We start from the raw sequence: 72,089 nt of genomic DNA on the forward strand, positions 1-72,089 counted from the left end.
ACAAGATGAACCTTCCAATATTTCCCACTGGAAAATAGGAAGAAGTACAAAAGCTTTTCAAAGGAGTCTAATCCAATAGAAAGATAGTTTAAACCTGAGGATACAGCTATGACGAAATTCTGAATAGTTTCAGACTCCAAAAAGGCTAGGAATGACTAGATCTAAAAAGTCTCTGGCAGAAAATTGTTAGATGTTTAAAATGTAGGAAAACAGAATAAAATAATGATCCAACTGTATTACCTTTACAACTTTCCTGTGAGTGTCAGACAATCAGCCATTATTCCTAAATTCCATTGCACCTGAAGTCCTCACATTATGCAAGATATCTTTTTCTTCTTTTGAATCTTTCTTTGGAACAATTTTCAAATTTTATTTGATAATAAAAAGTTTTAAAACAATTTTAATGTGTATTCTATGAGAGAAGAAAGAGTAAATCCAAACATTTTATTTATATAGATGAATATATCACGTATCACAAAGAGTTGTACTTTATTATTGTAATAAATTTGAATTGTATGTCATGATTCATAATTTTGGAAAAGACTAGTTAATCATGTTGACATTTTAAAGTCAACAGGATAATTTTTTACATCTTAGCACATTTGCCTCATATACAAACACTACCACAAAAGTAAATAAATAAGAAAGTGTCCATTCCTGAATTCAGGAACTATATACATTAATAAAAAGATGAAACATGAGGAACATTTGTATTTCATATTTCCAAAAATAAAAATCATCACTTAGACCATGACATTGCACAGAATAGGAAAACTATCTTTGGACAGGGAATTGGTTTCCTCACTGAGAAGCATCAGTGAGAACTGAAGGGAAAACGATCCGTCTCTAAACCTCACTTCAGCAAATTTCAACTGTAGCTCTTCTTTCACCTAAAGAATACCAAGGCATACTACCCCCTTCCAACTTTTACAGAAGTTGATTTTTAATTTTTTTCAAATTAAAAAAATATTTGTCCTCTTTCCGTCCAGACCTTGGAAGAAATCCGGAGAGTTAACTTTCGTGTTCTGAAAAAATAAAGATCTTGCAAATTAATGAAGAGAGCAAAAATATGCCTCAAAATAAAATACTTAAAAAATATTGGTCTGTATTAGACACTCTTGGGTAGAACTATAACCTGAAAAAACATATCTTTTTCCCAAGGAAATGGCTGTAGTAATTTAACCAACTGACAATTTTTTAATTGTTCCTTTTCTCCCTTTTTTAAAAATTCTGATGTTATCAAAAACTTGTAACATTTTACATTAAGAAATATTTAATTGCACTTGTTGATTTCACATTATTCTGGGAGTTTTAGAGGGGTTTTCTAAGTAGAAAAAGTTCTTTCTTGGTGAGCTCTGGATAGGAAACAAGGGACTATTAATGGGTGAATGAATATCATTTCGTTGAGGACAAAACAGATGATCCAATCATTTCTAAATGGACTACTTTCTGTTCTCAGGAAGTGCTGACAGAACTAAATAGAGATGATCAGAAAAATGAAAGAAGAGTACATATTGGATACTTTCAACTTTCCCACTACAGCGCATTGTACTTTTGAATTTATGACAATTTGTGATAAGCTAGCATCCCTTCGCTTAAAAAAAAAAAAAAAAAGGTTAAAATTATCAGTATATTCTAGAAGATATACTGGAAATTTCAAAAATAAGCTGCAGTCAGGAAGTAGTATAGTATATAAAAGCTGTTGATATTAAAGGAAATGGTTCTATAAAAGGTAGAGAAATAGACACACCAAAGGTGTTCAGAACAGGAAAAAAGTTTGATGGTATATAAGCACTTATGACATGAAAATGACAAATTCTAGTAGAAAAGGGCTAAAATAATTGAAAAATAATTTTAAACAAAACTGAAACACAGAAGTTTCATTTAAAGAACTTATAATAAAAATGCAAATATAAAGATCTCATATTTATTAATTCGATACATTATACATACCTTATTTGTGCTTTGTTTATAGCATAAAATTGCTCACCTCTGCCTATTTGTGAGTCAGAGCTCCAAAGCACATGGTGATAGATTATATTCAGTTTAACAAGCTTCCAGGACTTTCTGAAGCCAGCCATGATTCCTTTCGCCTCTCTTACAGCTCCATCCCACTGTATATGATTTACATGGGTAGTAGCCAAACTATTTCTGTCCGAAAGAGTGACCATGTTCAGGCCACAGTGCCTCGACCATCTTTGTTTTCCAGTCTGGAAGACTGTTGTTCAGATGCTCATACTGTCCCTGCAGACCTTCCAAAGGCAGGCAGTAGAAGTGTCTCTCTAGTGCCACTAGAGAACTGATGAATGTGTACTCTCTATCAAAAACAAGTTTATGCCTGTATGATACCTAACAGCTTCATGACCAGTTTTCGACAGAGTTGTCATCAAATGTACACTGAGTTAATAAATTAATACAAAGTATCTATTTTAATGAGGCAATCTGAGGAACACCAAATTAGTGCCTACATAGCGTAGTAACAGACTGTAAGAACTGAGGTGCATAAGCACTGCATCAGGTTTCCTTGTGGTCGTTTTGATGCTATCATTAGTTAGAAAATCACATCTATTTTTCATAGGATGTTTGTCTGGCCAATACGCACGACAAAAAGAACAGTAAGACATCACTGTCTATAAAAAACTTTTCCCTTGGAAACTGTAGCTTGGTGGCTGAAGGAAGAGGAGAAAGAAAAGGGAGGATTTCTGAGCTGATGCCACTAAATATTGCCATAGAAATTGTAATCTCCCTCCCCTTCAGGCTCGGGAAACAGAAGAATCATACCTTCACATGCATCTTTATGGATGCACAGATAGTCTTTCACTACACCTTTTAGTGGGTTAATATACGCAAAGCATATCTGCACTGTGCAAGAAATGGTGTTGTGTGCATGGGCAAAACTTGGTTTTGGAAAGCTCCACACTCTCACAGACCATGGTAACACCCTGCACATGCTTGCTGTTGCTTCCCTGGGCTGGTAAATCCCTACAGGCCTGAATGCGTTCTTGTGCTGAAGAGCTTTGTTGTGCACAAAAGGAATAGAAGAAGGCTCACCCTCCCTGTGGCTACAGCACAACAAAAGGAAGCAGTGGTGTCTCTAAGGCTTCAGTGCTGTTGAGTATTTCTGCCAAGGTTTCTGAAAGAAAAGCAAGACTTTCTTTAGTGACATTTTATTGTTCTGATTTCTATTGTTGTTGTTGCTGCTGCTGTTGTAGTAGTAGTATTATTAATTATTTAAAAATACTGTTTGAATCCTATTAAGGATTAAAGACTCCAGGGAAAGCATAATGGATGTTAAGGAATTCTAGGATTTGAGTTTTTCTCCTTGTAACTATTGCTGTACTTCAGTGATATATTTTAATCTAAATCACTTGAAAAACTGTCAACAGTACTGTTAATAGATTTAATTACAAATAGTACTGTTCTGACCTTTTTCGATCTAGATGTAGACATTTTGCCCTCCAAAAATGCATTTTTAAAATTCACTGATGACACATTATTATTAATAGTCAAAAGACCATTGATGATATCCACAGATCAAAAGCTTTTGATTTAATCATCATGTTCCTTTGATTAAAAAAACTGCTATTCTTTGGTCAATTATTTCTGCTATTATCTTGATTTGATTTTCACGGGCCATTGTAAAAATGTGAGAGAGAGAAATTCTAATAAAACTGGCACATACATGTGTTATTTGAAAACGTTGATTTACCCTTATTTGAGCTGGAAAAACAGAACATTCAATAAGGAACAGCTCTCCAAATTGAATACAGAGACCTGGGATTCTCTGTTTTTCCAGCTTGGCAGAATCCTGTGTTACAGCAGAGGTTAATGGTACCTTGGAGGTTGCTGTAAATTATGCCAGGTCTCTTCTGGAAGAACCATACATCAGATGAACGTTGTTGAGCACTGTTTATACTAACAGTCTGTGCTGTGACTGATTGGCACGGGCCTGTCAGAAACAGCTGGAGCTTCGTCTCAGTGGAAGGTCTTTCCACTTGGACTAAGCACTATGTAGGAAGTCCTGGGTATGTCTGTATCTCCCAAAACTCTCAGTGCAGCGGCCTAGCACACCTGAAAGAAAAGGTTTTTACCCTCCCTTCACAGCAGCCCAGCTGAGTTTTTCAGGACCAAGAGACCCTATTTGAGGAAGTTTAATCCTGTGTTGGCCTGTTTGGGTCACCTGCACAACACAGAAGGAGGCCTGTGCTTGATCAAACCTACTGATTTTCCTTAATGCCTTAAATGTCAAAGGCCAAAACACAATTAAAAATAAATAAATAAATGAACTTTATTGGTGGATTTCAGAAAATTTCTGAAAACCACCCATGAGACTGTGGCTTCTAAAACAGTGACAAATCCAAACGACAGCAATGAAACCAGAAGCTTTTCTACAACTACTTATGTGACACTATGCCAAGCAACCTTCGGGTTGTAATCCCAGGTGAAAGCTATATTTGCATCCTACCTGTTTACATGAGCATATTTTCCAGTGAATTCTCTGACAGTGCAAATACATTATTTTGCTTTTATAAGCTCAGTAAGACCTTACAAGCTTACTCACTTACTGAGTTAGACTACATCTGATTCAAAAATCTCGTTCTTCCTGTTACAAACTGACACTTTTCATGTATCTTGAAAACATCTCTGAATCAAGCGAGTTTAGTCATATGGAAGTTTAGTCATGTGGATTTATTTAATATATTGCACATTTAGAAATCTGCAGCTTTATTCTTGCTGATTTTGTTCCGACATCCTGCAACTGACCCCATATCTTTCCAAAGAGAAATTATTTGCTTTCAGTTATGCAAAAACATAATCTATAATTACAATTCTTCATTAAAGGAGATATCTATACATATACAAGGTGAGTGGGTGTGTAGGTGGGAGGGAGCCTGTGTATGAACTTTGTCCTTAAGGAAAGATTCCTGAAGTAGTTGTGTTCTTGCAGTATTCCCTTGGAGATAATAACGCCATTTCAGAACATAATAGTCACCAGCTGGAGTTCAACCTTCTTTAAATAGAGAATTTGAAATAAATTTACAGACTGTTGTCCTAATAGCAGGAATACTCTGTGGCCATGCTATGCAAATGCTAACCTGATTGCTTATTTGCCGTGATATACATGCTTATTTTATCTGCTAGCTAGCTCCAGAAGAGGAAAGGGACCTCCACTGAATGAGATTCGGCCATAGAATCATAGAAATTAAAACTGTGAATGAACAATGAGACAATCTAAGCTTTCTCACTCCGAAGCTAGAATACTTCTCATTACATATATTTGATAATGCAGCCAAACTTTTTCATTTCTCACAGATAAAGAAATCTTTAATGACATTTTTCAAGTTACTTTTCTGTCTAATAAATTCCAGCCTTTAGGAGTGTTTAAACATTGATTTATTTTTTCTGTGATATACTTCTTCTTTCTCATGACTATGTAGCCTAAAACTGGTGCCTTAAAATGATTTCTCTCCTACATATGTGAAAACTGTTACCATGTTGCTCTTGCTCACAGTTTAATAAACTAGATGTTTTCAGCTTCAAAATTAGTCTCAGATTATTTTTCCCATTGATAAGACTGAATTGTATCTCCTAGAGCTGGCTTAAAAACTTGTAAGTTTTACACACGTTTTTCTTTGTTGAATTTGCCACTTGTTTCCCTGTGAAAAACACTTATCCAGCTCAGTAGTGAGTGAAATTCATTATCATATAATGACAGCTGGTTTTATTACATATTTCTTTCCCCTGTGACATATGTTTTCAATACTGCTATTTATGATACAGCTTGAATGTTCTAACAGATAGTCAAAACCACAAAACAAGAGTGCAAGGTTCTGAGCCAGATGAAAATTAAAAATAAAAAAGCATTTCAGTGTCAGTGCCACAATTCAAATGTTCTTTTCTCAGCCTAGATGGACTCATAACTAGCATATTTTGCTATCATGCCTCTAAAAGATGTTTTTCTCTCACTCAAACTCTTTCAAAAATCTTTCTTAGTGAAATATTCAAAGTTCTTATGTGAATTAGTAATACAAGCCACAATGATGTTAATGCTATTTTGTTTCTGAGAGATGATTTGATTTGGAAATTTAACTTTTTATTTTTAATTAGCCTTTATAAATATTGTATTGTTGATCTACCTGAAATACATTGTCTGTCTGTCCTTGTACACCTCATAACCTCCAAAACTCCTGGCCAAATTCAGACAAAGATAAGAATGAGGTCAAAGAAGAAAGAAAGAGAAGTCTCACAAGTTTCATATAAATTGATGTCTAGATAGAGGCCACAGAGCCAGATTGCTGTCCCACTAGGAATAAAACATCAGTGACAGCTCAGCAGTTACCTTTTTTAATTGACCTCTTGCTACCCAGTCAGCAAGTATTCTGCCAGCATGTCAATGCAAAAGTAGCTCTGAGCTACTGAGAGCATGTAATGTCCTCTGCACAGCTGATACCTGCAGACTTGAAAGGCAGCTGAGCAGACTGGAAAGGGGCAAGTCTGATGGAGTTGGGCATAAACTTCAGTATAAATGGTGAAAGCTCCTGTAATGGGACAAAGGAAGGAATATAAAGCTGTCAAATACATATCCTAAAAACATGACTTCATTAGCTCTGCTGTGCTCAGAACCATTTGTTTCATTGTTTTTATTAAGACAACAGAAACCAAAACACAATCAAGGAACCACAACAATAAAATGACTCCTCATCACAATGAATTTTGAACACCAACAAGGACAAAAAATAAGCTCAGTATCTAAAAGAAAATGCATTTTCCTTTTAGATTGTATAGATTGTATACAGCCAACTAAGTGATTATGTCATAGAATTTGGCAGAGGAGCTTGACGGGACACAGAGCTACATGATATTGCAGTTACAGTGATAACATCTGGGGAGTCCATCTCAGCACCCTGCTGCACTCAGCACAATGCAAACATATGAAGGAAACAGATATTTTCCGCTTTCCATCTGATTTTGTTTTCACCCATCTTTTTTTATGTCCCGATCTGTACATAAGGATAATCCCAGGGGCTGAAAAGAAAAAACCTCATTCATAACAAACACCTAAAAACACCCACTACTGTTAAATCAGTTCCTTATGACAGCTACTCTGCTGGCATACTTGTTAGTTTTTTAGTGGGTCTTTTCAGTGACATAGGGATGAAATGCCTGTGTGATGGACCCCAGAGGAGTAGTCCCAGTAGTATTCTGTCAGCTTGCTGTCAATTTTCACTCCTTCTCATGCCACCACTGTCAAGATCGTGAAACCAGACACTCTGTTACCGATGCAGTGAGATCAAGTTGCACAGATATTGCAGCTGTAGGTTGGTGAGTCATTAGAGAACATTGGGCTACTGGGCTTCTAATTGGTACTACCTTGTGTAATAAATTTATCTCAGAGCAGAAATAAAAAAATTAAAATTTTTTGGCTACTGGTTTTTTGGCTGGTTTGAAAGAAAAAGGACAAAAAGAATGAAGGGGGGGGGGGGGGGGACCGAAAGGGAGAGGGAAAGGGAAAGGGAAAGGGAGAGGGAAAGGGAAAGGGAAAGGGAAAGGGAAAGGGAAAGGGAAAGGGAAAGGGAAAGGGAAAGGGAAAGGGAAAGGGAAAGGGAAAGGGAAAGGGAAAGGGAAAGGGAAAGGGAAAGGGAAAGGGAAAGGGAAAGGGAAAGGGAAAGGGAAAGGGAAAGGGAAAGGGAAGATGATTGTTTCAGTCCAGGAAATAAAAATGAAAAAAAGTTTAGGGACAAGACCCCTTAAAATCCCTCACTAAGTCATACTAGACATTGTCGACTTTTTAAAACAGAGTAAGACATAACACAATCCCTCAGTAAAGGAAATATTTTAAGAGATCCTTTTCAAATTCTTTTATTATTCACAATAAGTATGGGGAAAAACTATCCAAACACCAAAAAATAAACCGAATATTTTATTTCTCCCCTCTAAATATCAAGACATTGCTTAGAAACAAGTGATTTTTAGAAAACAGTCTAATCTGAATTTTCATTTATGTTTTCTGAGAGTTTGGGTAGACTTTTTGCTAGTAATCTACAGATTTCCTTTTAAAATTAGAGTGCCACTTTATAAAAAGCAGGGAGATGAGTTTTAATGAGACTAGGGACCACAATCGCATCCAGCACCAAATATCCCTCCGGTTTGTGGGGAGGTGCTGAGCAATCCATTCTTAGGAATCTTTCGTTGCTGTATTGGTTCACAAATGTCTCATTAGATTCTCTTCGTCCTCTCTGTTTCAAGGGTATCAATAATTCACTAGGAGCCCATGCAGGAAGACAGTATTCCTAACCCAAAAGGTTACAAAAGTCAACTGTAGGGGATCAGTCTCCATCTAACCTCCTCTAGCTGCTTTTACAGGGTACACTGTGAGCACCAAACAAGATCTTTTCCCCAAAACCGGGGATATAGGCAAACTTCCTACCCTTCAGCATGGACAGTACAGGTATGGGGTGGTACACAGCCTTGTCCTTACCTGACAGAGAGGAAAATTTTTATCCGTTTTGTGTCACTTCACTGTTAGATGGAAAGAGAAGAAATGTCAGATAGCATAAGTCAGATAGCATTGAAAAATCAGCACTGTAGAATCTTATTCCAAGTACTTCCCTTAAAAAATTTCCAGGAATTAGAATGCTCCACACTCAATAGAAAATAGACACTGCTTGGTCATAACTGAGGAAACACAGCAGAGGACTGTTTGCAGTAAAGCTAAAGATACCTTTTTTTCACCTCTTGTGACTCCTTCCTCTTGTGCTCTAGAGGTTCTTAATGAAAAATGTACACTCAAAAGATATATATCTGCTTTTCACAATCTACCATGTGCAAAGAAGAAGCTATTCATAGAGGCAAATGCCCAGCATCTTATTTGAAATACTGTTCCTGCTGATAGCAGAGTGGCACTCAGAACAGGGAGTTTGTATTTGGACAAAACATTTTTTACAGTTACTATGTGATATGACAAGAGGAGAGTTCAAAGAAAAGCAATGAGAGGAAGGCAAGGACAAAGCTAATGTGGTTTCATTAAAATTACTGTAATTACAAAAGTTTTCAGCAGTACCGTGTACGTGGGTGCACAGTTCTTTATTGAATACTTGAAATACATCACCTGCTTCCCCGAGAATGATGACTCCAAGTTCAGTACTGGCAGGAAGGTATGGGGGATCTGATGTCATTTCTAGTCAGGCAGTTATATTCCCTGATCATCGTGGTTTCTTCCCCTGCTCTCATGCATCATGTTCCAACTCTCTACATGGAGTTAAACCACTCAAAGTCACTTTCAGAAATGGGTCCACAGCACAGCAGTTAGATCCCAGGAACAGTTTTGTTGGCTCCAGGAGTCTTTAAGCTGGGTAGGTGTTTTACTGCTCTCTGGATCCAGACACAATTCTCATATTCAGGCTTAAAGATGCCACAAAACATTTCCAGAGAACACTTCTCTGGTTTTAAGAAATGTGTTTAGGCAAAGAAACATAATTAAGGTAGCATGTTTGGACTTCACTTATGTTTCTACCAGATTTCAAGGAAAAGCAAGCATAAAAAAATTTTCCACCATCCAAAGCGATAGAGGCAGGGGAGACCATGTCATGACATTCTCACATTTTGATACTGTCCATAAACAGTATCCATAAAGGGACAACTCCATTTGATAAAATATTCTTTCTGACTTAAAGAAGCATTTCTTTAAGGGCAATGGAAAGCATTTCACTGTTGTGGCTTTATTTGCTTTCTCTTTTTTTGTAAATAAGGGATCCAGCTTTCATGTCACAGCAGCTTACAGAGGAATCATCCTTATCATCAACTCACTTGATTCTGTCTTTGGTAAGTCATACAATAAGCTAGTAACATGTCAACTGACTGATGTGCTATGGAATTTTTTTTTTTAATAATTATACTTTGGGGATTTTTTTCTCTGTCCAAGCCCAAAGGGTCTTGTGTGCTGCTTCCACTAATGTAGCTACTTATGCCATAAAAATCTGCTGAAATCAATGGGACTATTTATGGAGTCATTTGCTATTCAAAGGGCTTGATTCTCTGATTATTTATTCTGTTTTTTCAGTAGTGTTACTCTGCTTACTTGAACAGAGTTACTTCTATTTTAGCTGATGCAAAAGAAACTACAGTCAAAGGTGACAGAGTCTGGCACTAAATGTCTTTGAAAATAGTTGCTTCAAAATAAAGAAAATAATATCTTTGGATGAGTGCAAATCGCAATTTAACAAAAACCCCAATCTGGACTTCATACGTTCTGTTGGATATTTCAAACAAAAATGAATGCTCAAAGGTAGCATTATTTTTGAAGCTCAAACACTCCCTATATGCTTGACAAATAGCATCTCTCTAGAATTAAATCTTGCCTCGCTGATGTCATTAAAAGATCTTAAACAGAGCTCAGATTTCATCCTGCAGAAACAGGCTTACAAAGACTTTTGTTAACAAAGTTCTTCATTTCATAATGCTTAGATGCCAAATTTATGGGTCATTCCAGCATATTTCAATTATTTAATTGAGCCCACAATCTGCTTCCCACTACCTCCTTTCCCAAGTGCATCCAAGATGTGGATGGAGATGAAGTCCTGGGTGAGATGGATAACCCTGATATCTGCAACTTCCTATTTCACAGCTGTCCTCATGGTATGGTCCCAATACAGGTGTCCTGAATGCCTGACATGTACAAATCTTATCCTCTTGCGGGGTGGCATTCAAAATCTCCCCTTTGTGACATTTCCAAGGCAGGCAGGGAGCAAGAAATTATCTACAACTCCTTGTGTATGAGCTATTGCAGGAAATAAAAAGGCTTCTATGAAGCAGCAGACTTATTGTGCCTGCATTGCATGGCTTCTGAGTAAATGTGTGCATACTTTCAGATTTTATGCACATGTGAAGATCAGCTGTCCCAGTTATGCATGGTGGGTGGCATGCTGTGGCAAGAAGAATGGGCTCCACAGTCGTAATTGGTAAGCTTCTGATGAGCTGACTGAGCACAGCCACATCATGTAGCACTTTTCACATTGCCAAGTTAACAGCTATCACCAGAGGTAGAATTTAAACTGCTGGAATAAACAAAGTCAAGGGGAAGTATCTTGCTGAAATGTCACCTCCCACAGAGCTTGTGGAAAGCCATTACTATTGTAAAGGTGCATATATAAGATTTCAAAACTTATATTGTATTTCAAAAGATATCCTTCAAGAATGCAAAGCGTACATCAAGGGCAAACAATTATCTTTCCCAGAGATTAAATAAGATTGCCATTTTTTTTATATGTTGAAAACTTCCTGATAGGTTTCAGGTGATATTTTATTATCCAATGTGGTCTGTCTAAATCAACTGAAATAGTTCACTTGAGGAAAAATTTAAGTAATTTGTGGCTATAAAATTTTAACTTACCTGCCTTACTTTGTCTGAAAGAAAGGGCTATAATCTCAGACAGCTACCAGGAGAATTAACTGGCTCACAAACTGAAAGAACCTTATCTAAGCGGGAAGTGTACTTTAGTTGGAGGTAGAGCTGCTCAAGTATCACTGTGCCAAAGTAGCACCAGAACTGTGGGTCTGAAGTCCAAATGTCTTCCTCTTTTTATTCTGTCCCTTCTATAAGGACTGTAAATATAAAGACACCTGAGAGAACAGAGAAAGTCTCCAGCTGGAGATGCTGGCAGAGCTGGGTTTTGAAAATGTGGACTGAAGAGCAGGGTCAGAAACCAAGCAGTCTGTGCAACGTCAGTCCTGTAGGTTTTCTTGGGAATGCATGAGGCTGGAGTCCTGAACAGACTGTGCTGCAAAAGGGAGGGCTGTGCTGCATGGGATCTGCAGAGCTGGGACAGTGGTCCAGCTGAGTGCTGAGTTTCATCTTTGGCCCTATTCCCTGTACTTCAGGACCAAGACACAAGGCAGGGGTCCTGAAGTGCAGTGACAGTGGGTACCTCTCAGTGCTGGTGGGACCTTATCTAGGGGCAGCTCCAACAACAGAACAGGAAGATGTTGAAGGCTCTGATTCCAGCTAATACTGTCTGATACACTGTTTATGGGCACTGCAAAAAGGCTAGGTATCTAGGGAAAAGATAGGCAGCATGTTACCTAGGAAAAAGGGCAGGATGTTGCTGTCCCCAAAAGGAGCCAGCAGACTGGAGACTGCATATGTCACCGAGGCTGATACAAAAACCACATTTCTAAATTGACACCTGTAAGTATTGATGAGCTGTCCTGCCCTCTGCAGAATTTCTTGCTCTTGCCCTGGCAGATCCCGCAGCAAGGTGCCATGGTCCATAAAAAGTGTCAGTTTTAACTGTAGAGCAAATAGGAAGGGTGGGAATGAGTGGAAAACGGGATGGTTTCATAAGCGTGTGTTGCCGGTCAGAGAGCTCCCAGTCCCGCTCGCCATCCCGAGCAGACCAGCAGGCGCCGTGGACGGGAGATGGGGAAAGAGGCAGCGGCTGCTCTGTGTGAGAGGGACAAACTGAGCTGTCACAAAACCCACTGTAGAAAGTTTGCGGGAAACCTGAATCACTTTTTGTTTGCCAGTGGCTATGCGTGTCACCCAGTCTGTGGCCACTGTCATACAGTCGCTGGTGATAAAAAAAAATAGCTGGTATAAGAGAATCAAAGCAATTCAAGGAGCCCTCAACAGGGAAGTGTTACATTGGAATAAAGCACTATTCTACTTGAAATCCTTGACATACACCATAGAACAGCATCTTTTTTTTTTAAAATTCTTCCCTCCCCAGCCCTTCCCTGTCCCCCTCGCTGAGGTCATCCTAATGTAAGCAATGTATGAAACACGTGCATGTGAAAGCGCTGTTACTAAGACTCTGAAATCCCAGAGTGGTGTCTATTTCCCTGCCTCTGGCATCATTCCCTTCCTTGCGCTGGGGGCAGTCGAAGTGCTGCTAACAAATTAGAGAATCTATCAAGCTTCAAAATGGACAAAGCCTGGTCAGGAGATGTTAAAGCAGCCCGCAACCCTGCGCCCAGGGGAGAAGGCGGTCTCCGGCAATTCGGGCAGGGAGCAAGAACAAGGGAGTCCGCAGGACTCCAAGGGGAGAGCAAGGGTACCCGGGCCATACTCTCAAAAGGGCTATACAAACGGGCTCCTGCCCTCCTGACTGCTTTGGTTTTTGATTGTCCTTCATCCACGATTTGAAGAAAAGGGAAAAAAAGTATTCTTTTATGAAGGGGGGCAGACAAGTAAATTATTATTTTGCTTCTTGCTTGACTTGAGGGCTAGAGTTTAATCTATTTAGCCCTTTCGTTGGTTTGAACTAATGTCAGGAGGAAGAAACGCACCCGGGAAAATTAGACAGGAGAAGGATCACCTTTAGCTAATACCGTACTTTTCGTGCATTAGTTTATTTGTGCTTATTTTTCCCACGTCGGTTCTCTGATTGTAAGGAAATATACAAGTGCAAAATAAACGTTTCAACAAAGTAAATAACTGTTATTACTTCTACACGTCCATAAATATGGTCTAAAACCAATAATTGATCACAGTACTTTTCATTTCTCTGCTTCCACTCACTGAAGGACACCGTGCAACGAAAACTGCGGAGGGCACGGAGCGAAGGAGCTGGGGAGAGAGGGAGAGAGGGCGGCACTGCTCGGAGATGGTGGTCCTGCCGGGAAGAGGTGACACGAGACTTCTTCTCCGCCAGACAGCTTGGAAGGGCCGTCTGAGGAGTGCGGCAACGAAGAAGCTGGTTTAAAAAAAAAAAAAAAAAAAAAAAAAAAAGGGGCTGGGGAGATGCTGCCCAAGTGGATGGCGAGGACGGAGCCTACACCTGTGGTCGCGAGGTCTGTCCCCCCGGCTTGTAGGACCCCATTTTTCCCCAAAGCCCGAGGGTCAGCCGCCGCTTGACATGGTGGCGGCCCCCGGGAGGGCGGTGGGTTTTGCAGGACACGCCAAGGGGCGCGGGCGGAGGTGGGGGACCCGAGGGCTGGGCCGGGGCTGCCGCCGGGGAGCCGGGGCCCCGTCCTGGCTTGGCCCGGCTCCGCCTTCGCTCCCGACACGTCGAGGGGCATCGATCACCTCAGGCGGCGGCGGGGCCGGGCCGGGGCCGGGGCTGTTCACCGAGGCCACCGGGCCTCTGCCGGGGCTGGCAGGCTTCCCGACAGCTCCGCAGCGCTCCCCGCTCGGCACGGCCTGCTAGGGCGGCGGGGCCTGGGAAAGGGGCCGGCAGGGTTTGCTCATTGCCGTCGGAAACAGGGCATCTAGAGCGAGGAATATGGGAATGCTCCCAGGTATCCCTTAGACACCTCCTTTGGCAGCCTCGGAGTGTTTTAGCCTCCTTCGTCTCCAAAGGAGTCGAGAGCAAGGACCCGCTTCGTGATAGCCCTGGCAGGCTCCTAAGAACCCCCGGGAAGGGAAACTGACATGAAGGCTCGGAGGTGCCCGCCAGCGGACACCTTTCCTTCTTCAGGGAACGGTGCTCTCGTTTTCCTTCCCACGACGGCTGCAGTGCGGGACTGTCGAATTGGGTTTTCACCTGGGAAATTGGATAGTCAAACCTAGCCGCTCCTGCGGGGATCGGGAAAACACAAGGAACAAAAAAAAAAAAAAAAGAAGAAGAAAAAAAAAAAAAAAAAAAAAAAAAAAAAAAAAAAAAAAAAAAAAAAAAAAAAAAAAAGAGGGAGAGAGAGCGAGAGAAGAGGAAAAAAGGAGGGAAATTATAGGTCTCAAATTTTCCTTAATTTATCTCCCTAGGCTTCCAAGCAGGAGGGAAAATGAGCCCTTCTCCTTTTTTGCTAAAGAAATTTCTGTGTTTTCCCGATCGGAACCACATCTCTCCACTGCCAAGCAGCTCTCTTTCGAGTATGTTCACATTAGGTATGATGTTCATAATAATAACAACAACCCCGAGAATTATGAGACAAGAGCACGTTTGACAGTGTTTGAGAAATTCAAATACAGCTGCATCGGCTTTGTCTCTGGTTCAGTCACATTTATTTCCCTAAGCTAGGCAGACAGCTTGAGTGAAGCATGACAATGAGGTTTGTAAATAGCAAATGGAAGGGTTTGCTGGGTTGTTGGGTTTATGTTGGGGGTTTTTTGTGGGTTTTTTTTTCCCTCCCTGTTTGATTTTACTCTCAATCCAAATAACCTTCCTCAGTGAATGTTTCAGACAAGAGAATGTGAGCGGGAGGGGACATGGGGGGCTTATAATTGCAGGTTCCCTTTGGAGCTGGAATTAAAACGCTGACGGCGTGTGTTGCAGAGGAAAGGTGCAGAGGCAGACTCCGCTCTGACTGCAGGACGGCTGTGTTGTCACTGCTACAGCGTTTATTTACAGCCAAGCACTTCAGAGCAAATGACGCTTCAAAAGCGCGAAAGTTAGGGGCCCTATTCTCTATGCCGAGCTGCCAGGAGCACCCCAGTCGGAAGAGGGACCCAGGCCCAGAAACCCGCTCCCTCCGCTGGCGCCCCGCAGCCGCCCAAGGAGCGCCCCAGGACCCCTGCTGCCTCTGGGCAATTTCACATTCGAACCCTTCCTGCGCGTCCCGAAGCGGGGCTGGGGGTAGGGGGGAGATCAGCTGTAGATGGCTTTGAAATGTCTTAGAGCGAATAGATGAACATTAGGACAGCTAATTTTGATCAGTTACTCTTGACAGGTTCAAGTACCCTGTGCTTGGCACTGCGCACAGACCGGTACCTCAACGAAAACACTGAGGATGGGGTGAAATTAATAATTTCTCTCCCTTGCCCCAGAATCCTCTCCCTTATTCAAGTCAGGTCATCACTTCTACAGACCTCTCCTGCTTTCTCTGGGTGAGAAATGTATTCCTGTCTTCTATCAAGCTCTTACTCTCACCCTCCCCGTAGCATTGTCTTAGGGAGAAAAAAAAATTTAAAAAAGAAGGAGAAAAAAAAAAAAAAAAAAAAAAAAAAAAAAAAAAAAAAAAGAAGAAGAAACGGCCAACTAAATAAGCCAACAACCACCCAATTTACTTCAACTACTTAGACCAGTTAAAATACATTTGCAAAAATGTCTGCAGCTCTTCAAAACTTTCTCTGCTTCCTTATCAAAGCCATCGTTCCAGTGGAAGAATTGGGAGAGCTTGTTTATTTGTTTTGGGTTGTCTCAAAACTCTTTCAGTCTGTCGCTTGTTCTTGCCTAGCGTGCAGGTCTCCTCACAGCCGGCCTCCCTGGGAGATGCTGTGGTCCTGGCAGCTGGGTCCGAGCTGAAAACTTCACCTGATGACAACCAACCACCAAAGTTTCCCGCAGAGGCTATTGTGCTTTGCTAAGTTTTACTGAACATAGCAATAACTATTTTTGTTGAGCTCTTTATAGCCACCGCGACTTCAGCGAAAACCTTTTCTTGTGGCTGCCATTGCAGTCCTTATTCATGAGGAAGGGCAGGAGACGGACATCGGAATCCTTATCTCTTCCTGGGAGGCCAGGAGGGAGGAACGAGTGGAAAGCTTTATCTCTTCGCGAAACCTGTCACGAAGCGGGTGAAGCCTGTCCCTGCTCTCCGTAAGGCAAGGAACGAGACTGCAATAATAGAATACAAACATGTGTTTTGTTTTCCATTAAGTCGATAGACCAGACAAGGTCTGCCCCGGGGAAAAGATGACTTGAGCTGTTAATGAGAGCTGACACTAGGATTTAAATAGTGAGGGCTCCTTTCGCCAGCGGTGTCTCCGCAATATTGCTTTGGTTTTTTTCTCCTCTCTTCTTCTTCACAGGTGTGAGAAGGTGCCCCAGCAGCGCGCACAGGGACAGTACCACGAGCGGGAACATCCCTCAGGGTGAAGGTGGCAGGAACTGCCACTCCTGCCCGTCTGCTTTTTTTTTTTTTCTTTTTTTTTTTCTTTTTTTTTTGCCTTTTTTTTTTTTTCATGGAGGTCCTTTGGTGGCGAGAAAGGGAGAAGAAAGTGCTTTTAATTCTTTTCTCGGTGCCCCCGTGTACGTAAATGTAAAACTGACCCGTTTTGTACTGATACCAACACCGCACCGTAAACTTTAGGGCGTTTGAGGGGGAGCACAGTGGTGGCTGTAGCTTGACGGCGCGGCTGGTGCGGACGGGCCGCGGATGCGGGTCGCGTCCCCCGCCCTCGGGCAGGCCGGGCAGGGCCGCAGAGGCCGGCACTGTCTGCCCGTCTGTCCCCCGGCGCGGAGCGGCGCGGCGGGCGCTGGCGGCCCGTGGCCACTAGATGTCGCCGGCGCCGTTCGGTTGGCGCTCCCGCCCCGCCGCCGCTCCGGCTCGGGCACGGCCGGCGGGCACCACTGGGCCCCGCTCCGCACCGGCCTGCCCGGGCGGAACCGCACATGGCCCTCCCCTTCCCCGCGGCGACCGAGTCCCGTGGGAGCATCTCGGAGTCTCAAGGGCGACTAGGCTTTCTGCGGCCCCAGCCGTGCCTGCTTCAGTTGGCGATACGGTGGCCTGCCAGGTGAGGGGCTTTGTGGTGTGAATTTCAAGGATAAAAGGGTCTCTGCGGAAGACACGCAGGAGGTTCGAGCCGGGAACCTCGGTAGCGTGTTCCCGTAGAGATGTACGGAGTTTGTGCTTCGGCCGGTTTGCAGGGGTCGAAGCACTGCGGGTTCTTGGCTCCCGCAGGAAGACGGTCCCATCGGTACAGGCTACTGCGCACACTGGGATCCCCTGCATGGAGCTCCGGTACCGCCAGAGGCAGATGCGAAGCACGAAGTCGGCGGCTGGCCCTGGGAAAAGCTCCCAAGCTGAGCATTTCTGTTGTGTGAAGTGCCCGCATTAGCAACCCGAACACGTAGGGAAAGGCTGACATCTGCGATTTGGTACGAAGCACCCGAGAAATGACAGACCTCCCGGTTCAGAGGGGCGCCCCCGCCTCGGCTCCCGGCGGGGGAGGGACCCACCGAGCCCCGGCGGCGCCTGCGGGAGCGGCTTGCCCCAGGGAAGGAAACCTCCTCTCCTGAGCTTTCCTCAAGTCTGAAAACAGCTATACGACACAGTCTCTAGATTTGGAACGTTCACGGTCAATGCCCAGAAGTGAAAAGATAGAAGGGAACCTTCGGTATAAACTTTGAGCCTGACTCCAGTGGAAGTACGAATAACAATAGTTTCCAGGCTTTTGTCCCCGGTTTACAAAATAACTCGTAAAATCGAGGTTGCACCGTGGGTCATTTTCCTCAGCCTTTGTGCCAACGCACCTCTGCCTTTTGACTCTTCACTGTATAGTTTATACACCACCCCACTACCATCCTCCCGAATTTTTCAAAGCCCATTCACATCACTGGCCTGAAGTAGAAAGAAACCAGAGCTACTTTATTTTACAAGTGTTGGCGAAACCCGCCTGGGCAGGAGAGACCCTTGGGAGCCGGCAGTGAAAGCGCGGTCGGAGAGAGCTGCCCTCTCCTCACGGCAGGAGGGACGCGCTCGGATCGGTGTGGGGTCCACCCCGCTGTGAGCATGCACACACACACCAGGAGAAGAAATTTGGAGACATGTCGGGGTGGACGAGTAAATAAAAAATGAAAATAAGTAATGCTAAAAAGAAAAATTCGTTCGGGGTTAAACCCGAAAAGAATAATTAAAAAAAAAAAATTGGCAGAGGAGTCCCGAAAGTTTCTTCTAGCTCTCTTCGTATTTTCTGTAGTCTGTAGTTTGTACTGGGCTGTTGGAGCCGCGTCACGGAGGACATAAGCCATTCCCATGGATCTGTGTTTGTATGGTCAAAGTAGTAATGGGCACTCTTCTTACTTCGATAGGCTTCCGAGCCCTTGCTGGGCTACGGCTAAATGGAAACTTTAAGTACCAAGATGTGGAGCAAAGGATGTATTGTAAGAACGGATGAGAGTACGCTTGGCATAGCTGACATTTATTGAACTATCCAAAATTAAATAAGTTCGTTACAGTTAAAGAAATGTTAGGTATTCCATGACACAATTGTTGCACGAACTGCCTTCAATTAAGTTATTTTGTTTTCAGGACTGTTCTGCAAGCATTTTCTACACGATTGGTGGAAGGGAGAGATCTTATGAGCTGTTCTGAGTTTTCAGAGACGATCAAGTCAGTCCGGGGGGGGGCGGGGGGGGGGGGGGGGAAGAAAGAAAAAGAAAAAAAAAAAAAAAGAAAAAAAAAGTCGCTTTAGAAGGAGAAAAACTGCTGCTTCGGGGAGTTCAATGAATTATTTTAAATGCCGTATCTCAGAGAAAAGGCTTCCTACAACAGATTCCTAGATCGTGTCAAATTATAACGAATTGAATCACAAGAAACAATTACAAAGAAAATATTGTGATCAGTGTTGTGGGTAAAATCGGAGCCGGATTTATAGAGGAATATTAACTCAGATTTTTTTTTTAATCAACATTGATTAGAATGGTGTTAAGCCTAGAGACCTCTTCCTGTAGATGGCGTCCTTTGGGTACTGAGTAATCAATTATAGTACAGTCATCCTCAAGAGACTTTATTAAGCTTCGGATAATAAAATAATTAATATATTTTTAGTTATATTTTTATTGAAAACGAAAACCCCTGGATTTATTATAAGCAAAAGTGTGTTTCTCCTTCACGTGGATGCAAATAAAAACTGTTTGAATAAATAAGTTGTTTCTGAACATTTTGTTGTCAAAGTGTTAAATGTCCCCGTCATTTTTATTCAAACACTAACATGATTACAGCCAATTATATATTCACCACTGTTCTTTATTTTAGAGTAATTGTACTTGTCACTAATAAAACAGAGACATAATGGATCGCTACTGTTCTGAATTTTAAAGCAATTTTCTGTAATTTGATTGAATTATACATCATCCACTATTTTTTTATTTCTATATTTTGAAATCCTATTTTCTTGAAAATTGCAGTTCTATTCCTGTTTTGTTGATCCTGAAGTAACGAAACCTTCTCTAACATTTATAAATAGAGCCTCGTCCCTTTTGAAATGTGGAAAATCATTATTTCAGTCCCAACATACTGAAAGCTTTAGATTGAAAATCTGAAAGTCCAGAGAAGTGCCTAAACCAGACCGTTGGCTCAACACGCTGTCCTTGGAAATGAGAAGCAGAACAAGCAGTGAGGAAAAAACCTCCCGTGTGCATAGGAAGTACTGATGACTTTATTGCAATGATTTGAGGAGTTTCTTGGGGCTCAGCCATTGAAAGACATGGAGACAAGCAGTTCAGTTGCCAGTATTTACCACGGAAGAATAAAGACACGGGGAAAATACACGCCAATTACATCCCTCCAAGAATTTAGAACCACTATATACTGTCCGTATGTTCTTTTAGGTAGGCGATTATAGGGTGAGAAGCCCAGAAGTGACTTGGCTAAGACAATGGAGATGCAGAATGATACAGAAATACATGGAGACACCGTAAACACATACAAAATACTTCGGTGAGTTATTTTACTGCTCCTCGAGTTGTTTCTCGGAGAATGAGCTCTCAGAGGGCTGGAGTTTTGTTTTCCAAAGCCAAAGCATGCCTCTAATTTAGCAATTGCATCAACCATCAACGGAGAGAGGTATGATCTGCGTTGTCGACAAACATAAATCAAAAAATGATACAAAGGCTTTCACAAGTTAACTTCATATGACAAAACACGGGCCCACCACAACAGATAAAGCTGAACTATCATTTGCAAACTGTGCGGTTGCATAAAAAGATATTTTTAAAGTACAGTTCAACACGAATGTTTTCTCCATTATTGTGTAAGGCAAAACTAAGGGAAGGCGCAGGAATGCGCGGGTGGCTCAACTGTGAGATACTTTCAGTGAAGCTTTAGGGGGACACGATACCGACCTTCAGTGAGAACCGCGCTTGTTTCTTTTGCGGATTCCCTCTGTAGTACAGCCACAGAAATTAGCTTGAAGTCGCCAAGGAAGGCAGAAAAAAAAATGTTAAAAAGTATCTACTAGTATCGTTTAATGAATTCCAACGTTTACAATGACTTGAGAGACTTTTCTTCGCCCTTTCATTGGTTTTTTGAAATGAACACGAAAATAAAGTGTAATGTCATCCTCTGCAGTATTATGCTAGAAGACAAATGGAAATTACTTATTTGTTGGAGTTTCCGTAGCTACGGCATGATTTCATTACTTGGTGGCGTTTATACCTCGATTATAATAAACACTGTTTTCTAAAAACTCCTAGAAATATAACCTCAGTGTGTATGAGCGTCTATGCGAGTATCCCATCTGAAAAACGGAGAGGAGATAGCACCAAGGGGATGTATCCCGGGAGAAATCTTTCTATGTTTTTCCTCTCCCCATTGTCAATGCCGGGAGAGTCTGTCTGCGGCCACTTCATTTCCTTGGTCAAATTATTATCGAGGCAAAAATACGAGCCCCAGTCTTTAGCGAGGCATGGTCCGTGCTTGGTGGGAGGGACACAAATGGGATTTAACTTGTTGCCAGTCATTTTTGTGTGTTTGTTTGTTTGTGCTGGTGCTTTAAAAGCGAAACAAATTCCAGAAACAAAGCGGGGGGGAGGGGGAGGCCGGGGAGAGAGGGAGGAGGAAAACAAGCTCAATATAAAAGGCATACCATATTAAAATAATACATGGACACACCCACTGATATCAAGGGTACGGTATCAGCCCTTCCCCAAGAAACTTATTTCTAAGTGGTAGCGGTTATAATCATCCAACAGGCCCATTGCCATCATTCCCCCCTCCCTCCTCTAAAGAAAGGAAGAATGAAAGAAAGAAAACATGGAGACCACCCTGCCCGATATAAAAAGTGTTCAGAACAAGCTACACAAAGAGGCAGATCCTGCGAGCCCTGCTTGTGCCAGGATACCAAGGAGCGAGCAGGGTCCGCTTCCCGAGCAGCCTCATTGGCGCTAGCGCCAGCCCCATCATCCCGACACCCGCCAAGCGCGGGTCCGGCCGCGAGCGAGACCCGGCACCTCGCTCCGGCACCTCCGCACGCCTGAGCCCCGACACGGGGAAAGCCAACACCATCCTCACTCCGAGGCTGCCGAACGCCTTCTCCTAGAGGGGCGTACAGTCGATTGTGGCTTTCTTTCTACAGCGGGCATTTTGCTGTGGTTACAAGGGGACCCCGGGACGGGGGAAGATAGGAGGATAGGGGAGGATGATGCGCTTTTGTAGGCCTTAAAATACGGATCCGCAGCTGACCCGGCCGAGTCCGAGACCCCGCCGAGCCGAGGGGTTCGGCGTTGGCGCGGTGCGGGGACAGGGCCGCGGCGGGACGGAGCAGCGGCGGGCGCGGCACGGCCAGGTAGGACGGGCGGATGGCACCCCCGGGCACCGGCGCCCCCGCGCGCCCGGATGCCGTCGGCGGAGCGAAGGAGTGGAAACAGCTCTGGGAGAAACACCGACGCCGTATTCTGCCGGAGAAGGGGTGGAAGCCGGGAAGGGGGGGGCGGGTGGACGGGGGGAAAGGGCATCTTTTCTCTCGAGTCACCGAAAAACTGCAAAACCAGATCCACGTGTCATTTGCCAAAAATTACGTTTATAGGAGACTAAAGAGCTTTAGAACAACACCATAAAAATATTCCAGCGACAGTTCCTTAAGAGTCAAAGAGCAGCTAGAGGTCTTCAAGCGCTACTTGGGGTTTGTTTTGTTTTTTCTTTTTTTTCTCACCAGGTCTTTCTTCCCGCCCCCCCCCCCCCCCGGCATTTTATTTAATATTCTTTGCTTCAATATCACAACGCCGACAAAAGCACCGGCCTAGAATGTTTTAACACTAAACCAAACAGAATATAAAATTATGTTTTTAAACCTCGAGAACTGAACAAGGTTAACTTGTTCATTTCTCGCTTGCATTGTATTAGCATCGTTTGCATAACTCTGTGGATAATTTTTAAAGGATTTTTTTTTCTTTGATTTCTGAATTAAGGAGATGTTTCCTTACACAGGTACACCTATTGCTTAACGGCTCTTTTCTGCACACTGGCATATAAAATAATAGCGATACTCAGGATGTAAAACCCCGCAGGTCTTCAAGTTGGCAGTGAGTATAAAAATATTCTGTTCTGAAAAATTCTGGCAGTGGCAGCTGAACACAATAAATCTAGTGGATTCTCTACACTGCCTAGATAGGCTTTCTGCGGATGGCATTCGACAGCCACAAGAATAAATAAAATCTTCAGCTTTTAATTAAGGTGATTTAATTCAGACCTCTCCACTCAGCGTAGTCGCCGTGGGAAATGTATACTCCAATGTTTACTCGGATCTCTTTCTGTCACTATTCTGTCTTGTTTTACGCTTACGACATCAGCAAAGCTTTCTGGCCCCTACAGCCATTGTTTCCCATTTCGACGTTCTCCGTTCAAATTCTGCCCGCCCAAGAAACTCCCTAAAGTTCAACAGGAGGAGAATAAACTCAGTGCACTTAGTTTATTAATGTCATTGTTTTAACGCTACCTCTCCCCTAGTTGCGCAGGCTCCTCTAAGGTATACAGTGCCCCGCTGGTGGTTCCTTATGGTACAGTGCAGCTTCTCAAAAGATCATCGGATGGAGAAATTCAGCTCTTTTTGAAACATTTAAGTAACTGAGCAATTAGTTCTGAATGGGGTGGGGGGAGGGAAGACTAGAGAGCTTAAATAAGGGGGGGAGGGGGGAGAGACACAACACAGCCAGCCTGAAAACAACAGGGATGTGTATGCATGGGAGGGAAACTTAAAAGGTTTGTATTTAAAGTGTCCTTGCAAGGTCTTCGGCACAATATGTGCTGTTCTCCTTAAAGGGGCACCGAGTGCCAATAACCATTAGTCATCCAGTAGGGACCTTTCATTACAGATTTATCTTTAGGGGGAGTTCCCCGAAGGGAACAGAGCTGCGGATTTCAAACCCGGTCCAGTTCCAGTTACACTGTGCATACCTGCTGCAATAGAAAGGAGAGATACTTACCAGAGTTTCGGGAGTGCGCGGATAGCACCAAGGTCTCTGCAGTGCTTCTTTCCTCTGTGGAATACTATCTTGCATCCGAGGCAGTTCCCAGTCTATATTTGATATTAACAGCCTCAAACACGAGGCTCTCCCATAGACATCTTTTTTCCAGGGTTTTCAAGCAAATTTCTCGGTGCCACAATGTTATGATGGAAGGATGCTGAAATGACAGGCCTCGTCGACGCTTGTCTTAATCATCGGCTTCTTAATTTAGTTTTAGTGCTGTGGTTTTGTGTGTGTGTGCGTGTGTCTGCGCTTGTGTGCGCGCAAGAGAAGCCTCTGACAACCTGCAGCTTCCTAATGACTGACGAGGCAGGGCTGCTGCAGCAAAGTAACACTTCCCTGGTGTGAAGACCTCTTACTGGGAAGTTTAGTTCACTACTGTTCTCGCAATCCTAATCGTATAACTTGTAACTAAAACCCATGGAAGAAGGATATAGCATGCTAAACAGACTAACTTCTAATCACTAGAAGCTGTCGAGGATTAACTGGAAGCTGGCTAGAGGCGGACACCTAAAGTTAAGTCTTTAAATGCTGAGAAAAGTCTGGACCATTGAATGCTTCTTCCTCTCCCTCTTTGCCTCCATTCATCCATCCACCTTCAGTCCCATTCACCCCTCTTCAAAATGTTTGACTACCTTTTTCTCTTTGTTAGCGCACTGCTCCGTCCCCATTCGCCATGCCTTAGCAGCAGGGTATCAGTATCTGCTGAGCTGTCCTTACCTTAATTGCCCAGGTAACCTGGAATAAATAAGGCAAGCTTATAGTCAAGGGGGAATAGAATTATATAAGCATACACGGAGGCATTTACTGTACCGAATGTGATATTACTGATTGTTAAACCAAAGTGTCCAGACTCGTTTCATGGAAGCATGATGCCATCGAAGCGTGGTTATTAAATACCCTTTCTTCATGGCTGAAAAAAAAAACCTCATTCATTTCTTAAGCTGTCAGTACATTTTAGCAGCTTAACCGCCTTGAAAGAGCCCGAGAGTACAGAGCCACTATACCCGTGTGAAGGGGGATTGAAGGCTAAAGCTGGGGCGGGGGGTGGTGCAAGGGAAGTACACTACACGTATTAAGTGTATATTGGAGAGGGTCTTCCTTTGGCCTTCAATTTAAAAACAAAAACAAAAAAACAAACAAACAAAAAAAATTAAAAAAAAAAAAAGATGGAGGAGGGTGGGGGCAGCAATATATGTGGTTGAAACACTATCCCTACAAGTTATACCCAAGAGCTGCACCGATATCGCTGTTGAATGGCAGTTCAGCCAGGACTTTTCAGCTCAGCTATTCAGCCCCATCCTGACCCGGAGCTGGATATTCTCAGCCCATCCCTGCCGCTCGGTTCGGTGGATCCGCAGCGTCGATGAGTGTGCAGATAGATGAAGCATCATTCACACGGCAGAGAGCCGGCTCCCCTCTGCACACCCACCCGTATTTCACAGGGCTGGGGGCTGTGCGCCTCCATTCCGCGCGCAAGCTTCTGTTCCAAACACTCCACAAAACCTTCCCTGTTAGAAAATGCTGCCATGAGGGACTTTCTTAAGAGAATTCGGGTTTAGCCAGAGCTGAGCAGTCAAACCTGTCGCTCATGCAGTGCCCCGATGCACAAAGGTACCACTGAAGTGGAGTCGTGTACGGGGCAGAGCTCAGGAAGGAACTGGCATTAAAGCAAGACTCCCGCATTTCCAAAGTAAATATCTCTAGTTTTATAAACGGTGCATTTTCTGCCGAAGGGGGGAAAAAAAAAAAAAAAAAAAAAAAAAAGCCTCGAAAGTTAAAGTCCAGCAGAAATTATAATTGACGTGGCTTCTCTTACATATCCTTTTCTCTCCTGTAAACAATGAATTAATCTTCATGGACTTAGAAAGATATGTAATACATATTGGACAAAACATTTCCTTTTTTGGTAGAACTGTATATCCGTGGCATTAAAAATATATATAAATCCTAAGTTTGTGCACAGAGTTTTATTCCACACCCGTGACAAATGACCAAATGTTAAATCTAGATTATCAAATGTTTTAAAAATGTGCTTCTTGCAGTGTTAGCCTTTCACTCAGAAATGCAAAAAAGATAAAACTTCTCTTTTCTTCCCTGCTACATTTTCATCCCTGATCACAACACAAAGTAAACTCAGCTTTGACCTAAGAAACACCTCAAGGCATTAAAATTTCAAGAGGCAATGTCAGTGTTACATTAAACAAGAACTCCTCCAGTTCGCTGCAGAGCTGGGATTTGAATAAAACGTTCAATGTTAACAAACAATACACACGTTTGGCACTTTGTGTATTAAATGGATCAAAGAGATTTGATAAGGCACAATACACCATTTGTACAGACCTGATTGAGTTAATATAATATCAGCAAATTTTACATCGAAATGAATCTGTTTCTTTTCTTTGTGTTTAAAACCAGCACAGATTACAAATTTTAATGATCTGAAAATGTTTGGTATACAAAATCATGCTTATTTCAGTATTAGCAAAAACACAAGAAATTTTTCAACACAAACACCCAGCTGTGTCTATTTTAAAAGCAGTTCAATGACAGCTTGCACTTATGAGCATGCAATCAGCTAATTTCGCTTTTTTTTTCTTCTGTGTTAATCAACACTTTCCTTCCTGCATATCAGAGTACAAATAGTATAGTTACTCCACATCAGTAAATGTTTACGTAACCTGTCCTTTCTCAAGAATCTGGTTACACCGAATCATTACATGCTAGACCGAGTAGGAAAACGCACTGGGCCCAGCCACCCTAATGGGATCCTAGTGCAACATAATGACACATATTAGTTAATGATCATCATAATCATAATAATATGCAGGAAGCTTACCTTTCCTCTTACCCCTTGCCATGGTAGAGTCATATAATATCCTCCTCACTGCAGTCTTCTTCAAGAAATCCCATACATTGACTTCAGTGTTGAGAAACGAAATAATTATAAATTGTCATGATTAAAAACCCCCCCAATAACCTGATTTTCTAAAAAAAAAAAAAAATCCAAAACCAAAAAACAAACAAAAGAAAAAAGAGTGGCTGTTGATCATTAACTTGTGTGTGTGTGTGTGTCAGCAGCAACCTGTTATGAAATTGGTTAAATAAATGCAATTGTGCTAAGGTCATTCGAGGTTAATCCAATGCACAGAGTTCATGCCATCTCCAATTGCAATTGTTTATTACCGGTCCATTTTACTCATCCCCGTTATTTACTCTCTCTTTCTCACACCCGCTTTTCCTCCCTCCCTCGTACACACACGAACACATATATAAAACGCACGTCTGCACAGAACTACATTCACAGCATTGTGCTCTAACCTGAATTTCCTTGGGATAAATGGTTTTATCTGGGGTTGAGCTGCACGTATTGTTTCTACGGAGCATCTCTTCCTCCAGCACAAACGCGAAGCAGCTTAACGCGGTGCTAGACGTTTGCCACAGCTTTGGTCTGAATGCGATCAGCACGCTCTCTGTCCATTACGTCTCCTTCTCCATTCCAAGTAAGAAACCTGCGCGATGTATTTCACTTTGTTTTCCGCTTGATTTTTTTTGTTCCCGTGCTAACAATAAAAAACGATAAGCCGTGGACGATTAATACTCAACTCTTTGGTCCCGGCAAAGCGCAGCTGTGAGCCAGAGCCTGTATCACCACGTCTACTTGGGGAAAGCGGCGGTGCCAGACCCCTTCCCTGCCCCTGGAGCATCCGGCCCGCTGCCGCCCGTCCTACCCCTTCTGCCAGGAAAACTAAACCCCGCGGAGCTCAGACCCCGCGGCCAGGCCGACGGGCCGGGCCGGCAGGAAACAGCAGTGTCGATTTCATGGGCTACCAATATCAACATTTATTTTGTACGCCTGGCGGGCGGCCTGCGCTCGACCGGCTCGGTGAGCCCGGCAGCGCCAAGGAAGCGGACGGAGCCCAACGTCCCCCGCGGGGCTCGGGCGGCCGCGCAAGGGAAGCGGCGTCCGAGCGGGAGCGGCGCGGGGCTGAGAGGGCGGCAGCGGGCAGGGAAGAGCGAAGCCCGGCTCCGGCCGCCGGTGACACGGGGCGAGAGCAGGGGAGGAGGTGGGCCGCTCGTTGCCGAGCTTCCCAACTCACAGTCCGGAGAGCGGCGGGCACGGCCCGAGCGGACCGGAGCGGACCCCGTCTTCCCCCGGCAGGCCGCGGGCAGCGGCGTCCAGCCCTCAGCCGCTGCCGCGGCCCGGGCACATCCCGCCGCCCGCGCCCCCTCCGGACGATTGTTTTGTTTTCTCCCTCGATAAAATAACAAACAGAAATAACCGGGCCTGGGAAAATAAACTCGCCGAGCGACTTCGGCGGGATCCGCAAAGTAGTACCGCCGCCGCCACCGATGTGCCGCAGCCGCTTCACCCACCCGGCCTCCCACCCCGCCTCCTTCGCCGCCAGAGGAAGGGGCTAAGCGGCTCGTGGCAACTCGAGTCCGCCGGAGGAACTAGGGGAGCGGGCGGCCGGGCCGGGCCCGCCGCCGCGGGACGGGCACGATTTGTTCGGGGCGGGGGGATTTGTGCTGGCGGCGGCGGCCGGGGGGGGCACGGGGCGGGGGGCGCGCGCACGGCGCGGTGATGCGCCTCTGCGCCGGTATCCCTGCGCCGCGGGAGCCGCGGCGGCGGCGGGGGCGGGGCGCGCGGGGCGGGGCGGGGCGGGGCGGCGCGCCGCCATTGGCCGGCGGGCGGGCAGACGCGCGGGCACGCCGCCGGCCCTGATTGGGCGGCCGGTGGGAAAGGTTAAACCAAAAAATGTTTTACAGCCCCGGTGCGTGCCGGCAGCTCTGAAATTAATTGCGGCCGGGGCGGGCTGTATCGCCCGTCTGCCTCGCTCCGCGCCGGCCCGCGGCGGCTGCTGCTCCCTCCTGCCTCCCCCTGCGCTGCCGTGCCGGGGGAACCGGGCACCATGAAGTAGCTTTTTTTTTTTTTTTTTTGTGTGTCTGTGTTTGTGTGTTGTTGCCTCTTTTTTTTTTTGCCTTTTTTTTTTTTTTTTAGGTTTCAGAGGGTTTTTTCCTTTTTTACCTTTTTTTTTTTTTTTTTTTTTTTTCCCTTCGCTCCGACTCGGTTTGATTTTTCTCTGCTCGGTGATTATTATTACTATTATTTTTTCCCTCCCCGGCGATTCCTGTCCGTGCTACATGACTTGCCAGCGCTCGAGACTGCGGTCCAACTGCGCTGCCGCTGCCGCCGCCACCGCCGGTGGTGCCGCCGCCGCCTCGGCCACCGCCACCTCTTCGGCCGCCACCTCCGCCGCCGCCCCGCGCGCAGCTCCCTCGGCCGCCGCAACTTTCCCCCTCAGACTAGTGTGTGATGTTGGACATGGGAGATAGGAAGGAAGTGAAAATGCTGCCGAAATCCTCCTTTAGCATAAACAGCCTGGTGCCCGAAGCCGTCCAGAGCGACAACAACCACAGCAGCCACAGCCACCACAACAGCCACCACCCCCATCACCACCACCATCACCACCACCACCACCACCACCCGCCGCCGCAGCAGCCCCAGCGAGCGGCCGCAGCCGAGGAGGAGGACGAGGAGAAGGGGCAGCACCTCCTGCCGCCCCCCACCGCCACCGCCTCCGGCGCACTGGAGGTGGCCAAGGCGGACATGCTGGCGGGCAAAGGCGAAGCAGGCGCGGCGGCGGCGGCGGCAGCGGAGCTGGAGGAGAAGGAGAAAGCGGCCGAGGAGAAGAAGGGGGCAGCGGAGGGGGCCAAGGACGGGGAGAGCGGGAAGGAGGGGGAGAAGAAGAACGGCAAGTACGAGAAGCCGCCGTTCAGCTACAATGCGCTCATCATGATGGCCATCCGGCAGAGCCCCGAGAAGCGCCTCACGCTCAATGGCATCTACGAGTTCATCATGAAGAACTTCCCCTACTACCGGGAGAACAAGCAGGGCTGGCAGAACTCCATTCGGCACAACCTCTCGCTTAATAAGTGCTTCGTCAAGGTGCCCCGCCACTACGACGACCCGGGCAAAGGGAACTACTGGATGCTGGACCCCTCCAGCGACGACGTCTTCATCGGGGGCACCACTGGCAAGCTCCGCCGGCGCTCCACCACCTCTCGGGCCAAGCTGGCCTTTAAGCGGGGCGCCCGGCTCACCTCCACCGGACTGACATTCATGGATAGGGCAGGATCCTTGTACTGGCCTATGTCCCCCTTCCTCTCCCTGCACCACCCCCGGGCCAGCAGCACTTTGAGTTACAATGGGACCACGTCCGCCTACCCCAGCCACCCCATGCCCTACAGCTCAGTGTTGACTCAAAACTCCTTGGGAAACAACCACTCCTTTTCCACGTCTAATGGGTTAAGTGTTGATAGACTAGTCAATGGAGAGATACCTTATGCCACTCATCACCTCACAGCAGCAGCTCTGGCCGCCTCAGTGCCGTGTGGCTTGTCAGTTCCCTGCTCCGGCACCTATTCCCTAAACCCCTGCTCTGTAAATCTCCTAGCAGGACAGACGAGTTACTTTTTCCCCCATGTTCCTCACCCTTCAATGACTTCTCAAAGCAGCACTTCAATGACGGCCAGGGCAGCCTCCTCCTCCACGTCGCCACAGGCGCCCTCCACTCTCCCCTGTGAGTCCTTAAGACCTTCTTTGCCAAGTTTTACAACGGGACTTTCCGGAGGACTTTCTGATTATTTCACACATCAAAATCAGGGGTCTTCTTCAAACCCTTTAATACATTAACATCCATGGGATCAGACTGTAAGTGAACATTTTACACACGTTTGCATTGTAAATGATAATTAAAAGGAAAAAAAAGCAAAACAAAAAAGTCCAGGTATTTTTTATTAAGTCCCCCATTTTCTGTACGTTTGTTCAGTCTTTAGGGTTGTTTATTATTACAACAAGGTGAGGAGTGTCAGCAAGGTGCAATGTGGGGAGATTGCATTGTAGACTCTGAAGTTTGGAAGACAAAATTATAGTAGAATGTGTATCTAAATAGTGACTGCTTTTGCAATTTTTTACTCAAATACGATAAGTCTATCACTAAAAGCCGCCCGATTCTCCATGTTTGCAGTATTATAAGTTATCATGGATATGTCGGTGGGTGCAGACCTTGAAAGAAAAAAAAAAAAACCAAACCACTAAATTTATGAAAACTATTAAAAAACCTTAAAACATAATTTGTATTTAAGCAGAATTATTACTGAAAAATGCCCAATATCTACTTTTGGCCATTTATTGTTTTATTCTTTTCTTTACCGAATTGCTTTTTTTTTTTTTTCCTCATTTGTTTGTTTGTTTACTTTTAGACCAAAGATTGGGTTTTAGAAAATGCACTCAGTGTACGAAGTAATTTAAAAAAAAAAAAAAAGCAACATTATTTCAGTTTGCAGCACTGCCCGTTCAAATGAATCAGAAGGGGACAAAATTAATGATTGCCTTCAGTTTGTGTTGTGTATATTTTGATGTATGTGGTCACTAACAGGTCACCTTTATTTTTTTTCTAAATGTAGTGAAATGTTAATACCTATTGTACTTATAGGTAAACCTTGCAAATATGTAACCTGTGTTGCGCAAAAGCCGCATAAATTTGAGTGATTGTTAATGTCGTCTTAAAATTTCTTGATTGTGATACTGTGGTCATATGCCCGTGTTTGTCACTTACAAAAATGTTTACTATGAACACACAGAAATAAAAAAATAGGCTAAATTCATATATACTTGATAGTTTTTTTGTCTCTTTTATTAACCCTAATGTGGCTGAGGCTTTGAAGTTACAGTGAGATCAGGGAGCTGCTTATTGCACAGTCCACCATTTTTCATATGCTCCTTTCTTTCTCCCCCCGCCCCCTCCCATGCTGTCTTTAACTGCAGCATTTTCAAATGTAAAGGATCAGGGTATTTAATCAAACACCATGGCCACTATTTTGATGTCCATTTTTGGGCAGAACTCTTATAAAGTCTGCTTTAAAATTGTTAGTAGGAGGTAGGGTGTTTTACTAAGATCTGACTTACGCTGAAAATGCTTAACGTTGCATACGTGTGCATATATACATACGTACATATACAATTTAAGTATATAAGCACACATTGGGGAAAAAGCCAAGGTGCATTATTGTATAGGTACTTGTTCTTCCTGCAATCTCTGAAATGCATTCAAAGACTTATTCTCCTGAAAGAAATTGATTTCGTCTCTATGATGACTCGAGATATATTAGCAAAGGATGTGTATGTGTGCGTATATACATACACATATTAGCTATCATACGATGGTTTGACCAAATTTAGCAAGGTATGATATGTATGTATATAAAATCTAACCCTTATCTTAAAGGAGCACCCTTCCGGAAGTATCTAGGCTGTATGTATTTATACACTTTTCACGCTGCGGACACCTCGGCATTAGGTATGGTGGAAGTAGCGGTATTTTTTGGCAGCGGACTGTGTGCTGTGGCCCTCGGGCCGGGCGGGGGGAGCAGGGGCCGAGCGCGGCGAGGTGAAGGCGCAGTCAGTCCATGGCAGGGAGGCAGGGCGCCGCCGGCGTCACGTGACAGCCTGCCTCGCATACCGATGTTTGAACCTTTTAGGGGCCAGAAACAACCAAACAAACAAACAAACAAAGAAAAAGCATCAACAAACCAGACCTGTATGGATGCGCTTAAATGTAAAGTTTTGAAAACGAGCTCTTTTTCTCTCCGTGCCTGCTGAAGCCCCGTAACTCACGCAGGCTTCCCTAAGAAAGCTCCGTTGCCCGGAGAATCGATCCATTAGTTTTGAGGGGGCAACGCTGCTAGTAATTTTAAGAAGCATTTAATCCTTGAAAGAATTGGTGTCTTGATGAGTTTAAGGAAGCCTGTAAAGGCCACAACTCTTGAAAATAATTAGAAAACTTGTGGAAAAGGTTTAGGAACTAATTGGATCCCGCGGTGAGTCCGCAGAGGACAAGTTGTTCATTTGTTACGTTTGTAGCCTAAACTGAGCTCTGCAGCAGCGCAATAAATCGGCGACTGCTCACAATAGGCCCAATGAAAAATAATCTCTAGGTCGGAGATGTTATCGTAAACGCTTTAAAGAGCTTATCTTAGACAGACAGAAAAGAGAAAGAAAAAGAAAAAAAAAATGCCGGGGGCTGAATAAAGAAGCAATAGAAAATCTGAATTCTTGCAAACAGTGTATTTGTCGTGCTAAAAGAATAAGGGGAAGAAGAGGGAAGCTTCCGAAAATAAGTAATATATAAACAGATGCAAACTGATCTACAGGAAAGAGAGAGAAGTGAAAGGTTACGGATGAGAGATGGGACACCCAGGTTTGCAGTGTGGGGGAGAAGGAGAGAACTCTCTGATATTCTTAGCTTTCACTCTCACTCCTGCAATTCAAAATTAATCATCACTATGAGAAAACGATTGCTTTGTTTGGGGATGGAGAGATGATACCACCACTTGGAAGTTCCTACCCTCCCCCATTTTCTTGACTCTATTGTCATTAAAACAAGTGATGCAAAAATACTGAAAAATAAAACTATTTCTCAGAAAAACTATCGGAAATAATAAAATGCAATAGGTGTGATTAAAATTCTTGAAGCCTAGAGACCCCATTCTGTTTACTAGTGCCTAAACAACTTAAAACAGCAGCATCTGCTGCAGCTGACATGGAAAATGATTTATTATTTACCACTTGCAACTGGTTGTATACCGTAGGAAATCCAATAGCACCTACGTAAAGTATTATTTTGTTTGCAATATAAAAAGAAAAAAAATCTGCTGTCAGTGTACTGAAAGGAGGAAAGAGACAGATCAGGTTGGAGGAAAGCACAATCTCGCCATGTCAGAGTTTGAGGTTGGCTAATAAGCATTAATTAGATAAGCGTGATGCATAATAATTCCTGAAAAGGGTAGCCTTGATGTATGCTTCTCCAGACTTAGTTTAAGGCAGCACTCGCTCCCAGAGCTCTCCTTTAGGTTCTGTGTTGCAAATTATTGCCTAAGGAGTTCAGGTGCCACAGACGTTTCCCTCTTTCTCTTACACCAGGCGCAGGGATGGTTGCTGAGCTGGTAATTTATTCACGTTTCCGTACATATGTTACCAGGAATCAGACTATTTTTGTAAAGGAAAAAAATCTAACCCAAAACAAAAATAAAATAGCACCAATGAATCGCTAAACTTGTCATGGATCATATCAGGACTGCTAAGGCCCCAAATATGTCTTTACCTCTGCCCGCTCCTCAGCCAACGAGACCCTTTTGTTCGCTGAGGCTGATCTTCGCACAGGCTCGTTCGGCACTGAATTCGAGGCGATGATTTGTTTGTTTTTCTTTTTGTTGTTGCTTTATTGTTTGGGGTGGGGGGGGTGGTGGTGGTGGTGTTTTTTTGGTGGTGATGGGTATTTTGTGGTTTGATTTTTTCTTTTTAGGGGAGGTGGTTTAGCATTCAGTGCTTCTGTTATCTGATACTTGTTTTCGCGGTGGTTTATATGTCAAATCCTCAAGCTAAGCTTTTAGGATTTTTTGAACGTGCACATTTCTAGAATGATGCGATGTCTTAGCGTCGTTTCTTTAGCGTTTCCTAATTTAGAGTGTTTATGGGGGACGGGCGGTCTTTATGGAATTAAGGAGCTATTGTTATATTCTTAGTTGATGTTTGAGGTGATTAACTTTGCTCGCGTATATCGTAGGAGAAGAAATCTGCTCATCAAGAAACATCCAATTACGACTTTAAGACTGCCTTCGCAAACATGTTTGAAGCATAATAAACAGTAACTCGGATTCTCAACGCGATATTTGGCCAACCAATTTTTGTCATATTTTAGATATCTTTCTTTTGTTACAGTAAAATATCATCCATTATGTGGAATGTATTCTTACGAAAGGGTTTAAAAGAAAGTGAAAAAAACCGTAATTTGACTTAAATGGCACAAAAACTACTGTTTGGGGAGCGACATTTTTTAAATCTGATTCTTGAAAAAAAATAGTTTAACCGGGGCGTCATTTTTCTCTTTATAACTTCTTCTGATGATTATTAAGATTTATGTCAGAAATTATGATTCAGGTACACACCCCCTCACCACTTGTGTTAATATGAGGTCTCAATCACCATGTATTCAGTATTCAGTCAAGCAAAACTCCCACTGAACTCCGGTTACGTTTTGACTGAACCACATTAGAGCTTTGCCTAAGAAAGAACACTGAGTAAGACTCCTTTTATTAGCGACTTTATTCTTTAATTGTTGTATTTTCCCTTAGGATGGGAGATAAACAAACAAATAAGTCTGCCTGTAGATAATCACCGCTATTCCACTTAATTGTGTGACCGCAAATAATACACCCGCTCAAGAAAGTATGTGGGCATACATCTTACACGGCTACAAATTCAGCGACTGGCAAAGATATGTATACATACATATAGACAAGCACAGACTGCAGAGGTGTCTATCCATTGCACGAGTGTCTGTAGTAACTTCTCTGCTTTTTTGTGCAAGAGTTCTTGTTTCTAATACCTCCCCCCCCCCCGCCCCTTTCTGCCCCGTGGTGAAGGTGCTTGAGTAAACGGGTCAAAAACTGGTGGGCAACCGGGTTAGGAAGAGGTGAAGGTGAAGATCAATAGAGGTTTTAGGGCTGGCTGTATCTGTTGTGCAGGGTTTGTGTGACTGTGCCCAGAGGGCGGAGTTCCTGCACATTCCTACCTCACCGGAGAACCTGCCCTCAACTCCACTTCAGCTACTCCAAAGAGATGGGACCCTCCAGAAGAAACCTGCCCAGCAATCCTTCCCGCCAGAAGGGTAGGTGCACTTCAAGAAAATCTTCCCTACCTCTTATCCCCACAGGCAGATCCATGTGATAGGAATGAATAGAGATGACAGACTTCTGTCTAAACGTACAGTTTTCCCGTGCCCCCCGATAAGCAGATTGCCCGTGCAACCGAAGCACTGTTTCAAAGCACCAGTTACACCAAAACTGCGTGTGCCTAATGTCAGGATTTTCGCTCTCTCTCTTCTTTTTTTTTTTTTTTCTTTTCGGTCTCTTCCTCAAAGTGTTTCCTCCCCCGGCCTTCCCCCTCCCCCTCGGGCTCTTTCGTTTCAATCGGTAAGTTTGAAGTTTCTTCGGCGGTTTAGCAGTTCTTGTGGTTAATCTGTAGATATTTTAGCTTGTTTTGTTAACGTGCTCTTTGTTTGCTTGTTTGCCACCAATGTCAGAGAAAGTCACACGGGTGCAATGTTGTGTTTGCCTTTTTTAAGATGCCAGGAGAAACTGCCTCTACCTGCAAAAAAGGCGCACGATGGCACTTGGGGATAGGAGTCCTCCGACGGCACCGGGTGAGTGCGGATTTTACTCCTCTTCTACACTCAGAAATCAAGTAACTTCACGCGCGATTTTTGCCCGCTGCTACCAGAATGGGAGAGAGCGCCATTCCCGCAGATCCCCGAACGTGCTCTGCCTTTCTGGTCACAGCACGGAAATATTACGGGGGCTAGGCAAAATTCCTCCCCACCACTCATGTCGGGAGGAAATTTGGTCATTTATCCGTCTCTGCTATATGAAAGACGATTTTAGCATGGCGAGTATAGGCGGATTCTGTAATGAATTACTTCTAAAAATTCTGAGCTTGTCATTTGAGAAAAAGCTACAGGCTTATCGCACCTTTCAGGGTTGTGTAAAGGGTGCTAATATCCCTAAATTTCCACGAAAGCGACTAAATGCCAAAAATTCGGGGAGATCGAGGAAAGAGACCTAACAGAGTGCCGTTCGGAGCTGCATTTTGCTCTGAGTGCTCCAGTGGAGAAAATGCGCCCTTAAAAGGGATCACGGACAGCGTTCATGTCCATGAGAGAGCTCCAGGCACTCTCCCTTTGTCTTCCCACTCCCCAAATTCCACGACTGCGTTCTTTATACGTGGACATTTACTTGCCAAAATCTCGGAGCAGGGGCGGAAATTCAAACGACTGAGAAACTCGATGTGCTCAGTGTGCTTATCCCTGCGGATGGGGGCAGACGAGCTGGTGTGTGGGCAGGACCCGGGATGGGGCCCTCCGTGGACCGACTTGTTCTCCTTTTGCTGTCCTGATGTGGCGGAGGGGAAGGGCCACGGCTGGTGTCCCACCCGGCCGGTGACTTGACCCCTTTGCTCCTGCCATTTTTGACCTCAAAATAATCAATTTTTTAACGTACAGCAAGCTGAGTTTTCCGTGGCGCTGTGCTTGGGACACCTCCGCGCAGGGGGTAGCGGTACCGAGCGCCTGTCTCTCTCGCATCGGAGAAACCGACACTGGTGCAGGGAGACGAGCGCTCGCACACGCACAGCACATGCCGGCTGTGACTTGTGACAGACCCGCCGGCGTGTTGAGCGCCCGGTGCAAACCTATCCGGGGATGGCCCCGTGGGTGTCGCGGGGCACCGGTGCAGCTGCCCACGCCCTGCGATGCGGAAAGCTGCATCCGCACTGGCGGATCTCCGGGACGACAGGGACCGGCGCCGCCAGCTCCCGGGCGCTTTCCCGGCGCAAGGGAGCGGCTGTGCCCGCACACGCGTGTCCGCGGGGCCCGGCGCGGCGGCGGCGCTGCGCCTCCCGCGGGCTGGGGGCGCTCTTGGCCCGCGGGAGAGCCGCCCCGCCGGGCCGCGGGCACCGGCAGCGCTGCGAACCGCGGCGTCCGCTCGGGGCCTCTCCCGCGGCCCGGCAACCCCCGCCCGGCAGTAAAAGGGCCGCTTGCAGGCGGTGTTTGCACTCGCAGGGCCTGAGTCCGTGCCGTCTGCCTTCCCTCAGAAAGGAGGAAGGACCTGAAGTGTTCTTCTCCGTGCAGACTTAGCGTTGCGTTCTTCTAGCTACCGACAGACAGATGTTGCCCTGGAGAGAGGCGTTTAAAGTCCTCTTCCCAAGAACTAGTCCAAGATGCTCTGATCCAGTAATGGGATTGCTAAACTCACCTCTCGCTCCACTGGAGCAAAACAAGCCAGGGAACACTTGAAAAACAAAGAAAATAATTAAACTGCCAAAATAAACAAATAACCAAAGCAACTACCAGCAACATCCCCTCCTCCCCCTCTTCAATACCGTGTAACAGAATACAGTATCAGGCTAGCGACTTAGACTGAAAGCGAGCGGATTTGCAGCTCTCAGTCGGGGAAATGAATGCAAAGTCCATTTCAAAGAATTATCTCTAGGGAGTCCTCCAAGTGTATTTGGGGTTATCCGTGATTTGAGAGGAAAGACTAAACGAGAGGGGTCTGAGAAAAGTCTGCCATTGTCACCCTACCCTAAGGTGAGTAAAGCATCCCTGTAAAGCTAGCTGCAAAGAACTGCTTAACCTAAGCCCGAGAGGTGAAGCCTCTCCTCGCCCGGAGCCGCCTGACCAGGGAGCCTGAATTTCAAACTACAAAGGCGGCACGGAGCCTGGGCTCTCTTGGGTTGATTTTTTTTTTTTTTTTTTTTTTTTTTTTCCCCGCGGTGGGGAATTCAGAGCTCTTTACAAATGGTTTCGCAGAGGCATCTTTTACAGGAAAGTAGAAACACGTTAAAGGAGCTCTTCTCCTTCGGGGCGCTCCGGGCCGCTCTCCCTTGACTATGGTGGAGGAACAGGGTTTGCAGCGGCCGGCCCGCGGAGGAGACCTTGCCGAGATCCCCATTAGCTTGGAGGCCCTCCAAGCTAAGTGCTTGCCCTGCACTGTTCGCTAGTGGAAGGAAGAGAACCTATCTCCGTCGCCTCTCGACCTCACACCCCCACCTTGCTTGCTTTTACTCAGAAATTATCTCAAGTATTTAATATTAGCTAGTCTGCTAAGTTAATTATATCCAAGAGGAGGCACATACCTGCCAAAAAATCTGACCGAAGCTTGACTATAAAGTAAAAAATAGGAACCCTTTCTCAGCCTCAGAACACAACCAGGAAAAAACAAGAATGGCGAAGTATTCTCTTAAAAAAAAAAAAAAAAAAAAAAAAAAAAAAAAAAAGGCATAATCTCATTGTGAATCGTAGCATGTCCCAGAAGGATGCAATACTTTTATAAATTAAAGACGGGTAATATTCACTGGTTACCAAACTGTTATTTTGAATCAAAAATCATGGCGATGCTATAAGTTGGATTAAAATCTTTTTATGATGCTTGCACGCCCAAACACACCAATGTATTTTCTAATGGAGATGTTGGCTCCGATTAGACTTTTCACTAGACCCCGAACAAAAAAAAAGCTGGGACAGATTATTAGGGAAGTCTACGGCTGGGTACGGTTAAGCACATCACATAATCATTAATATATTTAATGCTGTGGCTCATAGGTAACTTCACAACGCGCGGGTGATAAGTAAATCTCCTTTTTGGTTTCTGAGCTGCACTTCTGATGGTGAGTGCATCTAGGGCATTATAAATGCGGTCTAGATTTTGTACCACACACACAGTGGTACAAAATGGCAAGAGTATTTTTATCAGCATATAGTATACACACACTCATATGGGTTTATGAGAAAACAGATGAGAATTCTGCAAATAAAAATGGCATTGTTGTTTCATCAATCAACTTTTCCCCTCTATATTTATCTTTCTATAGCTGTACATATACACGTTTACACACATGTGTGCATATGCATGTATACTTTTGTCCGATCTTTTCTGACTGAGAAGGTGTCATCTAGCATGCATCAGAAAAGGCAGCTCTTTCCTTGCTTGCTTGTTTATTCTGTTTGAGCAAAGTTGTTTGTTTTGCTGGGAAGCGTAAGTTGCCTTTAGTTATGTCATCACGATCATTTGTATTTAGGAGGAAGGGTAGGACTTATTACCTCTATTTTTGTTACCGAATCAGTGAAGGTAAAAGTGCTAATAATTAAATACAGATCTCTGATTGCAGGTTGGAACAGCAAAATCGATTGTCTCTTCATCAATAAGACAAGTGTTGAGTAGCTCGCTATTGATTAGTATGTTTATTTATGCAGATCTTTAGGTATTTGCTTACATATTTCGGGTTCTTTGTCTGCTAATTATTATACCAGATTGGTTTGAAAGAAAGAGCTTAGACTGGGAAACACACTTGACAGAACCATTCTTAGCTAACCTGATAGTGGATTATTGCAATCCAATAAGTTTAACAAATTACTTATACGTGCTTGCCTTTCGAGCAATTAGGAAACCGTTTCAGATTAAAATCCCTTGTTGCATTCGGGGTCGGTTCGTTTAAATAAAAGGGCATTATGTTTAGATATTTTCCAAATGAAAAATGTGTTTCTGGATCCGCAGAGGCTGAACAGGAGTTGATGTGTGCTTCGCCTTCCGGGCCCTTAGCTTCCTTTGTAAGTGTAAAACACCTTCCCAGCAACAGAGTGGCCCCCGGGGTTTCTTCATAGATGGAATGTAAGGAGGTAATCTGAATATCGAAATCATGGATCGATATATTAAAAGAGAAAAGCCTACCAAACAAAATAAAACTAAACTAAAAAGAGGGATCAGCATCCAAATATCAGAGTGCTCGAAGCAGGCAGTATTTTTTGTTGCTTTTTTGTCTTAATGGTTTAGTAGGTCCAAAAGGAATCGCCCCAGCCTCCCTGCTAAACGGCCTATTTTCCAGCCATCCCCTCTCAGGACCCCAGAAGGCTGACTTTTTGATCTATTTTTTAATACACTTTTCCTGCCGACACCCGCGTTTTCTTTCGCAGCCGTTCCACGGAGGGCTCTGCTTTACAAATATTTTCCTCGCACCGCTTCCACAGTGCCGACACAGGCACCTGGGCGGCGGGGAGCGAGCTGGGGAGCAGGGGTAGCTGGCGGGGGATAGCCGGTGTGGGAGCCAGGTGCAGGGAGGGCAGGCCGGCTCCGCAGGCCCCACGCCGGCCGCGCTGCCCCGCGGGGCGCGGCCCCCGCCGCCCTGGCCGCCGCTTGCCCGGGGAGCGGCGCGGCGGGAACCCAAGCCACTGGCTGGGGAACGGCGACAGGACCCACGAGCGGGGCTGAGCCAGTGTTGAGCCCTTCTTCACCTATCTTCCTCGTCTTTTCCTTTCGGCAAGTTTTGTTGGGGTTGGGGGGGGGGAGAGGATTTTTTTTCCCTCCTTCTTTTACCTCCAGGAACTGCTGCTTTACAACCTGTAGAGATAAGACTGTCTCGCATCAGATGATCACAGAGATAAGTAATCTCTCCCCTCGGCCAGTGGTATAGCTGACCGTATGCTCTTGAATCTTAGAGCGCTAAGTCTTTCCTGTGAATGAACGAGAAAACACTCGACAGGTCGTGAATAATCGTTTTAATGAGTGTGTAAAAGCGTGCGACGGGGTGCACGGAGCTGTCGGGTTAAACAAACAACTTGTACCCTGACGAAATCCGATTGTTAAAGTGCAAAGTGGTGTCAGTCCAATTTCCATCCCAGTTCTAAAAACCACAGATCTAAGTCGCGGGAGTCCAATTTTCCCCATTAAGAAAAATAACAATATTTTCTGAACGTAAGTGCGATCGTTCCTAATGTTTCGCCTTTGGCGAAAAAAGACCAGTTGCATATCAGCGGTACCGAAGCTATTTTTATTATTTTTTTGTTATTTTTAAAGACGGTAGTTAAAAAGTATGTATTTGACATTTTCCTAGATATTATCAGATCAATGCGGTAAATATTTTCCTTTTTTGTGTGTCCGTCGCCTCCCCCCTCCGTATGTTTTTTTTTCTTTTTTTTTTCTTTTTTTTTTTTTTTCACAGATCACTGGAGGCAAACATCGAATTAATTGGATCTCAATGACTGAGGTTGGTAACTTTGTATTGAACTAAGGTTATCTCTGTCATAGTGTTCAGGTGTTTACAAGAACATTTTAGGAGTTTCTAGAAAAGGTAAATCCAGACAATCCATACGATAAAATTAAAAGGATGTTACAATATTGTATACTCCAAATCCAAGTTATACTACCCTTGTGCAGGGAGATAACACTCTCTGGGTCTGTAATAATCTATCTAGAGATTATAAATTCGGGGGGAAATGGAGGGGTTTTTTGTTCTTTGGGGTTTTTGGTTTTATTTTGGGGTTTTTTTTTAAGCCTGACATCGGAATAGCCATGTGTGTTTCCTGTACAACTAGAGGGCCTTCTTTGCACTATTTAGTGAACACAAATACCACTCTTCTAAGCCCAGTGACTATTTTTTCAAGGTTAGTAATGACGCATATTTCTAATGTTTATTGTTTACTAAAGACTTTCAGACCGACTGCAGGTCTGGCACGTTCTATGAAGAGTCATTTTCAGATGTGTCCTCCGTTTTTTTGAAAGTATCGGCTTGAGCACAGTGAGGTGAGGCAAGGCAACCCCAGCTGGAAACCAAAGCTTTTCAAAGTTTCTCTGCTCTTCCGATTAATATTCGATTTTTCAAAAATAATATGACATTGGAAAATGAACCATATGACAAGATGTATTACTAGGCTATAGACATAATGGGGACCCAATGCAGTGGAGTGAATGTGAAAATTTACTTTTGATACTTGTGGGAGCCGAATCTGGCCATTCATGAACTAGATAGGAGTGTCCAAATGGCTTTGGTCTCAAACTGATTTCCAGTGTTCATGGCATTTTGAGCTAAAAGATAGTTTTTGGGTTTGGTTTGCGGTTGGATGTTTGGGTTTTGTTTTGGTTTTGTTTTTTTTTTTTTTTTTTTTTTGGGGGGGGGTGTTGTTTGGGTTCTTTCCCCTTTTTCTTTGGTTTGTTTTGGGTTTTTTTTTTTTTCCTCACAAAGACAGTTTTGTGTTGTGCTTTAGAAACGATGTAGGCATTGAGAACAGGTATCAGTGAATTTCGTATTCCCAAGCGTGGCAGAATCGTCTTTGTATACCTTCCTCTGAAACCGGCGATAGAAAGTAAAGAGAGAAAGAAGTAGAGAGGGGGAAAGGGGAAGAAGGGGAAAAAAGACAATTCAGCCTCCCCTGGAATAGGTGGCAGATCTATAACGAATGAACCATACCATCATGTAGCAGTATTTAACAAGTATCTGACGAATGTTTAGGGCATTTTCAAACATGGCTTTGTTCAGACGATATGACTTGAAACACATACATTGCTCCGACCAGTGTGAACGCTGGAGACTCAAAACCAAAATGTTCCCACCGTTTTCCTTAACTCCCTACGTGAGAAGAAAAAGGACATAGGCTCAGTCCCACGGAGGAAAGAGAAAGGAGAACGAAAGACAAAGCACAAGGACATATGCCTCCGGAGCACAACGGGACAGAAGCCTGCACCCTGAGAACTAGGGAACATTTCTCATCCCCCTGAAAGACTAATGCCTTCCTCCTGCAACTGCAATTTCCTTTGCAACAAAACCGTGTATTAAATGGGCATGGTGGATAGTAAGGACCTATCAGTTTCCTGCTGTAGTTCTGCTAATAAATAAAATTCTAAGTGTTCAAAACACTCTATCTGTCATATTCACAAGATAGGTACTGTAAATTCCTGTTGAAAATATACAAACAGAGATCCAAGAGGTTGCCTCTGTTTTTGTATCTCTCTCACAAGAAATGCACTATCAAAACATTAATTATATTTGAAAGGGAACAGATTATTTGTTTGAGAAAGAATTACATTCTTGAATTTATATTCCACGCAGACCTCTCCTCCTGTCTGCTGAGAGGGTTGAACTGTAAATCTGTCTCAAATTATTTACCCCTAAAATGTAAGTAGGTGTGTCACGTTAGAGTAGTAGAGAGATGGGAGATAATCTGTAGGTGCTTTTAGACACCTCTGTGGGATGGGTCGTTAGGGAATGTCGAAATGAACACGAAATTGCAAATCTAACATGTGAAGAACATACACTCTTATTCTTTGACAATGAAAATACAAACGCACATAGACATGCAGAGTTGAACCTAGTTAGTTATTAAACACGATGACTCACGGGAGTTTGGGCCCGCAGTTCCTTTTTGTTTAGTTGGTTTTGCTTGGGTTTTTTGGGTTTTTCTGGTGTTTTTTTTTTGGTTTTTGTTTTGTTTGTTTGTTTGTTTTTGTTTTGCTGTTGTTGTTGCTGTTGTTGTTGGGGTTTTTTTGTTGTTCTTGTGGTGGTTTTTTTTTGGTTTGGGGTGGTTTTGTTTTGTTTTGCTTTGCTTTGCTTGGGTTTTTTGTTTGTTTGGGTGTTTTATAATGCTTTCATGCACATCTTGTGGTAGCCGATAGTTGAAAAGCTACTAACCGTGTGGTGAGTCATCACTTCAGTCATGAGAAATCTCTTAAAGATTGTACCTTCTTTCACGCTTTTAAAAACACTAATAGAAGGGTAAAATAGCTGCCCTTATACCTTTACCTTTCTTCTGAGAAAAATAATAATTTAGTGGGACTTCATTGGGAGCTGTTGAAAAACTCTCCTCGATGTCTCCTTTTTCCACTCTCCGCCAACCAGACCTTCAGCATTTCCTACCTTCAGAGGCCGTTAACTATCTCAGCAGCATCGTTCTCCAGCATTGCAAGTGTTCTGGCAGGAACTGATGTGAACAGTCCGGTCAGAAAGTTTTTTGGTGCTGTCGTGTCACGCTTGGGGAAATTCGACACTGAATCGGTGCCCTTAGCTTGGGACCCAGGGAAGCTGCGTTAGCACCAGGTCCAGCAGAGCTGAGCCCTTTTCTCTATCCCTGTATTTCTTGAGCCACGGGAAACCCAAGCCATGGGGCCTGAAGGGCGGTCGCAGGGAGCACGGGAAGGTGGGGGTGGGCAAACATTTCTGCCTTGGATGTGCCTGGGATGTCCTCTCTCCCTGATTAGGTATCTGTGGAGGAAGAAGGTGACGTGACGAGAAAAGCCTGACAGCCAAAGTGGGAACTGTCCGGGAGAAGGAGCCGTGATGAATGAGGTCTGCGAAGTCATGATGCACAAGCAGCCCAGGACAGACAGTGCGCTGGCATCAAATGCCGGGTTTTGTTCGCTAGAGCCACAAAGAAAAATGGGGGACGGGGGGGAGGGGGTCTGAAGGTGAGGTGAGGGAGGGGGATCTTGGGGAGGGGGTCAGTGAGGATTGGGAGTGAGAGACCGGAGAAGTTAGTGGCTGTAATGTTAGCATGCGTTCAGCGTCTCCGCGGGAGAAGGAGAGGCTGCGCTTGTCAAATGGGCTAGAGCCCTGACGGGAGGCAGAGGAGCCATCGGAGCTCTCCGAGACGCGGCTATGAAATGTGGACCCCGAGCGACTCGAGGGACAGTACTTTATAAAATGATCTGTCCCAAAATCTTCCAGACAGGTGTCCGAGGTTGAGTCAGGCTCTTCGATAACCGCCGACTCATCGTAGGGAACAAGTTCTGCCCCGGGGTAGGGGACAGGATGGGAAAAGGCGGTTGCGAAGTCGGAGAGACATTACTACATAAACTAAAATCTTACTAAAATTGCAAACATTATTTAATTCCTGGAGTATCTTCGTGCATAACTGGAGCCTCTTCCTCGGGTTAGGCGGGAAGGGCTGTTGTGGACAAGCCTGTAACTTCTTGAATTGTTTTTGACCGTGCACTGTATTGCCACAATGCCAATAAACGCTCTGAACGCGTCCTTCTAGCGGCCATCAGACGTTCCGACCCCTCAGGCCCGGTCTAAACGAGATCTGACCCCGTTCGGGGCTGCTGGGTCGCTCCCTCCCTTCGGGTGCTCTTGGTGCTCTGGGAAAATGTGTCTGGGTGGGCCGGGGTCTGTTACACTGACCTCTCGGTTTTCTTTCCTCGGAGGGGCCAGTCTTGGCTTGCAAGGGGTCGCAGAGGCAAGGGCTCGCTTCGTGTCAGCGGGTTCAGGATTTCAGGACTTGGAGTTTAGCAGTCGGAGAAAACCCTGCCTGATCCGTTCCGGACTTAGTGTCTGCCTACGAGGAGACACAACTCTCCCAGGCACGAATTCTCTGGTGGGTAATATGGCCCATATCGCTCACCCTTTCAGTGAATGCCAGCAGATGGATGCAATTAAACCTCGGCGGTGCTCCCTGGCCGGACACGGAGCCAGGGTGTGAGAGGGCTGGCCATAGTGCGGTGCCTACGGGCTGGTGCTCATCGCCGACAGCTGTAACAGGGAGGAGGAACGAATCATGGGCGCTCCCAACTTTCCCGTCTCACGGCAGCAACGGGAGCACGGCAGGACCGCAAAGGCTCATGAGAGAAAAAGCCCGAAAAAAACCCAACCGACCAACAACCCCCCCCCCCCCAAAAAAAAACCCAACCAAAAACAAACCAACAAAATTAAACAACAACAAAAAAACCCCAAACCAACAAAACAAAAGAAACCACCACAACCAGCCAAACAAAACAAAACCCGAAAAACCTCATTACGCACGTATTGGGAGAATTCAAATATCTGTGTAATGTTATTAAAAATAATAAAATCCCAGGAAAACAAGGGCCCTCTTTTAAAGGAAATCCGAGGAGTGCAGCGAGCTAAGTGAAAGCTCTGTTTTCAAGGCAAGGCAGGATTAGTTCCCTGCACATAATAGCCAGTGTGTAGGAATTGCAAATGAACATCACCAGCAGTGCTGGAGTTACCCTCGTTAAATTAATATCGAGCTGGCTTCCCTGCACAACGTGCAGATAAAACACATATCTCTATTTTCCTCCAGTTTAATCCAAGAAACTCCATTCCCAGGGTAGCCAGCCACCAGTGGAGGAATTTGGGGTAACGTCCCCCCGACCTGTTTTTGCAGTTTAAAAAATCCATCAACAAAGCAGCACCAAAGCCCCGAGCCGTACCCGACGTCCGCACAGACAGGGGTGAGCACGATCTCCGGCTCAGCGGCGGCGGGCTCCGCTGCCTCAGACGGCCCCGCCGCGGGGAAGCTCCGCGCCGGCAGCGGGGCCGGGCGCCGCTGCCCTGCCCGGGGCTCGCCCGCTGAGCGGGGCCCCTCGGCTGCGCTCCGTGTGCCAGCCGCGGGCCCCAACACCCGGCCGAACCCATCCCTCCAGCCCGTCATCAGGCGCGCAAAAGGGGAAGGTAATACATCTGATCTCCCGCCGTAAAGAGGGGAGAGAGAGAATGCTGTGAGCTCCAGGGCTCTTTCAGACACTTCAGAAATTAATGGGGGAGGGGAAGGGGCTAGGAAGGATAGATGCATTGGAAACGGTAAAATAAAAACATGATGTGAAGATATATTTACTGTCAGCTCAGAGCCAAAACATTTATGCTCCCACGCCTTTTTTTTTTTTTTTTTTTTTTTTTTTTTTTTTTTTTTTAGCAAATCGGAACTTAAGTGATGCATTTTAATTATTTTAGGAAAATAAGTAAGAAGGCTCTTTTTTCAGAGTCTAAATAAATAGCAGAGTGTTCTGTGCTGATGATGTCTCTGGCTCATGATGGCCTCATCTATCCAGCCACTACTCTGAGCTCTGAAAACCTGGGAAGAATGGGGTGTTACTGGCAATTTCTGAAAGGAACTATCCATTATTTTTAGGGTTTTCTGAAACAGAAAATGCAAAGAATTTTCTGATCATCTGAGAGGTGAAAAAGGACCAATATTTTCCTAAAGCTTCAGCTCAGCACTGTTTAGGCCTTCCGAAAAAAGCAATTTTCCTTATTTTTCAAATAGTTATTTCAACTCTTTGCAAGTAGTGGGGAAAAGGTACACATTGCCCTAAAAGAGAAGGCATTGGATGCCTTGCAGTCTCTGAGATCAGCTTGGTGATTTCTTTTTCTCCCCACTCCCCAGTCCCTCACCAATCCTCAACTTTGATCTAATCCTTGACAAATTTCTTCCTGCCTACAATGTGTCCTTAATCTTCAACAGATTCCACAAACCTTCCTAAAGGAGAGTGATACTCAGAAGAACCACTTTTTATTTTGGGGAGAGGGAAAGTAGTTCCCCTAGGACTAGAAGTCTTCCCTATTTGACTGTAATTGGAAAAAAAATCCAAACCCCAAAACCCACCCCCCAATCCCAAACAAAAAATCAAGCACAAAACAAACCCCAAAGCAAGTGAGAATGCAGTGAAAGAGAGCATGTTAACATTTAAAGAAAATAATGAATCAGTGTGGTTCAATTGTAGGGAACATCAAACTACACACACACAAGCAGCAGAAAATATTAGTCATAATCTCCATGGTTAAAAAATATCAAATCAATGATGAGTTTCAGTTCTCTGCAGGAACACCTACAATATTTATGACCAGCAGGGCTTATTCCACAGTTCTCTTTTCAAACAGGATATCTCTTCTCATCTTTAGTAAAGATTTTCCTAATGTTTCTCTTGCTCCTCTCCTCTACCCTGACTTCCATTTAGGGTGAATTCTGTCACTCAGACATAGCATCCTGTTCCTGCCAGTTCAGATGAACTCAGTGAAAAGTTCAGAGTACCTACAGGCAAACTCCTTTCTTTTACTTCATGGTGTGTTTGTATTCCATCTTCAAGATTCATCTATGGAAAACCCAGTTATGACTTTGGAGCCTGTGCCATCATTCTGGGTGGTGCAGAAACTGTAAAAAAAGGTAGGGGTTGGAAAAGTCACATGTCTTTTGTTCCTGATTCAAGCAGAACAGCAGCATCAGCAGCAGCAACGTTAAGACTCCATCGAGGAAAAAAAGATAGAAGGAAGTACAAAGAAATCCTACCAGCAGTGAAAGAAAGCAAGTAGAAGTGTTTTGCAGACCAGAAAGGTACTACTGATTTCCAGCCTACATGATTCCTACCCCAAAGATGGAGCAGACCACAGATTGCCGAGCCCAGAAAGGTGACAAGAGAAAGCAGTGTAGGTCTTTGGGTGTCTGATGTGTCTGTTAAGCAGCATGTGAACCCACCTTTGTCAATGTCAATTTGTTTTGACACATGCCCCTACAAGCAAAGCCGAAAAGTGCTCACTGCCTTGTTTTCATGTAGATCCTAAGGATATCCAGACTTTCTCTGCAAAATTCCACCATGATCCCAATTGAGACTATGAAATACTGTTGTTGGTTTACAGGAAGAAACTTGGGCATCAGGACTTCTGTAAGTAGGTGTGTACAAGTAAGCATATGTGAGTTCTAGCTGCCTTATTCGCTCCAAAGAGCCACCTCACTCTTCCTACAATGCAATAGAATTCCTGACATTTCCTGTGTCAGGAATTTTCACTCCTGTTCTGCCAGAGTCCATTGAATCTTTGCCTCCTTGCCTGATGACCCTGAAATATCACTGGAGAAACAGACTAACAATAAAAAGCCACAAAAAAGTTGGTTTAAATGAACTTGAAATGTTCCTGATTGATGGAAACAGGTGGAAAAGATTTTTGAGATAATTTACATAAATGCTGGAAGCCCCATGGATCTAATAATTCAATGCCAAGTTTGCAAAAACCCTCCAGAGATTAGTGTAATCCAAGCAATGTCCTTTCATTGAAAGGAAATAGATGAACTAACAAATTTCTTCTGTAAATTTTTAGAATTGATACTTTCACAAAAACATAAGCCAAGTTATATGCTGCCTTGGTATGCTTATTTAGAAAATCAAATATTTCAGATTTTTTGGTGGAGCTGAAGCTGAAAAAGATGTATCAAAAACAATGTTGACAATGCTGAACAATGTTGATTTACAGAGTTATCGTTACAGTTCAGAAATGATGGAGTACTGCCAAGAAAAGGAGTTTTTCAGTCTTTCTTTAGGTCTTTTGATCAGGAGTGACTTTGAAACATCCTTCTGGCACCTAAATTCACTCACTACTATTGAAAATCTCCTTGAAGTTTGGAGGAATTAAAAACATCACAATTAATTAATTAATTAGTAACGAACTGGTAGGAACTGCATAAATTACTGAAGTCGCAAGACAAAAAAAGATCTGTTCTCTTTTTAAAATGTTGATCTAGTACTGAAATATCACAAAAAAGCACTGCTCCCTTTGCTCACACCTATCTTCATGAAAATAATCCTCAAGTCTGGACATATGTATTTGGTTTCATTTATTAGTGATAGGAACTTTTCACCAATTCTATTATTTGTTTTGGTTATTTGCTCATTGATAACAGTAAGTCTTCTAGGGCACTTTTTTGCAAGATACTTGAACTCAGTACCTTGTAGGAATTTCAGATAATCCCTGGATAGGTAATGTGCCCAGTGGGAACTGGTTTTATGTACTGATTAAAAAGTACACTTAAATAACTTGGCCAATGATTTAGAGAATGTTCTGTATAACTGCATTTTTCCATAAGTGGGACCACCCTCCATGCCATGTAGAGACTTGAGTTCCACACATGCAGTGTGGAACAGGAAATCTGACATAGGGGTCTATGACACTGCTGTACATGGAAAGAGGAAGAAAATCTGCTCCTGAACTGTGGGAGTCCTGTAAGAGATATACTTTTTGAGGACGAGGAAGATGATCCCGACTTATTCCTCTGCACTGAAGTAAAGCTGGTGCTATCAGCATGTGGGTTCCATGCTGATCACAGGTTTGCAGTTTTGCTTTTCTGCACTGCTACTGCAAAGTTCCTCTGCTCTGAGACTGAATGTGAAGAAGCAGCCATGTTGAGGCCGATTCTCTTGGAACATGGGCCTGAATTAGCTTCCAGAGCTATTTCAGAAGCTACATATCAGGCTAGAGTTTCCAATGTTGAGTTTTATCGATGCTTTTCTTCCTGAAGGCATGATTAGGAAAGGAAAATTGAAATACTTCAAGTCCAGAATACCGCAGAACGTTGCAGCCTAGATAGCCAACCATTTCAAAGCTTCTAAAGCAGAATGAGAAGGTTTAAGGAAGTGATACTACCCCTCTATGCTACGTTGGTGAGATCTCACCATGAGTACTGCATCCATCACTGGGGTCTCTGGTCCAGGAAAGACATCGACCTCCAGGAGCAGGTTCAGAGGAGGGCCAGCAAGATGGTTAGAGGGATGGAGCACTTCTATGCGGAAAAGCTAAGAGAATTTGTTTTTTTCAACCTAGAAAAGAGAAGGGTTCAGGGTGACATAATTGCAGCCTTCCAGTACCTGACAGGAGCCTACAAGATAACTGGAGAGGGAGTTTTTACATGAGCATGTAGTGACAGGACAAGGGGAAATGTCTTCAGACTGAAAGAGATTAGGACTCCTTTGAACCCAAACAATTCTGTGATTCTATGAAGTCTTAAACAATTTTCTGTGGCCATGAATTACTGTAGAACAGGGCAAAAAAGGGGAATTCTCCATTGCTGGTCTTGTAAATAGGGACCAGAGACCATGACATGGTAGCTCTCCTTTACTGAGGAATCCCCACATGTGCAGGAGATAGTATTTGCTTTTATTTCAGGTTTTTGTGTTTCACATGGTCAACTTCACATGGTGAACTTCTCTTCTGGATCTCTAAATATCTAAAATATTTATCTGCAATTCATCTATGAGTGCTCTAACTGGACTGAGATTTTTTACTCCAAATCCAAACTCTAGCTGTAGGTTGAAGGTTCAGACTTAAAAGTAGAAAACTAAAGGCCTAATATCCCATTCTAGGAGTTATTTTTAAGTGTTCAAAGTACTATTGCTAAATGGACAAAGAAGCATCTCTGCCCAGGACTCGTATAAATGTGGCTGGGATGGTCTGCTTTAGGCTGCTGCATATTTTAGATACTAAACTAGGAGACAAAGCTTCCAATTTAATAAAAGGCGATTTGAAAGTTGCTAAGCAACTTCTAGAATTCTTGCTTTTTGAGAAGTCCATTTGTTTGTTTAATTTCAGGGAAAGGTTTCATGTTATTATCTAAGTTGCATAAATCAAAAGAGTTACAAAAAGGAAATGCAATACGACATTTTCCTTGCTTTCTGTCTTTTGCAATTAAAACCCTTTTAATTGTCTTGTAGGGTTTCATTAAGTATTCAACAAATGCTATTTATGTATAAAACTTCATCAGTTTATTGACTATGCAAGAACCAAAAGAAAAAAATTAAACAGGTTTGTCATATGGTATGTGTTTATCTTAACCTTTCTTCTTCAAAAATCTTATCTACTAAGTACTTTTATCAGACACTAATTATACTCCCTCTGAAAAGAATTTCTCCAACACCCTTCAGTGCCTACACCCTTTAATCATATCTCATTACATCTACCTAATCCATCTCTTTCTCGCATTGCCAGGGCTCATTAATAGTTTTGAAAGCCAGTCCTGGATATTATCTTTCCCTTCTATAGAAATATAAATAATACCAATACTGTTTTATTCCTAGATTTCATAGCCATTTGTAATTAGATCAAAAAGTATTTGAAAATATTGAGATTTCCTCTGAAAATAACTCTAAAATACGTGATAGAACAGCAGTAGGATCTTATAAGTCTTTTCCCAGATGGCTGTTTTTATAAGCTATTTTAACAGTGGATCAATGACCACTTTGAAAGAAAGTGATTCTTGATTAAAATTTAGCAGATATTGTGCTTCACAGATATTTTATACGTGAGACATGTATCACCTTGTAAACAAAGTGGGGTAATCCAAAGGATTTCACACAATTGTGAAAGAAAAAAAAAAAAGAAATTATGAGGGCAGCAAAAGGCCTTCCGTTATTCCTTTGCTCTGTGCATGCCTTACATCAGTGCATCTTGAAAAGTTTATGTAAAATGTCTCCAGTGTAGTGTCAGCTAAAGTGAATGGATTGACACAGAATGAATAATTGGTCAAATTTTTTTTCCTCTTCCCCAGTTGTCTGCAAACAGGCTACAAAATTCTTTACTACCGTTACACTTTAAAATAATTTGTAAATCACTTTAGTGGGTAATCCTCAATCAATAGACCCTCCTGTTTGTTGTGAGCTTTGACAATTTGTAATCTACAATTTATTAATTAATTAAGTAACCTATGTGAATTTATGCTCCTATTTTCAGGATAGATAGGTCTGATACATAATCTGAGTAGAGTAGTGGTCAATTTTCAAAAGGTAACATGTAATGATCATGGCTTTGATGCAAAACCAGTTGCCAAATTTAAACTAGGAAGATTGTTTTCCCCCAGATCTGATTAGAGGAACAACTACGAGGTTATTTTCGTCTCCTTTTGTTATGAATAATATTGCTGTGTTCTATGGATTATCTGGAAGTTTTATTCAATATATTGCAATTATAATTTATAGAGCCTGTGATATTTTTTCTCATCCTCAGACACACCATAATTCTAGCTTTTGACTAAATCCTAAATAAGTTAATACCATTATTTGGGAAGTGATTATTTGTTGTTTGTTTGGTTGTTTTTTTTAAGAACCATGGACACAGAGCATACATTCATTCACACTGGATTCCTTGGAGGTGGGAAGAGCAAGCACGATTTCTTGAATTTCAAGAAACTTGGGTTGACCAAGGCAATTTCATATAACTGTTGCATCTATTTAATGCCTGTGGCTAGAGGGCAGTCTTACAGATCCTTTCAGTCCCACCTTCTTATCCAGCAATGGAAAATTCAGAATTTATATTTTACTGTGAAATTAAAATGTGTTTGCAGGCAATACAAATGATACGTCATACAAATACATTCAGAATAACTGACATTATTCAAAAAGCAAATGAGTATAATCCAGAGTGTCATCTGTATATATGGTACTGGTTTGCTATGTTTGTAATTACTGCTTCTTTTCACTGAAGAGCTGATTTATGTAGGTCAACATAACATATGAAGAAATTGTAGATATAAAAGTTGCAGTCAACTGAAACTTGCTTTTGGAACTACTAGTGAATTCAAGCTGAAAAATATTTTTGTAATTACTCCTTATTACAGAACTATTGTAATGTTTCCAGGATGCAAACAGAAAACGTCACCTTGAGTAAACCTAAGGGCGATGTATTACTTCCCAGTCTGTGAAAATATGTATGGTTTGAGATGTCTTTTTTGTTTCACACTGAAAATAAAACAGAACTCTTTGGAACACTTTTATGTAATAAAATTGCATAGATCTGTTTTGAGACCAAATAATTTTTTTTGTTTGTGTGTATTTCTCTTTCCAGTCCTTTGTTTCGCTCTCTCATTAGGAAATTACTAAATTGACAAGCCAGGATATTTAGAACATTCCCATTGTAAACATCCATTTTTATGGAACATTTTGGCTTCAATGGAATGATATATTTAGATGAGAAAAAAGTCAAAGTGTAACTGGTTATAAATCCAGTTGAACTGATATTCATATTCAAATTTGAACTAATATTTACATGATATTTTTTCCAAAGATGCTTCAGACCAAATAATTTGAGCAGACCTGAGTTGTGCCAACAGCTCTCTACCCAAGTATCTTGCTGTAAGATGGGTTTGCACTTAGCAGGAAAGAAGAAGCTGGGGATTTCCAGTTTCCAGTGTAATCCCTTGTCCATTCAGTCTCTGCCATTGGATTCAATGTATTATGGTCACTTCAGTGTCTATATCCAAATGCTGTTATTGAAGTTTACTAGGGATAGAATTCCTTCACAGTTCACATTGATGCTTTTCTTTCATTAGCTATCTGTTATGTTTTTTGGTTTTGATATAGCTAAGCCTAAGGTTAGCACTGTTTCAGAAAAATGGAAAATAGTGCATTTTTTTTCTAGTCCTTTGGTAATTGTTTGTCAGGGCTCAGAATATATCGCTGACTAGATTTTATTATGGTCCGTAGGATTGTTTAATGGCCACAGGATTGCTATAGACATCATTATTGTCAGAAATCACTGCGGAGTGTTTACAGTTAGTTTTTCATTTGCTTAGCAGTAAGTGTGGGACACAGAAAATGGCTAATTCTGGAGTAATAAAATATTTGGAAATCCTGTGTTTCTAAAATAAACCATTTTTTGTCAATGGAAGTCTATGTTAAGTAAATGAAAACACTGACGTGTAACAAGGAACCCTGATACATTCCAGTAGAGATCATCTTACCCACTTCACAACTAGAAATCAAAGACAATCCCTACCTTCAGGAGAGCATGCTCTACTAATATGAATGGAATCTTGAATTAATGAAACATCCTTTGTATGCAATTTTTGTAATTTCAGAATGATTAAATTTTGTTTTAGGCATCAATATTTCTAAAGGATAGCATAAAATATTAGAACCCAGGCAGAAAAATGATTGTTAAGTCCAGGATGAAAGCTGAAGTTATAACGTTATGCCAAAGATCCAATTCCACAGTCATTCAGTGTTTAGGAGGGTTAAGAAGTCATTCTACATTTACACAACTATTTGCCTGCTTGTTCTTCAGACACAGGATGAATCAGCATAGGGCCTTGAAAAATGGAGTTGTCAGATTTGTGAGTGTTGCAGATTACCAGATATTATGCCCATCTTCATTATCTACTTCTATTTTAATAGAATAAAGTTATTGGATTTTAGAGTACAGGTTGCAACGGATACAGAATTGTCATGTTTCTTGGAAAGGACACTTGTTCAGATGCCAACTAACATTTGGAATGACATATACTGGTTTATTTAGGTTGAAGTAAAGAGGAGAGGTGAAGTAAAGGAATGGAAATTATGGCAGTTGAAGTAGAGTCATTAGTGAAAAGTATTGCTTGAATCAGCAAAGCATTTTACAGATTTAATGGAAGAAATTTCTAATTAGAAAGATACATTGCAGTGAAATATCACAAGTCTACCATGAATAGTTTGGCTGTAAGTTTTGTTGTCTTTTCAATCCCCTGCAAGCCAGTTGTTTTCATTTATCTGTTTAATCCTCAGTGTCTACTCAAATCTGTACAGAAACAGAGTAATGAAATCTGCTTGCCTTTCTCTTCAACAAACTTCACAGCAGACATTAGCAAATGTGAGTAGTTGCTTTTGATTTCTTTATATCCTTTGTAGTATGATGAATCTTGATGAGATATGTCATGGAAGACTCTAAGGAAATCATCTATTATCAGGAAAATGAAAAATTCATCTTTGTTAACCCATATACATTTTCCCTCCCAAGTAAATTAACAATTCAAAATCTTGCATGAAACTTCATTAATTTTCTTCATGAATAATTCCACTAACATCTCAGCAATTTCTATGTGAGAGGGTGAGAAGACTTGTCCTTTTATATTGCACTTGCTTGTATAAATGTAAATAAATCAGGAGGAACTAGTCTGCTGTCCATATTTGACAAAGGAACATAATACTCTTGATGCTCATTGAAATTTTTAGGTTACTTAAACAATGTTCCTGTTCAACTCAATTGTGACTGGAAATATTCTTAATGAGCATCCTACAAATTGTTATATATATGTTGGACAATGATACACAGAACGGGTATAACATCCTCAGCTTAAATCCCTGAGGAGTCTCATTAGCTACAGTAGGAACAAAATACAAAGATTTTGTAAAAGAAGATAAATACTCCAGTCTCAGACAGTTACATTTTTGCACTTCAACATAAGCTTCATCTTAAGCCAGTAGTTAAGAAAAAAAAAAATCACATCTTTAATGATCACAACTTGCCAGTGGACATACCTTGCCCTTGGTTTAATCTCTAGTTATCATAAATCATCTCAAATACCAATACAAGTTTAGATATAGCTGTTTGTCAAAACGGTATCTGTTAATTTTTGTTCTTTCATCATACACCAGCCAAATAAGCAATGGTTTTCTTTAACACATGAAGCCATGTCATGGTGTAACTTTAAAGCTAATTAACATTCATTGGCAAGCCATTTCAGATTGTATGTAGGTTGACATAAAGACATTTTTTCCAAAAAGTTGTTACATTTTTTCCATGTTGCTGCATTGTGGATTTTGTGCTTAGCATCTGACATGTTTTCTCAACTACTGCTTTTTAATGAAAACACAAAAGCACTCCGGGGAATGTGATAAAAGCAAAAACTCTATGATCACTGTAAGGTAAATGACAGCATGGAATTTGTCACATCTGGATCAAAAATATTTCATCTATTTACCTAAATAAGCATATCTAAACATGGGTAATTAGGATTGTAATTCAATATATGTTTCCTTTAACAGCTTCTCCATTTTCACTGATAATTTCATTTGGTCATAAGCATTTAGATGATGTATATCTTGCTTTTATTTATTTCAAACAAATAAAAGATTATTTGAAAAAATTTTTTGTGTGTGTGTCTCATCACTTTTCCTATTAACACCTTGTAACTTATTTTTCTCTTCACAGGAAATCATGATAACTTAAATTTTGAATTGTGTATGTGTAGGAAATAACAGAAACTGTTTTTGGGACAACAGGATAAAAACCAGCAGCAACGTTGATATTACCGAAACTTTAAAACCGATATTTTTTTATTTAAGGTAGGTGAAATTTTGCTCATTATGCTGGTAAAATCCCTTACAATAAATGGACTTCTTATAACATGTGGTTCATTTAAAATGCACTTCATCAGAGAAATCAATTGTTCTAGGACTTTTATTTAACCAATTTAAAATTTTTAACCAGCTTATGATTTGAAAGAAGAGTTTTTATGGAAAGATACTTTTAAAATTGCATTTATTCACCTTGTTTTTCAATGAAAATATTTTTTAATAGTTGTAAAGACAGAGACAAACATTTTGTTTCAATTCTAGTTGTATGTCTTACTTAGAAATTAAGATAATCATAGCTCCTTGTTGAGCTGAAAATGTTTTCTTTAAATTTGGTCATAGGTCCTACTATTCAATTAATATAATCATACCTTCTTCTCCTGCTGAAAATAAAGCAGTTGTTTAATTAAACATGCCAGTTGTTTGTAATATAATGTTACAGAAATACTTGTTTGAAAGAAAGGCTAAAGATTTATATCAAACATTTCAATCTGACAAGTAAATTACATTTCCTCTACCATAAAGAAAGGTAAGGCAGGAAAATAGTTGCAATATAAGAGTAACTAAGGTTGTTGCACTGAGGAAAAGCACGCTTGTTCTCATTACTTGGAGATATGATAGTCATCAGTCTACAAAGGTGACCTTTTCCACTCTGGAGATTAAAGCTGAACATTTTACCTCCTTAAAATAGGGAAATAGACATTATTTTGAAATTGTAACTTTATTCTAATAGCTAATCAGTTCAGAGATGGGAGAAAAAGTGTGAGATTTTCAATTTAAAAAGTGAACAGAATGTACCTGAAGAGTATCTGTACCAATATCTTTAATAAAAGCAAGAATTAAGTTTTCTCTAAGGGTTTTAAAAGGTCTACTTATCCTCACTTGCTTTCCCAATCTCAAATTATGATACTGTGTGCCTAAGACATAAAAGACGCAGGCTGCAAGCGGTCTCTCCAGTACTGAAGCTGGTATGAGTTGCAACTTATCCACTCCTGCATGCAGGTTTTCCCATTGGAAGCTCTGGTGCTGGAAAGAAAGCACTTCATGGTTTTCAGGATTTTATTGAAGGGGTCCAGTGGTTTTTTAAATTGACTATATGTTAATTTAATTTTTTTGAAATGAAAACAGGTTTTTGAAGGGGAAAGGATTTTAAGTGATCTTTGCTACAATTACGAACAATCAGACCTTCTTGATGTCTGCCTGTCTGAAATCAAAAAACATCTCTGATAATAAATGGATCATTTGAAGAGAAGGAGGCAACAGTATCAACCTGTCACATGAATCTTTTTCAAATTCTGAAAGACTACTGCAGTGTGCTTTTGTAAACCAGCCTGGGCAAAATGTGCGAACTTGCTGCTGGTAGTAACTGAAGAAAAATGAGAGCTTAGCTGCCTCCATCACATAAATACTGTGATGGAGTAATAAAAAAGTTAGCTGAAATGATGCTTTATGCCTAGTCTTCAGTGTTCCATGGGCATGGGGGGGCTTCTATTTATCCCTCGTGGGCCGCAAGAACGAAGATGGGTATGATTTTTGCAAGGGTGAAATAGGTTGTCTGTCAGTTGGGTTTAGGCGACAGTCTGTCTGCAGGCCGTAAGATGATCTGCATAGTGCCAGAGGAAAGCAGGCAGAATTCCTGGCTTGCAAGCACAGATATTGATCTACCTTAGCCACCTAAACAATGCCTCACCTGTTTGCCTTGTCCATACCTTATTTTACGCAGTCTAATGCTTGTTTTGTTTGACTTTTCTTTTATTTCTGTGGATCTGAGCTTTGATACACTTTGGGGAGTACATAAACACAGTGTTGTACTTGAACATCACCATCCTGCAGAGTAATCTAGTGGCTCTGGACCACCCCTCCCTGCATGAGAACAGCAGTGTTATTGAAAATTATGAGTGAGCAACTAAGTAAGTAGGCCACATACACAAGTGTTTGATCTATCAGACTAGTGTCCAATGACATTGAATGTGAGATGCTACTAATTACTGCACTATGTACTCCCAGTTAAAATTTCTTAAATTGGAGCTACTAAAAGGGTCTATTTTTATAATTATTTTTTTTCAGCCGATGGTTACAAGATAAGCCACCACAGAGTTTAGAATCCTATCTACTTATTTTGAAAACAACTATGTTATTGTGTACTGTCTCAAGCAGGAATGAAATAGAAAATGGCATTCATTTTCCCAGTAAAATATAACATAAATATTTTACCACCATTTATTATTAGTTTGCCATTTCCTGCTGACAGCAATTCCAACTTTGCCAGCAGGCACTGTGTCTCACAATCATATTGTGTTTGGAACAAATTAAGACAAACACAATTTCTTATAAAATAAATGAACAAAATTTGCAACAAAAACCTCTTCTGAAGCTAAATGAGCATTTCTTTTAAGTGCTGACACTTGGTATTATTTAATTTGCATACAGCACATTTCACTTTTGCTGGAAAACAATGAAGTTAACGAAGAACTAAGTCATCTGTACTTTCAGGGATAATTGAACATTGCTCGATTTAGAACTGTTTTATATTAATGCTGTGAAGGAGCAGCCTACATCATGGTAAGTTTGTCAGCAGTTTCAAATGCAAGCACACTTTTGGCCCAGTGACATATGAAGTGGATGGATCAAAACGGAATACAAAATAGACGGTAATGACACTTAACTTGAGCTGATTTAGAAATACTTTAAATACAGGGACTGACACTGAGCCTTTTTCTTCCTGTGAGATATAATCCTCACTTCATAAGATTAGCTGGTGGTTTAAGGTTAATAAAGAGAGAAAATCTTTATTTCTTATAAATTTACTCTTGTTTATGTACTCTCTCTTAGGCACTAAAGTATTTTCCTGGATGAAGTGGGAAAAATAAAGTGATTTATGCTGGGGTTGCCTTCCAGTTTTTGCTACAGCTGTGTGAAAGTGCAGTCAACCCATGATTTTGATTTACTCCCCAAAGGCTCTGAAGACACACTCTACCTATAGTACCTGTGGAACTGATCTTGAGAGTGTGAGTTGTTCGACTCTTTTTAGGCTTATAGAGTGGAAATAGATAACAGCTTTGGATTTCTGGTGTAGAAAATTACAAATAAAACTAATTGCATAGAAATGAAAAAACTTAGGTATAGAACTGTAATCCTTCAGAGGTAGGAATTGGTCCAACCCATTTAGGCCTCACTTGAACCAAGCTTGATACAGAAGTGCAAACTTTAAACTGTACACTCCCTTTTTGATTTTCCCCCGTTTGCTGAGTTCACTCATACTGAAGGCACCCAACTGATAGCACAGATACCACTAATCTGCAGATTTCTACAGACTACATGCAGCATTTCTAAAAGAACTTCCCTGTAAAATTCTGCAGATATGCTCCAAACTTTAAATCAAATAGCCCACCCTTACAGATGAAAGACTGGTTTAACCTCTCCCTGCTGATTCATTCTTTGGCCGCTCAGCTGGGAATATCAATTGTGATAGTAATTCTTCTTCTTTAAATAATTTGGAAGGGTGACAAATTATAGCTGCCTCCGAAATTTCGCAGTCAGGAAAAAAAATGCAATTTTAAAATACATTCCTTTAAAAAATTTAAATAAGCAATACAATTAGCTAAGCACTTACATTTTATTAGGAATAGCAAGTAAAATTAATAAGTAAATTCAATGAAAAAATGATTATGTGTCACAGTATATAGTTTTTACATTGACATTTCACATAATCTGACTTTGCTGAGAGGAGAAATCACTCGTCTGTTAAAATTACTTTTTAAAAGCTGTCAAAATTGGAAAACCTGCTGTCAAAAATATGATGAGAAAAGTTTAAAAATGGTAAAGTATGTTGGCTTAGACAAAAAATATTACCTTTAGAGTGGAAAACTTGAATATTGTATCATTATCTTCTACACAGAGGAAAAGCGTTATCTTTTTCCAAGCCATCCTTTTTTTTTAACATTTTAAATTTATGTTTTGCATTTACATTTCAATATGAATGGGATTTCATCCAATTTATGCTGCAGCAGAAGCTGAAAGTAGCAGGTATTTGGACATTTATATTTTAATTGTATGCTTGCATTTTACAATTTTTAAAAAGGACAAGATTCACAGGCCTCTAAGGGTGAGGTCCACTGTTCATCTACTCTCTCGTCCTGCAAATTGCTGTGTGCAAGGGCCCATGGAATGGAGTTCGGCTGTTGGCTGGCTGGTAGTCTGCTAGGAGAAGGAGGTCCATCCTGCTTTCAGTTAACATTTGGGCATCACCAGTGGACACAGAGCCTGCTTCTCCAGCATGTCTCCGACGTGTTTAAGAACAGTTTCAAAGAAGGTGACAATTCAGTCTCCATGCACATTCAGTGTTTGGCCTCTTTGTTGAGACTGCCAGCAAGGATGCCAATTAGAGCCATTCAAAAAAGCCCAGAAATGCTGTGGTAATAATGAAGTACAGATTTAGAGGGATACAATCCAAAATCATAATTACATGGAAATGAGAAAAAACCAGAATCTGAAATAAGATTTGACTAAGAGCTACAGAAGTATATCTAAGTACGTCTCATTTTTGCCAGTTACTTTCTCAGCCATTGCTGCCTTTAACACTATACAGCCATTAATAGTACATTTTCTCTAAATTGCTGTCCCTGCATGCATGTAGGTAAGACTGACTACACGTGAAGCAGAGAGAGTCACTCTGAAGGAAGAGTGCACATGGCAGTAGAAGCTGACTGTGATGCCTTAACCACAGTTCTAAACACATACTGCTCAGAAGTCATTAAACTGGGCCTGGGGGGTGGAAAATGATCAAAAGATTATTTTGTTTTTGCTTCATTGGTACTTCACTTCTTCTGGCATTACGTCTGTGATGTCCTTTCACTCTCATCTATGCAAAGGGAGTGAAGTACTTTTGCTTTCTAACACTGTTCCTTGAAGTACAGCCTGATTTTAATCTTGCTGTTCAGCCTGCATTTAATACATCTTGAAATACACTAGTATTTTCTAGTTTGGAGAATGGCTACTCAAAACTGTTAATGGCAACATGACAAAACATATAGGGAAGCCATTCATGTAAATTATATTTCCACTTAGGTCATGAATCAGAGCATTCCATGGTTTCTGTTTCGTTTCCTCCAGATCTAAGCAATTCTTTACCTTTCCACATTCAAATGCCCTTGAAACATTCTTCTTCCCAGGTTTTCTACACAAATGATGCTTTGCAGTTTTTCTCATAGGGTTTTTCTGGCCCACTTGTCTGCTTCTGCTGCTTAGACACGTTGATTCATGTCCTTCTTTTAAAATTAATTTGCACTCTGATGGCTCAAAAAAATCCTTTCTAACGTAATCCAGTAAGCAGTATTGTCTGAAAACTTGAGCATACTTTGCTCTGGCTCACACTGACCACGGAAATGTTTAACAGACTTTAAATGAATTTGATCAAATGAAGCAATTTTCTTAGCAGAGCAAATGGGAATTTAGAGTCAGATGTGGGAGGCTGCATATCTTGCGTTTTATAATCAGCCTGACTCACTTCAGGCTGTGTGGGGGCTGCTCTTTCAGCTCATGAATACCACCACATCAACACAAGATTCTTTGGGGTCCATTTATCTGTCTGTCTATCTGAACTCCCACATTGTTTCTTGAGTGTCTCTGGTGCATGTTGTCCAAGCTCTTGGAACTTATTTACTGCTTTATGTTGCAGTAGAGGAAGGAGGAGTAATTTCACCGTAGCCTAACACACCTAACAAGGACTCTACCTTTGATTCTACTTTGAATTCTAATGGTGATGAAAACTGAGATAGAAGACTTCCAGTAGTTACTTTGGAGCAATACAGAATGATTTGTCATTGGTCCAGAGAAGACAAGGGGATGTACATTTTGATGAAAATTATCTGAATCTATTCTAAAGAGAAGTCTCAAGGTATATATATACAGTATATAGTATATAGTTTATGGTACATAGTATATAGTATATAGAAGTATATATTATATACAGAGGTATATATAGTATCTAAAAGTGTATATATAAGGACTTAGGGCATTCTGGACTGCTAATAAAACTGCTGCAAAATCTGACCACTCATGGCAAGGCAAAACACTAGAATCTGAGGCTGAGACAGGATAAAAAGGAAATTAATCAAAATCAAGAGAGAAGTGAGAAAACATTCTTTGTAAACTGAGTGTAATTGGAGTTCTTTGGAGGAGGCTGACCAGTATTTAAAGAACATATGTATAGAATTCTTTTATTAGAAATCTAGTGGCCTCTTCCCTTATATGAGAGCTGATCAGTTATCAGAAGACTCTCAAGTAACCTTGTGCAAACTAACAATCTTGCTGGTGACCCTTTGGAAAGGTTGGGGCATCCTGAATATAATTCTAGTGAGGCACCAAAAGGTATATAGAGGTAGAAGAAGATATTGGAAAACATGACTCAGAGACTCTTATGTCATTGGAATAATTTGTTGAGGAGGTAATCAGATGAAAATAGAAGATAAAACGAAAATTTTACTCGGGCTTCTGAAACTCACCCCTGCCCTTTGTAGCTGTCCTTTATGTGGCAATAATACAGATTTTAATACAAGTTTGCCAGAGTAGACAGACTTAGTGATTAATTTATATAGTATTTTTTATTAATTTAAACAGCTGATTGCAGCCGTCTTCTATAACTAACTGCTAAGATTTTAATTAAGATTACTTTAGTTAGAGAGCTAATAGAGACAAAAATACCATTAGTGTCTCTAAATCTAACAGTTTGGAGAAATGAAGGAGTTTCTTTTAATATGTATCTATATTATTGCTATTAGTATTATAACCACCTTCCATAAGATTTCATTTGCATGAGGGCTGTGTCAGCAGACTGCAGATTCTGTTTTTTTCATCATCCTGATCAGTGCAGTCATAACATACAGGAAGAAAGACGTATTCATACTTATAAAGCCAGTCTGTACTCTCGGTAGAGTAGACCATCAGATTAGCCAGAAAGCACTTTTAAAGAGTAGAGAAGCTAATTAAGACACAAGTAAGATCTATAGTACCTCCATGGAAACTCAGGCTCATTTATGAACTGCTGCTGTTTTTATGCTTGTTATGTGTTTTAGGTTAAACAGTGTTTTTAATGGCAGGTTTGTTCATCACGGAGGAAATTGCACAGACTCATCAGCAGTAACGCACCAAGGAAGAAAATACAGGCAGAAATGCAGTATGGATGTATTGCCAAAATATGAAAAAAGCATTCTTAGAGACAGAAATCAAACACACGTGCTTGGCTAAAAGAGACATCTCAAACATTTTCATATTGCTTAGAAAGAAGTTGGTCTTTGGCCTCACCATTCTGTCATACCAGGGCACATAAAGGCTAAAAAATGCCTGTCACTCCTGGATTATGTGGCACCAAGAAAGTTGATGAAGGGCATACTGCAAATCATTTTCCTTTCTAGCACAAATGATTCTAAACAGTACTTGCAGTGTTCATGTAACTTTCTTTAACTTAGATACTTGAGTGGAAGTAATTTTGCAATACAATTAGCATAATTATTGATTTATCATGCATCAGCTGCTCCAGGTTAAATGTTTGAGCCTTTATGCTTACTGTGAAGTTAATTCAAAGTACCTCATGATCTTTATCATGTATGCTGTGGGATTTGTCACACAATCTTTGCCACAGAGCAGAGCACATGTGATAACCCATTACTCTGTATATTTTTTTGTGTTTCAAAGTCCTTTGGATTCAGAAATATTATGCAAATATTTGAAGCATTCAAGAGTTATGTAGTGGGTGCATAAATCATGAGATTGCCTTAAAAATGGAGACATACTTGAACAGAGTGAGAAAGAATGGATACACACCTAGAGAGAAAAGTAACAGTAGAGGCAGGGACGGACACAGAATTAGAGATATTTATGGCTCTTTTTGCCGACATTGATTCAGGCCTAATTTTCAAGATCTTTAACCCAACTATTTTCATAGTACATAGAAGTGAGTTTTAAAAAAAGCAGTAAGATTTAATGAATTCATAACTTTCATTCTTGTTTCTAATAAGCCACCAAATTATCTTGACTGTTAGCAACAAAATCAGAGCATTCAGAAATTCTGTGGTTTTTTTACACAACTGGTCTTCAGATTGCTCTTGACTCTAAAACTCACTTCATGTTTAACACATTTTATAAAATGAAGGCTGTTTTGCACAGATTCTTTGAGAATGGAATCTTCCGTTAAGCAGCATTGCAACAAACCTACTGTTGACGGAAAGAATTATTTTCATCTCACCTTCCAATATGGTGTCAAAAAGAAACTCAATAATCCAATCTTAAAAGAGAATTCTCTATATTCAGATATTGAAAATATAAAATGGTTTGGAATAGAGGATGGGGCTTGCAGTTGGAATGATTAGAACATGTGTAAACACTGTTATTCTTGTAAGAGATATTAAAAAAGGAGGTTGAATTGATCTGAAAGATTTCACAATAGAAGAGTTTGGTAAGTAATCCACTGAAGGAAATTGATACCAGTGGTTTAAAATCAAGCTGCAAATGAACTCCAGCTACTAAAGAATGTGTTGCTTATTCAGTTCTTTAAAATAGCATGTCTAGCTCCTAATCCCTGTTGTATTCTAAGAGACAGAGACCCTGTCTGCTGGGTAAGCTTATGACTCAAATTCACTGATTTCAATACATATGTGTATTCATATAGTTTTCTGCATGTGCTCCTTTTGCTCTGTCTTTAATTACAATCAGAAATGAGAGCTGGCTGTGGAGCTGAAACCAGGAAAGTAGGGATCTTGGAGCTTTCTGCTTTATGGAACCAAGAGAAAAATGTTAAACAACCAAAAAAAAGCCCCCAATAAAAAGTTATACTCCGCTGCCACCTTCTCCTGGACAGGTTCTGATCGTAGCTCCCGGAAATCTCCACACTAACTTAAAATGCTGGGTTCAAAATCTCCAATTTTTTCTGAGCTCATAGATTCCCTAAATCTTCCAGAATAAGACTGTACTTACATTTAGATGAAATTCCTACAGTACAATTTCTCTCAGCTTTATAGTGACAGTAGCAGTGGCATACCAAAGTCATAATCAGTTCATAGCACGATGTATAACCCACTCTTCCAACTTTGCTATCATGAACTTTTGTGTAGGAGGATCAAATGTTGGCTATTAATGGTTTCTGGAAGAGGCAAATGAAAAGAAGAAATAGGACAATCCTCTCTGTATCTCTCTTAAGAGGAAATCATCAAAAGGAGAGGTTTTTGGTCAAAATGAATACTTCGGCATTTTAAAAAGTCATGTGCAATAAAGCATTTCTGAAATGTCCTCATAGCAAAAGGATTTTAACAAATGAAACAAGAAATTATAATTCCATATCAAAAATCTGAAGAGGGAGGGAATATTTTTGCTGTGTGCAAGCTGAATCAAGTTAATGAGGCATCTAACACTGCGAAAAGAGCGTTCTCTATAAATAAATCCCGTCTGATTGGGATATATTAGTCTTCTGATAACACTCTACAGCATACAGATGCTTTGAATAGAACGTGTATGTGTGCAAATACTCAGCTCTATTGGAGTTACTGTTCTCCAAGTCCTTGTCCATGATGTATATTGCAGTCATTTTCATATTTAAGCACTGAATAAAACCTCCGTCTCACTCCACTGCCCGGTTTGAATAGGTAGGTTTAGCAGCTAGGCTCTGTGAAAGCTCTGGAGATTGTATTTCACACACAAAGATGTGGCTGTATATCCCGTCAGTGGAGGACTCTTCATCTGCTTGCCCCTCTGGTGAGCTCTCCCAACACTTTGCTAGCACTTTGCCAACACTTTTGTAATGCTCGTGCTTTCAAGAGCTTTAAAGGATCAAGGAGTGAGGCCTCGTGTCACAGAGTACTTTCCCCCATCACTATCCTGGCTCTATGCTTCTATGAGTCATTGAGACTGTGGTGACTGTGGAGGCAGTGTGGGTAAACAGCCAGGAGAAAAATTACATGAAGTTACAGTGCCTGGTAGCTTTCACAGAAGTCAATGTGTGTTTACCTTCAAGCTCTCTAATAAGAGGGTCAATTTTTTTTTGTTTTTGTTTTTGGTGGTTTTTTTTTTGGGTTTTTTTTTTGTTTTTTTTTTTTTTTTTTGGTTTTGTTTTGTTGTTTTTGGTTTTTGCTGTGTTTTTTTGGGGGGTTGGGTTTTTTTTGTTTTTTCGGTGGGTTTTTTTTTGTGTTTTTTTTTTTAATGGTTGTTATTGGTTATTCTTTGTGAGGGGAAGGATTTGGAAAGCTCCTTTGAAAAAAAGTTTACTAATTCTTTTTGTTTGTCTGTATGCTTCTTTTTGTTTTACCCTCCAGGAAATTGAAAGGTCTTTCTTTGTGAAGTATCATACCCTTACTTTCCCTTGAAATTCTGCTATAGTTACCTATGCATTGTGTTTTCACATTTTTCTAATGGATTTTCTTCTTTGGAAATCTTATTTATTCTCTCTCCAGTTTGAGAACAAAGAGATCGGGATCTTTGGAGAAGGTGTTCATCCTGCTTTGTTGTGATCAGAAAAGGTAACCTAGAGTTTTGGGAATACTGTGGAGTATTTATTGTGTGTAACTCAGAATAAAATAAGTAAATACCCAACACTTCAGTTCCAGGAAAGACTAGGAATCAATAGAGCATAATTAACAATGAAATCCTAAGAAAAAATGATAAAATACCTATTTTCTTATATATTTTCTTCCAACATAGTAAGGTGGCTGTACTTAGTGCCTTTATTTTTGTCCTGAAGACAGGGTAGGAGAGGGTTTAATTTTCTTTTCTGCATAAGAGTGCTTGGTGGGCAAATTAGCTTTCGAATTAAAATGCAAAACTTATTTTGAGCTATCAGTTAGTTGTTAAGACACTGTCTATTTGAGATCACAGGAATTTAGGGCACAGTTTTTTGAAGTCAAGTATCCCACATGCCTTTTGAGGATCTAGATTATTGGACTCACAGTGATAAGACTAAGATTGAGTAATGATATATTTAAAAGTGTACTACTATGTTTAGTTGGGAAAAAATACTTGTCCTGTAGCTCAGGATAATTTGGTGTTACTTTATAAGAATATTGCATAAAATTAATGCTTAGATACATTTTGTGTTTGTTAGTTTTATTTGTGCTCAATTTTTATAGTACACCAACTTGAATCAAAATGTTGTTTAGTAAATCAAATCTTAAAACTCTATGATCACTGCCATTATGCTTTTTGGAAAGGAAGACCTCCCTGAAAAGCTGATATCAATCATTCTTGTCTGAGGTCTGAAGCAAATGTAACCTGCAAAGGCTGGTGGCTGGGCTATCTGCCATCATTGCTGGCAGCATAAAGGCTCCGGATACAGTGTTCTAATAGAAGGAATATGGAGAGAAATCTGTCTGGTTTTAGCGTGTGTTAGGGTTTTGAGATTAATTCATGCTTTTATGTATGTAAACAGTGATCAGGTTTTCAGGGTCTATGGATGGCTTTCCACTGCTGTGCCCTCTGGACAGTTTGTTGCCCTGTCTACTATTCTAGTTTTCCAGTTTATGTAAGACCATCCCTGTTTTTGAGGTATGGCCTGGGAGAGTTATTGGTCCAATATCAAGAGGGACAGAATTCTTGGACAGAGATGTTGGCTTTGTTATATGAATGTACAGTACCAGTAAAATAGAGCCAGAATGAGGAGGGTGGGCAAATGATATGAGGACAGGGTTGAAACTGCTTTATTGTGGCACACAGGGACAGTTAACAGTCATGCTGAATGGGGAGTGCCAAATACTTAATACTCAGGATTTAGCTACACAACTTATAATTACCAGAATCTTCCAGGACATTTTTAGACTTCCTTTCTGTAGATGAAGGGATTGTACAAATTGCTAATCATTGGATAAAAAATATTTAAAGGGAATACACATTTAGTATTGCTTATGACGTAAACACAAACCCTCATTTTAAGTGATGACTGGAAGAAAGAAGTAAGAGCATGTGAACAAGAATAATTATTTTAACACAGCTTATATATATGCAACAAAATGTTAACATTATGGTGGTCTTCAAAACAACCTATAATAGAAAAATATAAAAGTCCTTCTCTTTTTATGCTAATAAGTAGTCGTCCAAAAAACCCCAAACCCAACCTTCAGAAAAAATATACAAAAATGCTTTTCCTCTGAATACATATTTAAAATGAAGACATGATGACAGCTTTCATTTGAGCACTGGACAATTTTTTTTCAGAGTTTGCTGCTGTTCATGCAAAATAAGTTGCTGTGATTGCAACATATGTATTATATGGCACATATGCTACCTCTTAGATAAAAGTGTAACTCTTGTGGTTCCTAGCATTTTTCTAAGGACATACAGTGTTTAACAGTAACAGATCTTTTTATAATACTTTTGCCATGTTTTTGGCAACTAAATATTTTTTCTTTAACCTTTCTCATTCATAAGTTAAATTTGTTGTTAGAGAAAAATGGAGTGTGGAGGTAGAAAGCAACAGTGTGAATAAGAGAGCAAGAGTGTTTTGACTGGCAGTTTTCTCTTTGGCTACCATTTTGTGTTTCTTTGTTGTAATGCAGAAGGGCAATAAATTGCCAGCTGCAAACAAGGGTCTGTTTAGCTGTGTACAGACAATCATATACAATCAATGGCGGGCTAAAATGCTGGTGTGGCACTTTAGAAATTAGGAATAAGAACTACTACTAAGAATAATGTGGGCTTATTGTCTAATTTTGGACATATACAGTAAAATGCTTATCTTTTCTAGCTATTTGTTTGATTATGTACAGTCTTTAAACCATTCTAAGGGTGTGGGCTTTGAATTGTGGTATACTGAAACATTTTCACACACACAATAATGAATCACAGCAATAAGACAAATAACCAAAACTCTGCCCACAGTATCAATGATTAAGTGCTTTTTCTTGAGAGCATTCCCACGAAACTGGTGGAACAAACCATATGAAGGAGTTTTACTACACGTGAGTGAGGAAGACAGTGAGCCCTGCTTTAGGGTTGAACACGAAGCAAGCTTTCTTTTAAGGACAGCATTATTTGTTCCCTACCTAAATCCTCAGTAAATGAAAGTGGACCTTCAGTCTTCTCCCTCCTACTCCCAGAAATGATCCCATTATACTGGTAGCTCATAAATATGCAGCAAAGCCCATCTGTTCTATCTTGTGATTTAAGATAGCATCCTGCAATTCTTTGCAATGTCTGGATCTAATCACAATAGTAGCAGAGGAAATGCTAAAGCCACCATTACTCAGGTGTGTTGGCTCAGGGTTCCTGAGGAGCTCTGGCATGAGTGTTAGTCTCCATCAGAAGTGATTCTGTGTCCCTGCCTGTTGCCCACCATTCAGGAGAGTGCACTGTTCAAGGAGCACTTCCAGACATGGGGCTACCTGTGCTCCTGGAGGAGGGGCCCCTTGTGAATCTCTTGCCTGGGGACACTTTCCCCAGATCAGGCCAGAGCACACCATTACACTGTCAGGCTCTGTCTTCAGATGGAGATGAATTTTTAGGCAATCTGTAGATCTGAGCTTACTGTCAGAATTATGAAAAGCCTTGGAAGGAATTCCATAAATGTTCAAAAATAGCTATTCATAAGCAACAACAGAATAGAAGTAACAGTTTGAGAGATTTTTTAACTCCATTACTTGTACATATTTATACAATATAGTGCCTGTCACAGATAATATACAGCAGATTTATCATGCTTTATTATTTTAAAGAAGAATTTGTTCTCTGAATGATGTATGAAATAAATTGCAAATAAACAAGATGCTGCTTAATAAAAAAATTAGTTCTCTGTGGGCTCTGGCAGTGTTTTCTGAATTCTTATCAGCCCTGGTTTACAGCTGTAACTTCAGGATATAATAGGAGATTGAATCGTATACAGGCAACAAAACAGATGATCAAATTCACAAGGGATCATAACAGGCTTTTTCCAGTACCAAAGAAACATATTAATCCTTGCCACTGTTTTTTGAAACGCTGTGACAGAAATAAACCTGTACTGTAACTTGGCCCTTTTAATGAGCTTCTGGAGTGTGGGCCTTCCACTCAGCACCTGAAAAACACAACAAAACACCTTTTACATTAAAGATGTGAGGTTTGCTGCTGGCTAAATTTGTACACAGAAGTCTATAAACCAGTGCTCAGCCAGCTGGGAAGCAAGAAAGCAAATTCAGATTCTGTCATGAACTTCACAGACCAATTATCTACTTGGAATCATGGGAGTTTAACAAACAAATACCAGCCCCTGCTGAGCCTTTTCAGTCCAGCAGCGTATGGGTGATTCAGTTGCATCAGAGGCTTTTAGACTGATCAATTCTTAATCACAAAGCACAAAAATTATTCTCAGACTCATGTCAGTTTCTTTGGACACCTTTGTTAACAATCTGCTCCAAATCATTTTTTTAAAGAACTGCAGACACTGTTTTTATTGACTTGCCACTTGTAAAATGTTTATAGCTTGTTAATTTATATTTACCCCTTTACTTTTGCCTGCAAATCAACATCACTTAGCACAGTTTGGTTACACTTTGTCCAAAGGAAATTACAGAAGCCTGCTATGGGGCTAAAATGAAGGAAAGCTGAGGAAAATCAATACACTGATGATTAAACAGATCGTAGCAAATTCACGGTTGTAAGCTACAGCATGGAGACATCAGTGTGATGCCTATCTAGCAGTTAATGTCCTTTCAGCCAGCTGAAGAAAATTTTACAATAAGGCAAAATGTAACTGAAAAAATACAAGCTACTACAGAGAAATCCTTTTTTTTGCTCGGTAGGAACAGTCCTGTTATTCAAATTTTATTTTGCTATTTGTCTTCAGAGTAACTGTAGAAAAGGTTTAGATTTAAGAAAAAGAAAATCTATTTTATGAGAAAATTTGCAGTGGGAGTTTTAAAGAACTCTTTGACTCGCAGTATCATTCACATCTACTGTAAAAGCTCTGTATTTACTGTTATTTTAAACCTCTCTTTTCTGTCAGGGAAGTTCAAGTGTGATAATTTCTATTTTAATCCTCCTTTTGCTTTAATTAAAAGACAAAAAGGTATGAGCCTGTTTCTAAACAAGTATCCTAACAAGTAGGAAAATATTTAGTGTAAATTGTATATTGTTTAACAAAGTGAGAATCTGTCACTACTCATTTTAATAGAGAAAATGTAGACTAAAAATAGGCAAATGGGGTTTTTTGCACATTAAAATCTTGTTTACATTGAAAAGCATGGAAGAAGTATTTATGAAATTGAATGGAAGGAGGAA

At 41.7% G+C, this 72,089-nt stretch overlaps 2 protein-coding genes across 2 annotated transcripts; one reads left to right on the forward strand and one right to left on the reverse strand.

Annotated features, from left to right (window-relative positions):
- Window positions 1-13,332: 13,332 nt before the first annotated feature.
- LOC136292528 (uncharacterized) lies at window positions 13,333-25,533 on the reverse strand. The gene is made up of 3 exons (XM_066188359.1): window positions 23,799-25,533; window positions 20,721-20,784; window positions 13,333-14,512 (listed from the first exon to the last, which is right to left on the reverse strand). The coding sequence occupies exons 1-3, from the start codon at window positions 23,871-23,873 to the stop codon at window positions 14,025-14,027; spliced, it is 627 nt and encodes a 208-aa protein (XP_066044456.1). The 5' UTR covers window positions 23,874-25,533; the 3' UTR covers window positions 13,333-14,024.
- Window positions 25,534-28,902: 3,369 nt separating this feature from the next.
- FOXG1 (forkhead box G1) lies at window positions 28,903-31,625 on the forward strand. Its single transcript, XM_066186897.1, has one exon. The coding sequence runs from the start codon at window positions 29,158-29,160 to the stop codon at window positions 30,535-30,537; it is 1,380 nt and encodes a 459-aa protein (XP_066042994.1). The 5' UTR covers window positions 28,903-29,157; the 3' UTR covers window positions 30,538-31,625.
- The last annotated feature ends 40,464 nt before the right edge of the window (window positions 31,626-72,089 follow it).

This window comes from Chamaea fasciata, unplaced genomic scaffold (genome assembly GCF_029207755.1).
Source record: "Chamaea fasciata isolate MVZ Bird 193981 ecotype frontalis unplaced genomic scaffold, bChaFas1.0.hap1 SCAF_7, whole genome shotgun sequence".
NCBI classification, from domain to species: domain Eukaryota; kingdom Metazoa; phylum Chordata; class Aves; order Passeriformes; family Sylviidae; genus Chamaea; species Chamaea fasciata.

Coding starts and splice junctions, on each gene's coding strand:
- LOC136292528 (XM_066188359.1), bottom strand. CDS start 23,873: ATGCAAGATAGTATTCCACAGAGGAAAGAAGCACTGCAGAGACCTTGG. Junction 20,785..23,798: donor CGCGCACTCCCGAAACTCTG/GTAAGTATCTCT, acceptor GGCGACTTCAAG/CTAATTTCTGTGGCTGTACT. Junction 14,513..20,720: donor AAGCGCGGTTCTCACTGAAG/GTCGGTATCGTG, acceptor CGATCCCCGCAG/GAGCGGCTAGGTTTGACTAT.
- FOXG1 (XM_066186897.1), top strand. CDS start 29,158: ATGTTGGACATGGGAGATAGGAAGGAAGTGAAAATGCTGCCGAAATCC.